At 40.3% G+C, this 72,089-nt stretch overlaps 3 protein-coding genes across 10 annotated transcripts; 1 reads left to right on the top strand and 2 right to left on the bottom strand.

The window, feature by feature from the left end:
* Positions 1-11,496: 11,496 nt before the first annotated feature.
* Positions 11,497-16,190, top strand: trib3 (tribbles pseudokinase 3). The gene is made up of 5 exons (XM_083533616.1): positions 11,497-12,350; positions 13,173-13,460; positions 13,696-13,988; positions 14,303-15,682; positions 15,729-16,190. The coding sequence occupies exons 2-4, from the start codon at positions 13,173-13,175 to the stop codon at positions 14,766-14,768; spliced, it is 1,047 nt and encodes a 348-aa protein (XP_083389742.1). The 5' UTR covers positions 11,497-12,350; the 3' UTR covers positions 14,769-15,682; positions 15,729-16,190.
* A 318-nt stretch (positions 16,191-16,508) lies between these two features.
* maf1a (MAF1 homolog, negative regulator of RNA polymerase III a) lies at positions 16,509-24,334 on the bottom strand. 4 transcript variants are annotated; one of them, XM_083534296.1, is made up of 8 exons: positions 23,528-23,974; positions 23,309-23,408; positions 22,750-22,878; positions 19,504-19,672; positions 19,265-19,386; positions 18,994-19,113; positions 18,722-18,829; positions 16,509-18,268 (listed from the first exon to the last, which is right to left on the bottom strand). In XM_083534296.1, exons 2-8 carry the CDS (start codon positions 23,389-23,391, stop codon positions 18,244-18,246), a joined length of 756 nt encoding a protein of 251 aa, XP_083390422.1. In that variant the 5' UTR covers positions 23,392-23,408; positions 23,528-23,974; the 3' UTR covers positions 16,509-18,243. The 4 variants fall into 4 exon arrangements, with proteins under 4 accessions (XP_083390422.1, XP_083390421.1, XP_083390423.1 ...); XM_083534295.1 differs by lacking the exon at positions 23,528-23,974 and adding an exon at positions 24,224-24,334 and having other exon boundaries at positions 18,168-18,268; XM_083534297.1 differs by lacking the exon at positions 23,528-23,974 and adding an exon at positions 24,247-24,265 and having other exon boundaries at positions 18,168-18,268.
* Positions 24,335-31,399: 7,065 nt separating this feature from the next.
* Positions 31,400-48,311, bottom strand: zc3h11a (zinc finger CCCH-type containing 11A). Of its 5 annotated transcripts, none has more exons than XM_083534098.1 (17): positions 48,168-48,311; positions 46,755-46,817; positions 46,340-46,457; positions 46,070-46,189; positions 44,896-45,019; positions 44,576-44,770; positions 44,426-44,497; positions 44,240-44,320; positions 44,025-44,141; positions 38,871-38,936; positions 38,659-38,763; positions 38,049-38,576; positions 37,851-37,912; positions 37,304-37,763; positions 35,795-35,961; positions 35,597-35,700; positions 31,400-33,010 (listed from the first exon to the last, which is right to left on the bottom strand). In XM_083534098.1, exons 3-17 carry the CDS (start codon positions 46,391-46,393, stop codon positions 32,797-32,799), a joined length of 2,469 nt encoding a protein of 822 aa, XP_083390224.1. In that variant the 5' UTR covers positions 46,394-46,457; positions 46,755-46,817; positions 48,168-48,311; the 3' UTR covers positions 31,400-32,796. The 5 variants fall into 5 exon arrangements, with proteins under 5 accessions (XP_083390224.1, XP_083390226.1, XP_083390223.1 ...); XM_083534100.1 differs by having other exon boundaries at positions 44,426-44,494; positions 48,168-48,282; XM_083534097.1 differs by having other exon boundaries at positions 46,755-46,942; positions 48,168-48,236.
* Between the last annotated feature and the right edge of the window lie 23,778 nt (positions 48,312-72,089).

Here is a 72,089-nt window from a genome sequence, read left to right as displayed (position 1 = left end):
GGCATCTTAGCAATGGCTTTTGCATTGCCACTGGACTGTAGACGCAAGCTTTAGTCTCTCAGAAACTTGTCTTCTGATTCTGTTATGGCTTTGAGTCTGTAAGATCTCTTCCTGTCAGAGATTCCTTCAGATTCATGTGTCATTTAATGGTGTACGAAAGTGTACTCACTGACACCTTGGCTTTGTAAAGGGAAGACCTACATTTCTAAACATTATAATGGTCTGTCTGCCTCCGTTGATTAATTTGGCTTTGGGTTTATAAATAATCAACAAAAGTTGGTAAACCTGTAATAAAATTTGCATACTTTTTTATATTTTTTATATTTCTAGTTTTTGGTAACCTAAACTTTTTTCTGCCTCTGGCAGTGTACCACTTAAATTTGTTGCATTTTCGGTGTTTCACTGGACATGGGTGAAAAATGGGTCTGTTCTGAAACCAGTCTTAAAAAGTGTTATACAAAGCTTCATGTCAAAGAAAAAATATGTTAAAAAGAACTGGTGAATGTAATGTTGTCTAAGGCCAAATATTACCAAAAATCCCAAAAGAAACCGAGAGCTATAATTACCCCTGCCTGATTCTGACATTGCAATTCATGGTATGACTAATGTTTTCATATAAACTAGCCTTGCAACCCACATCACACTCCTATGCAATACCCTTTTTTTCCAGTGAGTGCAAGCACTAAAGTGTAATATGCCTGATTTAGCCATGTCATTTTCAAAAGGGGAATTCCAGTGACTTTCTATCTCTCAGTAATGATTTGTTAATAACACTACACAAGAAAAAGAGAAACTCCGACTTGCTTTTTGACACTTCCTTTTCCCAAAAACACAGCAAAGCTGAAAAGAGTAATTAGTGAGACAGAAATGCATCCTCTTTTGCTTCAGGTAAACTTGTTTTGTCTTGCCACTGCCAGCCCACATTAAAGAGTTGATTCAAGTAAAGTGCAGATTTGCCAAGAGCTTTACATATTCTTTGCTTTTTTTTTTTTTAGGTCATATAATAACCATGCACAAGCTTGATGTCAGTTTTGTAATCAAGTCATGAACACCGGATGTTGTTATGATAAGCTAAATTCTCTGGAGCACAATTAACAGACTGCTAAAAACTCGCTGGAGATTAAATTCCTACTTTCAGTCACAGGCAACACTGTCATGTGATTACATGCTGAGCTGACCTTAGACCAGCATTTTGTGGTCACACTATGTTAATACCTGAGTCACATCCTGCAATTCTCATGCAATCTCAGACTCAGAGCCCTCACAGCTGCTGTTGTACATGCATGCACAATCACGACCGACCTTCAGTTCCTTTATTCAGTACAGACAATAAGGGGTTTAAGCATGTAGGAATGTGTGTCAAGCTAAATACCTCACAATTGTTCATCACTGCACTCTGATTGCACGCCTTTACAGCATTGTAAACATTGGAGCTCTGCTCTATTGCACTGACAGACAGTGCTATTGCCTGGAGTTGCATATAGTATCTCATATAGTACATCACTAGCTGGGTGTTGTGTCATGGGATGTGTTTTCTGTACATACTATCTTTTTCAAAAGCACAGACAACAAACAGTACAAATTCTCAAAATAACATTCTTCACTGCTGGTGGGTTGCAAATTTCTTTGAAATACCAAAAAGACAAAAATCTTATTTTATTTCTTTAAATGGTAGCTGTCCTTCTCTTTCATTACAGTCTCTCTGTTTGGCCCTTCTAAACTTTCAACCTGCTACAGATACACCAAATCTACACCTCTTTCCTTTCATGCAGGAGTGGACCAGTGCAAAAGCTCTAGAATAGAAAGGAATTAATGGAAAGGAGCTTCAAATAGGCAGTTGTGCAATGTCTACTGCCCTTCACTGCTCATTTCTCCCCTCCCCTCTCCTGCTCTGTACCTCCCCAGTGGCTTGTGGCCATGTATGTACACAGCATTACCTCACCTCCACTAGATGAGACACTAGCATTCCAGGAAAAGCTAGGCTTTCACATACATGTTTGTCGAAAGAGACAAAAAAAATCTTGAAAGAGGGAAGGAGAGACAGAATCTAAGAGCAAGAGAGAAAGCAAGAGCACACCTGTGAAAGCTACAAAGAAGGGCAGTGTTATGCAACAGCTTAGGGATTGCTTAAGAGCTCCTCACTCATAGCCAACAGGAACTATGTCGACACACTGACAGGGAAAAACAAAGGAACCATGACAACTATCTGTACACAAAGAAGTGATCACGTATTCAAATGATAGCACACACTCTACACTCCTTCTGATGATCAATGGGAAAGGAAGCCAGCACGCAGTTACACCTCTATCACGCAGAGTTTCGTGTCATTATGAGCCTATGCAATATCACGGTAAATAGTGTAGTGTTTGGCAGGTCAGTGTATGCCTGGTAAATGCTCCATTGGTCATGAGCACAGACAGAGACAGATTGTAATTAAACCCTGTATAAGCATGTAAAACCTTGACATTCACCTCTGCATATGTGTACAGATGATTCACTGTGAAACTCTTTGCTCTGAATGAGGAAATTAAAACAAAGTAGGCATCCTGGAAATAGAATTCCACTCAAAAACACACTTGCTTAAGGTCACTGATTTCAACATACACACTTCTGCGAAATGGCTGAATTATTATCAACGGGCAACCTTTTTGACAGCCAGCTATTATTAGGTTACAGACTCTGCTTCTCAGCGCACACAGAGCACATTGCAGTGCTATGTAGATATTAGGTTTATGTCTGCCGTTTTGCATTTACCTATTTTAACGAAGAGGCCAAAGTTCAAAAAGCTTTGATCTAAAAGCATTAATTTAGTTGTCATAAGCGTGCTGTGTAAATGAGATCGGATGGAAAGAGCAAATCTATACAATGGGTGAGCAACAGAGAAACAAGTGTGGGTGAAACCAAAAAATCTGAAAGAATGACAAAAAGAGCGGAAGAAGAAGAAGGGAGAGAGGCAATATGTCAGAAAGACAGGGGAAAAGAGACAACCATGCAATAATAAATACTGCCATCAAGCATTACAAGGAGTTTCATCAGAAGTGCATGCATTGTAGCCAGCTGCCACTACTCTAAGCTAACAAAGCAGTCTTCCAGGCACTGTTGACCTACACTAACATTTGAAGAGCAGGTAATGAAGCTCTTAAGCAATATGATTAAAATATAAGAGAACAAAAGCTATTTTGTATTTTGCAGTTATTTTGCAGTATTTTGAAGTTAAACTGCCATATTATTTGATTCATTGTTGTTTTATTTATATAGTGCTTTCAACAATGGTCATTGTAAAAAAAATGCTTTGTAAAAAACGGTTTCATAAAACTTGTGTATGTTTGTTTGCAGTCCTAATTAGATCTTAAATATAAAGCCGTTTACTGATTAAGTGTGAATATAGATACATTTTAATTAAATACCCCTAACTTTTGACATGATTCAAAGACAATTAAGCATTTTTCAAGGCAACCATGTATTACTCATTGGATGTTTTGCATGGGTATTAGATAAGCTGCAGGATATCAGAAACATCAGTCAGCTATCTGCCTCCCACCCAGCTCTGTGGACATGCTGTATCCTTCCCATACTTCCTCTGAGTCGACCCCTTGAATTATGCTGAAAAGTCATGAAAGCTTACAGGAAGGGATAGCAAAGATTAGAAAATAAACAACACAGCAGACAGAAGACAGACAGTAAGACACCCTGAGATTAAGAAAGACACAAATTTAGATATGGAAACACCAGAGTGTTTTCTTAGTCATGAAAACTACTGTAGGGTAAAGAGACATTTAATCATAAAATAAAGCTAAGCTATGTCTTTTCTGGCTCAACTATTCTTTTAATAATACTTTTACTTTCGTTTCAGTGACTAGAATCAAGTTTACCTTGGTTTGCTCCAAAGACATATACCAGTTGTGTGGTAGGAAGGAACTCGTGGTCTGAGTGGCTTCCCCTTTCCTGTTCCTTGCTGTTCGTGGAAGTGTTAGTTTAATAGGATATCCTTAAGCTCGAGGATAGGCATTTGAGAAAAAAAAATTTAAGGAGGGTTGCATCCTGACTAATAGAAATTCTCACAAACCTCTGTCCTTCAGAAACTTTCCTGAACACAATTAGTGTAATTTGGTATTGGAGAAATATATATATATATATATATATATATATATATATATATATATATATATATATATATATATATATATATATATATATATATATAATTATTATTTATAAATTTGTATTTATATATTAATACAAATTTATAAATAATAATTATATATATATAAGATGGAAACTAGAGCTTTGGTCTTAGATACCTTCTTTTGATACCTTAGATAACTCCTTGCTTGTTTTGCTCGACTTTAGTGCTTAGTGATGTCATTACAGGATGCCGAAAAACTAGTTAGTGCTGTTGTTATACAGTATCTAGATTAGACTACTGTTAAGCGTTACTGTCTGATTGGTTGAGTAAGTGAATAAATAAGCTTCATTTTGTCCAGAATGCAGCAGCAAGAGTCCTTACCAGATAAAAAAAAAATTACCACATCACCCCTGTTTTACTCAGTCTACACTGGCTCCACATTAAATCTTGCAGTGATTACAAAATACTACTACTGACATATAAAGCACTTAATGGTCTCGTGCCGCAGTATCTGAGTGAACGTCTGTCCCCAATTGCTCAGTGTCCTACATTTTTTACAACAATAAGGATACTTAATAACCCATATCCTTCTCTCTCAGTCACCCCTTTTCTTAATCTTTTTCTCTCTCTCAATCGAGTTAGGCATTCTCCTGAGGTACCAGTGTCCACTGTTCCTGCCCCTCTCCTTGGTTCTGCCCGCTTTGTCCCAGCCTGCCTCTGGATGGTGTTCTCTTTAATACAGAATGCGTATTTTTCTATGTCAAAACTAATGCAGTTTAACATGAATGTAATGCATGTAAAACCACATGGTTGTGGTTAATCTCATATCTTAGGATCTTGTAACAGGGCTTAAGGCAGAAAGATAATAAATATATAATCAGAAAGATAATAAATGTTTCTGGGTCATAAAAACTCCTTAAAATCCTATGAAACTAATTGTTTATTTTATATAGTACTAGCTGAAAGTACGCGTGCTTCGCTACGGAAGGCAGAACGCTAAGCAATATGGCAATAAGCAGTAAGCACGGAGCAGGACTGGATGATCAGAGATCAGAACGTAACGTCAACAAATAACGTACTACCCCTTTGTAGTACCGATACAGGGCAAACTACTTTGAAAATAATTTTTATCGTGCATCTAACATCTAATAAGAAACAATGTACTAAGTTTCATTAGGATCGGTAATGTTATTTCGAAGAATTTACAATGTGTGAGAAATCGCGTTTTTCGCGTGTTAGCTGCGATCCAGGCCGAATTTTTTAAAACCCTTTCTTAGTGAGCACCTAAGACCCAAGAGGAAGGTATGTTCCAAATTTCATTGCAATCCGTTCAGTGGTTTTTGAGATTTCGTGATGAGTGAGTGAGTCAGTCAGTGGTATTTGAGCTTTATATATATAGATATTCCATTACTTAAAAAATAGTCCAGTTCTGTCTGTGCCAAAAGGGTTAAACCAGATTGCACTTATTATTGCAATGTTTAGTAAAAGCTCTATGTGATATTATGAGAGTAAGACTACATATTACTCATATGTATAAAATAAGGTCATTGTTCTATCACTTATATAGGCAAATTTAATGTGAATTATCACTCTGATTCTTTATAACTTTCCCTACTTTCTCTCTGCTAGCTTTCACTTCGTCACACAACCTCTCACCCATGGTTGACTCACTTGGCCTCATTTTTTTTTATCAGACTTGTTATGCGAGGCGTGTGATTCAGAAAAGGCAGCTGACTAAAAGAAGTCACTTATATGTCTAGGAGTGGACTGGAAATGGAATTTTTTTATTGTCTCACTTAATATAGAGACATGTTAGGGAACTTTATAAAAACACAGCTAGCACTTGAGTAGTGCTATTTGAACATTGACATTTTTTTTTTACCCCCTTTTTTTTTTTTACACATCCTTTTTCAACCTTAGTTCTAAGAAAAGGAAAAAAATGATATAAAAATCAGTTCTACTGCAGTTTTCTTTATTGCCAAGTCAGGGAGTGATTAGCATTTTATATATATATATATATATATATATATATATATATATATATATATATATATATATATATATAAAATGCTAATCACTCATCTCATATTAAATAAGTAATTTCTTTTATTTATGAACCTATTTTGCACTTTTTTTTTTTTTTTTTTTCTCACCTAATAGTCCTGTATGTTTGGTATGGCGTACTTAAATATTGGACTAAAGTAACAGGCAGTGCTGCAGCTGCACTTTTTTTACACTACAGATCCTAAAGTGAATTTCAACATTTTCAACAAAAAATTATCATTTCATTTTAGACATTGAATATCAAGATTCGAATTGGGCTCTAAATAAGTACCAATTACTATCTGCCTGCAACATGATTAAGGGCCATGCCTTTTCAGTAATGTTCACATTTGATCTTTATGAGAGGGTGGGGTTATTACTGACTCCAGCATGTGATAAGCAATTCTACCGCAATTTAATTTAGCTGTACTGTATGTTCGAAGACATAAGGCCTCATAATGGATTATAAATAAAACAAAGAAAAAGATTTATAGTGTCAGAAAGAAGCAGGTATGTTTCAAGCAAACATTTAAAGTAGGCCAATACAATAAACTATATTAGCATAGACACAGATACTGCTAAATACCTTTGATCAAAAAACTTAATGTTCTTTTACCCTTTTGATGCAATGCACAAGTTTTTTCCAAGCCTACTTGCGGTGTGCTCAACATGCAACACAGTAAATTGGTCAAATATATTAATACCAATATTGATATTACTCAGCAGTTAGCAGTCAGGTTATAACTTTACTGTGCATCTTTGTTTTTTCTGTCTTCTTTAGTTCCACATGTTCACAACTGAATAAAAAGCCAGATAATGGATGAGTGAAGTTTCAGTAGTCTCACTTCACAGTCACCGTCCGATGGGCCTTGTTTTGAGAAGTGTTAAAAACTGCTGATTTGGAGGCTGTGTCGTCTGACAGAGGATTAAGTAACACTCCAGGCAAAATTTCCACTGAAACTGAGACTTTCAGTGCAAAATGAATAAGGAAGTTAATCAATTTGGTAATTTCGAGTCAGGTTTATTGCATGTGAGAGCGCATGACTGAAATACATCTACCATAGGTTCTATTAGCCAACATTTTTTACAGTATTAACTAATATCTAATTTCCATTAAACATCTGAAAATACACATGTGGATCTTTTTGTGTATTGTGTTCACACTATTCATTTCTACAGAACCTACTAACACTCTCTTGCATACTTTCTTTAATATTAGAAGTATTGGGAATCTATAGTAGCCAACTAATCAGAAAACACTCTCAGCTTCAAGCATGATCAGCAAGTCCAATCAAAATAGTTGCCTAACAAGACAATGACTAATGATACTAGGCAATACACTCCATCTAGGACCACTGCCTTCAAAATATCACACTTTCACAGTCCAACTTGAGGTAATTTTAATGGTCTAAAACACCCCAGATATATTCAGTGAGCAAAGACATTTTAGATTACTGACACTATATTCACTGAGTGGTCTATAGTATTAGCAAATCTTAATAAGGTTGAATGGTATTTTCTCATTAATAGAGAAAAAAAAAAGTCTTTAGCTAGCCTAGAGAATAAACTGGACTTATCACAACTAGACAACCCTAAAACAGCAACATAACAGCTGGCAATTTTTTATGCTTAAAATCTATTGATTGCCTTTTACTGTAGAAAACATAAACATTACAGCTCAATGATTGACTAACTAAATCACCAACATTGGTTTACCTGATCAGATTCAGAACTATCTGTGGTCTGACCACTTTATGTAAGTAAATGTGCCTTTAAATGTTATTTTATAGCAGATAAATAGAAAAATGGAGTGAAAGAGAGCTGAGAAATGGGATACCCTGTACAAACAGAAGTGTTCAATTAATTTGGATCCCTGATGATTAAAAGGGCCAAATGCTCCAAAGTAAAACATGTGATAACCAGACAGCTCAATGAATACAACAGACAACAGTACAGATACACAGTCAATATTTTAAAGCATATTCGCAACTATTAAAAGAACACAAAATAACAAGCATCTAGTACTGTTTTTTGAGGAAACTCAAACTTCAAACAAGACAGCCTCCTATCAAACATAAAGGTGATAATGTGCCATTGGGAGTGAGAGGGGCAAGTCGTTAGATACTAGTTGTATTGTTCAGAAACCAAAACCAAAGCTTTTGGTTAAATGTCTGTGCTGATTAAACCTAGTGTGAAAGATGCGACACTTCACGTCAATGCTTTTTTTTGTCTATACTTTAATACAATTCGGTAAGGAATACACAAGTCTTTGTAAATAAACTGTTGCTGTAGTTTTTGTCAAGCCCATTCACACACAAACTACAATACCGTCCACTCAAGGATTGTCATCTAAAAAAGATTAGAGTTGTGTCTTTGAGAGGTTGTGGTACATGTAGACCAAGACCAATCACTGAATGTTGAATTAATTTATTAATTACATCAAAAATTAACAAAACAGTGTGATGGGTATTTTTAAAAGCTTAAACATCTTACACAATTACATCATTCTTTAATGATATCAAACAAATGTAAAGACAGCACGTACAGGAATTTAAATACTACCAACAAGATCCATTTTCTGCCCCTTAATGTTTGTTTGAAATTATCTGTGAAAAGCCATGCAAAGTCAATTAAGAGTCGTTTTTAAAGGTCAGGAACAGTGGAATTCAAAAAGTGCAGTAAAAAGCTATTTGTTTATGCATGAGGATGGTCAGTGGTGTGGAATATAGTGTTTCAAAATCTATAAAAAATATATAGTACACACTCCAGATGAAGTCTACTACTACCAAGATCTGTCTCAAGCATTAGAAGACTTTATCATCTTTATCAATGTTTTAGCAAAAATATGAGGTAATCTATATCAAATTAATTCACATAAGACCATTTATTTCCTCTTTTTAATATAGATACAACAGGTGTTGCATTATAGAACATTTTATTAAACTCCTCTTAACCTACTCTCTAGTTCCATCACAACAAAGAGCATTGCTAGTCACAGTGAAATTATCTGTGAGTTTCAATTTACACCTGCAAATTGATGCAATATTTATTTTCAGGCAAGCAACAGTTTACAGGCCCTGATGAGTCACTACCAATTTGCACATATTTAACATTCAGTTAAAAAGAGTATACAAACTTTGAAAAAAGTAAATAGTAGAAACAGCCTTCCTCTGATAGGTGTGGGTGGTGAATTTTTATTGTTCCATTATATTTTTGGTGATATAACTGTGCAACAGATTTACTGTAACCTGTCATCTTGAAAATCAGCAGAGATCTTAAAGCCGACTCAAATTCTTGACTATTTAGGTAATTAAATTAAATTAGACACATCCTCTGTTGTAAACTAATTTAATTAACTTGTGTGTGTGTTCACAGCTCTGAACAAGGAAACATTATAGTTGCCACTGGATTATACACAGATACATTGGTGTATATACCAAGGAAAAATGATAGTTGCCATTAGTTCATACACCAATGACTATGTTTTAAGTAAAAATAAATGTAATGCTATTATTTTAATCTTAAAATGGTATAGGACACTATGTGTTTAAAAAAAAAAAACATATATTAAACTTGAGGCTGATATGCTTTTAATTTTGGTCTAGAAGACATAGGCCTGAATGCTGAGATGCATGGTGTGGATGAAATGTTTCCATTTTGAGTAGCAGGTGGCTAATCGCCCACTCAGAATCCTGCTGATTGTGGAACATCCCAGGAAGCCTCTGTTGCCCACACACACAAACACACACATAATCTGACTCAGCCTGAAACTCAGAGGGTTGAGCAGCATCCTGCCTCACACATGTCTTCCGGGGTGTGTGTGTGTGTGTGGGGGGGGGGGGGGTATATTCTCAGTACATACACAGAGAGCTGACATCAGGTTTTTTTCTATTATTAATAACTAAACAGGCACAGTGGGTAGATTCTCACCTCACCACTCAAAGGTCCTTATTCATGATTATAATGAAGGAACAACTGTAAGCGCTAAGCATGCTAAATTTATTTTATACATGTGACATTTCTTTGTATTTCTTTTTGTTAAAAGTAAAAGTGAATGTACAAGTATACAATATACAAACTGAATGTACAATATACAAACTTAAAAGGAATATACAAACGATTGCACATTGTATTTCTGAACTGTATACAGTTTTGTATAGCGATTCACCGGGCTGTGTTTTAAATGGCTCTGCTCTAAAGAACGGCTATAGCCAGCAAACATGTTACATGCACAAATACACAAATACCCTAATGTAATGAACTAGCATTATTAAAATAATGGTTTTGAAATGCACAATTTGCCCATGCAGGTTTTTTTTTTTTTTTTTTTTTTTTACAACAGCAGTTTTACTCTTGCTTCAAAATAGCATATTTTTCACTTTGCCTTCTTTGTAGAATAAACCTAACTTTAATGAGGATCAGTTACTGCAGACTCTATGTCATGCAGGCTCCCTGAATGTCCCTGTGGTAAACACTGCAAACATGGTGCAACACCTGCATTAGTATTGACTCAGAAAAAAGGAGGGGGGTGTGCTTTAATAGTGTAGCAGTAGTACTATTATATAATGTACTCTACATGCTGCCAATTTTTTGTTAGAAATTCAATTAAGTTTTATTTGTATAGCACTTTTATCAATGGACATTTTCGCAAAGTAGCTTTACAGATATACGAAGGTTAGGAAGTGGGAATGTATAGGTGTAGTGCCTGTAAGTTTAACCCTTATAAGTTTATCCTTAATGAGTATGCCAGTGGTGACAGTGGCATGGAAAATCTCCCTGACATGGTATTAGGAAGAAACCTTGAGAGGAACCAGACTCAAAAAAGAACCCATCATCATCTGGATGGCACAGAACATCCATTCAATATAGTTTTGTCATTGTTGAGGTGTGCTGTTCATGTATATTTTAATTATAGTTGTTATAGTTTATAATAACTATAATCCAAATCCATTCTCATAGTTCTTGTGTTGCTCAGTAACTTCATGGATGTTCAAGTAGTTCATATGGAACCATTCTCAGCTGCACAGAGTGGTCTCCATACAGAGGTAGGACAGTGCTTAACTACAGACAGAAAGAGAGAGAGAGAGAGAGAGAGAGAGAGAGAGAGAGAGAGAGAGAGAGATGGGGGGGAGGAGGTCGACTTCCGCTCTTTAAAGCGTATTATTATTCGGGTAATATTTGCTTTTATGGCGTAGTGAATGTTTACTCCTCATACCCTGCTGATACAACCCCCCCCCCCCCCCCCCCCCCCGGTGCATGAGCGCTCTGTGCTGCCCGCTATTGCGGCGATGTGCTCCAGATGTCGTCAGACGCAGGAGGTGGAGCTCGAGATGTTGCAATCGCGCTCAGTACAGCATCATCGAGGCGAAGCTGGTGTCACGCACAAAAAAAAAGAAAGCATAATAGGAGTCACCGAGCAAACTGGGAGCCCACAATTCGGACGCTCAGGTGGAGGGGTCACGTCTGAATGTATGAGCCTCATTCATTAAACTCTCTCGAGTCCTGTTTGAGCCGTAACCATATGGTTAAGACCAGGACACACCAGTGCTGGGACACGTTTCTCTTAACTTTCTGGACTTAACTTTTTTTTCCTCCATCTGAACCGTTCGTTAGAACCATATCTTTTTTTTTTTATTCGATGTTTATTTTTCAAACAGCTTTGCTCTTTTTATTTCAAGACCAAGAAGCTGCTTTACTCAAGAAGATCGACTTTGTTCTTGTGATTATCAGCCTTCATTCAGCCGGAGTCAGGAACAAAGGCATTAGTGTCAACGCTAAATGTTTTTCCCACTTTAAGAATTCAGCATTATTCCCCGAACAACTTAACAAAAGGAAACTACAAACCTTCAAGTCTGAACAAATTAAAACCCTCATTTTGTTTGATTTTCCTCTACATTTGCGTCTTGGATACTTTTTGGACTCAGCAGCCAAGTACAGTTGAGGAACAATCACCTCGTCCAGCCTGGCTCTCGGCGTTAATTCTCCTGGAAGAGTTCCTGTGTACACTTCTATACCAGTTGCATATTCACTTTCACTAGTTTTTATTTTATTTGTTTTGTAAAAAAAAAAATTTATTGAGGCCAAAAAAGATAATATCCGAGTTGGGCTCCAACAACTGGCGCTGGAGTTGAATTACTATTGTTCTGCTGTTGAAGGAGCGAGTCCTTTGTTCAGCAGCGAGGTGAGTGGCACCCGTTTGATTTTCTTCCTTTTTTTGCTAATTATCTCACTAACAAAGACAAGATTGTCGCCAGGTATGTGCTGTCTCAATGAGCTGCACTTTGTTTAAAAAAAAAGATTGTGAAATAGTCTGGGTTAAACTTTAGATGGAAAAAGTGATGGTGCAACTCTTTCGCAAAACCTGCCCTCAAACGCGACACGCTATTCCGGGTTTCTCAAATGCGTCCGATTTCCACGCTTCGTTATGTGTATACAGGGTTTTTTAATACAATAATTTGGGGGAAATTTCGGCACAAGCTGATTATTTGCTTAAGCCTGGGTTATGTGTAAACTATCGGAAGGTGGCAGTGGAAAAATGAGACTGCGCTACGTCACTGTGTGACGCGCTTGAATGTGTAATAGGTCGTTGTGTGACTCACTGGCAGCGCCTATGCTTTCGACAGTAACTCGAGTACGAGACTGGTTGCATCAAGCAACTGTGCTCATCACACAGACATTCACCCATTTTTAGTCTGTCTGATGGAACAGCGGATGTGATTCAGCCTTGCCTTCTCCCAGATGGCTTTATCCCCATAGCTCACTTGTTATTTCAACTCGAGCCTGCTCAGAGGTCCCTATTTGTGCAACTGCATGAGTCTAAAGTAACCTTCATTTACCTGGTAAATATGTGCAAAAAAAACATTGGCCAACGAATACCGGAAAACACAGCATATGGTGCACTTCAGGCTATGCAGATCGTATTCCAACCAGTCCTTTGAGCAAATTTTGATCTTTTGTCTTCAAATAATTTATACAATGGCTCTTTTCATTCACTTTTCTACAGATGAGCGTAAACCTCTCTGCACCTGCGCTCCCGCTGCGTCTAAAGCGAGTGGACTGTGAAGACTCCCAAAACACCCATGCACCAAAATGCAAGCGTCGTAAGCTGAGCCAGCCCCCTTCCCCTGGTCTAGCCCCATGCCTCCGGCCTCAAACACAAAGCACGGAGCACACAGGTCCAGAAAAGCTCTGTGTCTCTTCCATTGGGAGCTATATTCTACTAGAGGCCACAGAGGGCACCCAGACATATCGAGCTGTCCATCGCATCACTGAGCAGGAGTTTACCTGTAAGGTAAGGTTATTTTCCGTCAATATGGTCCGGAGGATTTTGCCACTTGCCCTTAGTTAAAAGTAAAAGTAACTAGAAGTAACTGGGGGACTGATCTAATGCTCCCTTTCTTGAATGCACTCGTTTTTTCATAATATGTTGAGGTCATTCCATTTCTTTTCTTTGTGTGGCTTGTGTTAACAAAAAATAGTCTAGTTCTTTGTGGTGGTCTATAATTAATTTTGCCTATGTTTGCTAGGTATTTTCGATGAGGAAGTACCATGAGCTCATCGCTCCGTACACCCGTCTGCTTCCTCATGACAACATTTGTAAGATATCAGAGATCATCATGGGCGAGCAGAATGTGTACATCTTCTTCGAACGCAACTACGGTGACATGCACTCATATGTGCGCACCTGTAAGAGGCTCCAGGAGGACGAAGCCGTGCGTCTCTTCAAGCAAATGGCATCGGCGGTCAACCACTGTCATGAAAATGGCGTCGTATTGAGAGACCTCAAGTTGCGCAAATTCGTCTTTACTGATGCACAAAGGTCAGTCATTATTTTAGCCACTGGCTTGTTTATCAGTGACAAACTTACACATAAAGAACCATCTTATTAATTCTTTATCAGCGCATTATCTGTTTAAAGCTGCTTTGAGACAATGTTAATGGTTAAATAAAATCAAATAAAAATTCATTGAATTAAATTTTATCTATTTCCTATCAGAAAAACAAAACCAAACTTGTAACTATAGAAGTATCTGATGTAAATAAATAGTGAATGAATGAATGAATGAATGAATGAAAAAATGAATGAATGAATGAAAGAAAGGGACCTAAATGAATGTTGGTCTTTGCCCACAGAACAAAGCTGGTTTTGCAGAACCTAGAGGACTCCTGTCTCCTCAACGGAGATGACGACTCTCTCACAGACAAGCACGGGTGTCCAGCCTATGTGGGACCAGAAATCCTGAACTCACGACATTCATACTCTGGAAAGGCAGCAGACATCTGGAGCCTGGGAGTTGTACTCTACACAATGCTGGTGGGTCGCTACCCCTTTCAAGATGTGGAGCCTGCTGCCTTGTTCAGCAAAATACGCAGGGGTGCCTTCACAATCCCCGAGACTCTGTCCCCAAGAGCCAAGTCTCTAGTGTGCTGCATGCTCAGAAAGTCACCACTGGAGAGGCTGGAGGCCCAAGACATTTTGCTGCACCCGTGGCTCCACTGTAGCAACAATACCTTTGTCAGCCAGCACCCTATCTCCAGGCACTCAAATGACCAAGTGGTGCCAGACTTTGAGAAAGGAAAAGAAGGAGACTGTTACTGAAACATGGTGAAGAACCAGAACGAGCTTTCACATGCTTGCATCTGCCTGCACTGTCTGTGATCTCTGACTGTTTGAGGTGGCTGCAAAATGAGAAACACTTAGCAGATTCAAGACAAAGTGAACTGGATTTCTGTTTGGATTCAGGTTCCTTCTCTTTGTGGTCTTTACAAATAGACCTAAGGTTGGTGTGAATACCTATGGTGATACATGCTGTTTAAGATCAAAATGAAAGGGCTATAAAATGGTGTTTTGGGGCTTTAAAATGACTTCAGGAGTAGATTTGCTATTGAAGGCACAAATGGACCTTTACCCCTCCACTCCTGCAAACATTTAGTTCAACAGTGTTGTGATTTTCATGTATATACTTCATAAAATGTACATTTAAGTTTGTGAAAGACTTTGATTTGTTTTGCCCGATACCTCCGACTTGAATCCTGGGATACTTGATGCACAGTATGTGCCTTTTTAGTATGTACTGTTTACATATTTTTCAGTGGGAAACACAGTAATTTAAAGTGCCTTTTCACTATAAAAATAAGTTTATAATTAAGTAGGTTTTTTTTTTGTTGCTTTTTTAAGTAACCTACCAAAGATTTAAGTTCACCAAACCTCATTAAATGTGTGACTTTCTGCTACGTTAGCTGAAGTGCTCACATTGGCTTTCTTGTATATGAAGGGTTTAAAAGAATAGTGTTTCACAACACTTAGAGGCATATCTGTTGTCTTGTGACCCTGTTCTTGATTCACTGAGATAACATGATAGAAAAGAAAAAATGCCGTGCCATGTTCGTGTATATTAGAAGCTATAATCCACACACATTCTCTCTCTCTCTCTCTCTCTCTCTCTCTCTCTCTCTCTCTCTTATATTTATATATATATATATATATATATATATATATATATATATATATATATATATATATATATATATATATATACATACATACATATATACACACACCGTTCAGGATTAAGATTCTTTAATGCCAGGTTTGTAAAAGTGTTCTGAGGAACCTCTGATGTTATTGTTGGCATGGTGTCTTTGTTCATAGATAAAACATGACCTAGGGCTTGAGTACTGTCTGATATGTGTATGTGCTGTGGGTGGACATAGATCCCCAAGAATACAGAGTGTTCGTTCTTGCACACCACAGCACATTACCACGTAATGGTAGTGCGGTGTGTGGCATGTGTGACACACTGGAGAAAAAGAGAAGCATTACAGTTGTCGGCAGTAATGCCTGCGTACAGTGTGTTGACAGTCATCAGTTTGTCAAACTATTATGTGAATTTGTAAATATCTTTTTTTTTTAAACTATGGCAACAATAGGACACTACATTTTGTTCTCAGTTGAAGGGGTCATTGTAATTGTTTTGTAAGTATTTGTTGCCAGTACAAATAAACAAAGTACATAAAAAAAGTGTTGCATGTCTATAAAATATTGGTTTTCTACTTACTGTGCTTCAAGGGTTAATTAGAAATCCCGCCTAACGTAGGATATTATTAATATAGCTCTCTCTCTGTATTTATATATATATATATATATTTATATATATATATATATATATATATATATATATATATATATATATATATATATATATATATATATATAAATAAAATACATATTATACATATATATTATACACACACATATATACGCTGTATATATATAAAAAACAGTTTATCAGCATTAAGTTAACCATTAATGAAGTAAAACAATTAACTTAAACTGATAATAACTTTAGAGATTTATTAAACATAATAAACAAACATAATTAAACATAATAGAGCCCAGAGCACACAAGGCAAAAGCTGTTCATCTTCTAAAATGCACCACACAAACAAAGATTTGCACCTTAACAAATGTACATACAGAAATATGCACATTAAAGTACACGTTTAGGATTCCCAATGCTTTTCTCTATGGGGTTTGCTTTCTAAATCCCCTGCACTAATAAATCTTCTGAGTAACAATAATGCATTTTATAACATTTAAAGTTCCAAGAATTTCGGTAGCATCGGTATAATTAAGCTACCACAAACTAGTGTTATGCACTATAGAGTCACGCACAATATAAAACAAATGCCAAAGACACTCAACCACTGTTTAAGTAGCTGCCACCAGAGAGAATATACTGAGCTGGTTACTAGTTTACTATATAAAAAGATTGTACATGACAAAAGTTTAGCATATCATTGGAACAGAATCCCACCTTGGATCACACTACTGTAATGTTACAATATCTTGCTAAAATGTAATAAATGGTACAGATAACATTCAACTTATTTAAACTGATACTGGTATAAATCTTAAATGATAAACAATAATGTTATTGTAGAACAGTCATTTTAAAACAGTAGCATATTAAAAAAGTTTTCTACTCAAGCATAGCAAAAGACCAAAACCCAAGATAATTTTGACATTACCCATACTGCAGTAGAAAAAAAAAAAAAAAAGATTAAATCATATTGGCCGGCCATACAACAGGTTACAACAGGTTACTTCAGTGTGATCGTGCCTTTAAATGCAACAAAAGCATAACACTCATTTCCAAAATCTACCAAGCTTGACATTCTGAAAAGAAAACAATTTGCTCATTGGCAACCCCAGCATACTCCAAGAAAATAACACACAAATACAATATAAAACACGTTTGGTCCCTTAATATGACAGCAATCAAGTTTTTATAACTAGATAAATGAAACAACAATGATAATTCTAAGAACTAAGAGGGAGGAAAGCAGAACACACCACCTGGTGGCAAAAGACAGCATTTTTTAAACCGGTACAAAAAAAAGACAATATATTACAGAATTTATTCAAATCCAATAAAATGTTAATGTTAATGCTAAATAACGCTTAATTCTGGACTGAAAATGCATTTATCAATATATACATTTTACAAATTCAATGGTGAAGACGGAATGAAATTGGAAACAGATATATGCGGTCATAAAAGTAAACTGCAAAGAATAAAGCGCTTCATCTATTTATCAATATATACATTTTGCAAATTTAATTGTGAAGACACAGGGGATGGAATTGGAAACAGATGTATGTGGTCATAAAAGTAAACTGTAAAGAATAAATCGCTTCATCCAACTGTTATATATAAAATACAACTATTATAACTTTATAATCATATAAAAAGCACTTAACTGAAATTTTGACAATGTAAGAAAAGCATGTGATACTTTGCAAGTGTGCAGAGTTCCTCAGAATTTGGTGACAAAAAAGAACTACAATAACAAATACTGAAAAATACAAACACTATAAATTTTTTTTTAATTAAACCAAAGGTGTGAACCTCTTCCGGGTAATAATTTTTAAATGTATTTTCTCCTATTTTATAAAGAGAAAGGAACAATCCCTTGAAATGAAATGGAAAAGACATTAGATCTCAAAAGTTTATTTATGAAAAATGTTTTTCAGAGGCATTCAGGAGCAAGGCAGAGGATTTATGACATCTTTACTGGGCACATAATGGCCGATACCTGCAATGAAAAGAACACAATCAGCTTGTGCTGGTACAAGTTACTGTCAAAAATGGTATTTAAATGTCAATGCTTGTCTCCTAACAAAACTGTTTTTGTGTTTTTCTCCTGTTTAGTGTTTAGTGTTTTGTGTGTGTGTGTGTGTGTGTGTGTGTGTGTGTGTGTGTGTGTTTAATTGTATTGTTAAATGCTGTGTAATTTAAATTATTGAATGCATGTGTTATGTCATGCATGTATGTAAAATGTAGAAAACAATTTCATTTCACTATACAATGTATACAGCTGAGGAAACGGCCTGCAAATGAACCTTTCAGTCATCATATACTTTATGTTTTACATATTTTGCAAGCATGTACTATTTTTTAAACTATTAAAATGTAAACCTTTGAACATAAGGGAAACTCTGTAAAAATTATTATAAGGATATTTTATTATCATATGGTGTACTCTCACCACTCCCCATCAATGTTTTTTTCCGCCTCCTCAAAGTTGCCTTGGTCCAGGTCCAGGTCCAGGTCCAGGTCTGTTCCAACTCCCGAGTCTCGTGGAGTCATAAAAAGACTAGAATCCAATGTAAGCAGGTATTAAACACTACATACCCAATTTACTTCTATGTGAAATATTTACAAGCTTAAATGCTCATGTAACTATTTAGTTTATCATTATAAAGTTTATATTACTTTTAAATCAGGAGTGATACAACAGGAGTAAATAGCATACACTACCTAACAGAGCGGCATGTAAAAAACACAATCCTTTTCAGCCTCTTGTTGTGGAAAAAATAATTGAGGGACCACAGGTTGCCTTCTTCACCATACGGGTCAGAATCAAGGTCTGGATTATAGCTAGAATTATAACAGAATATTGTCATTAAGTAGTGTATAATTATCGTGTACATCATATTTAATATAAAATGTGGAAAATAAATCAAGTGATCTATATTAATTATAATCCCAGAACATGCATATTGTCTAAGTTTTGTATAAGAATTTGTACCTGTAAATGTCACACTCGTTCAAACTGATCTCAGTGTCAATGTCCTCCCAGAGCTTAGATTGCAAGCGACTGTATGCCTCCCCAGCAGCAGTAGACAAGCTACTGTTCACAGCATTAATCACCTAAAAGAGTGTATTTTTAACTTTACATTCACTTAGTGGTAACATTAAACATAATCTAAACAGCTCTTTAGCTTGGTGCAGTTTTAACAATGCTTCTAAGTGTGAAAATTTGCCTACCCAGTTGACACTAGGCTCTCTACTAAATTCATGCCCTCGGGTGCGGCTGAAGTCATAGTCCGGCCTGAAGGACTCGTTAAGTGTAGCAATCAAGTAGAACAAAGTCTTCCTGCTGCACTTGTCAGAAAGTGGACCCTCTGCTTCATCACCACTTTGACTTTGACTCAGTCTAAAAGTACATAAACATGTGTTACAAATATATAATCCACTGTGCACTCATTAAAAACTTAACCTCAGAACATTCATGCAGTTAATCAATCAAAAACATGGCAGCAGTACAATGCAAAAAAAAAAAAAAAAAAAAAAGTGCCAATACCAGTCAAAAGAAGTCTTTTTCACATCAAACATGAAAATGAACATTAAAGAAACGCAGCAAGCTAACAGACTTGATTTTTCTTTTTAAGGAAAAAATATGCATTAGTGTTTTTACTAAAACCACAATAGAAAATTTTTTTATCATTTATTGCTGCTGTTATTTGCTGCTTTTAGATTTGGCTTTAGTTTGCACCGTTCATTGAATCCATCACTATGTCATGAGTGAGGTGATTGCGCAATCTGATGCTCGCAAGTCATGACAGAACAGATCATGTTATCAGAAGTTATCAAACAGTTTACACAATAGCACCTCATAAAACTATAATATTTTCACATGATGAGGATTATACAGTATTTGTTTACCATGCTAATGTTTCACCTTCATCTATTACACCAGTGTGTTTTCGTTTCATGTGCTCGAGCTTCACTGTGGTACTTCCATGCAACACAAGCTCCACTTTGCATTATTTTCAGGTACGGTTCTTTGTTGCGTTTAACATAAAATGCTCCCATGCCTTGGATGACTTGGGACACACACTTTTTCCTGCTGGCAAGTGGCTGTGCTATCTTACCGTCATGCTACCCAGTAATTTGAGCAGCCCAAGTAATCGATAACGGCATTTGTTGACAACAAATTTTATTATCGATTATTATTGATTTTCTCGATTAGTTGTTGCAGCCCTACATGGCACAATTAAATAAAGTGGTCTGGTCATATGAATCATGCTTTCTTTTACACATTATTTTACCTGGGGTAAAGATAGCACCAAGCTCCACTAAGCAAAGAAGGCAATCGATAATAATTAGTCCTGTCATTTATTCACATGGCTGTTACTTTCACACAGACCACCTACCTAAACATTATTGCGGACCAAGAACGCCGCTTCATGGCAAAACTATTGCAGTTGCCTTTTACAGCAGGAAAATGCTATAGTGTGAGAAAGATGGGAAAACTCTTGAGGCCAAAGTGCTGATTTGGCCTCAATTTTCTCATGTCTCGATTATACCACTTATGTGAATAAGCTGGACAAACAAGCCAGCACTATAGAGGATCCATTTCTTTCTTACAGGGCTTGAAAAATATGCCGCTGACATGGTGCCAAATACCACACCACACCTTCAGAAGTTTTGTGTGTCCATGACAAGTGTTTTTTATTGTTATGGTTGATCAGGGTGTATATATGTTTATATACAGTGAGGAAAATAAGTATTTGAACACCCTGCTATTTTGCAAGTTCTCCCACTTAGAAATCATGGCGGGGTCTGAAATTGTCATCGTAGGTGCATGTCCACTGTGAGAAACATAATCTAAAAAAAAAAATCCAGAAATCACAATATATGATTTTTAAACTATTTATTTGTATGATACAGCTGCAAATAAGTATTTGAACACCTGTCTATCAGCTAGAATTCTGACCCTCAAAGACCTGTTAGTCTGCCTTTAAAATGTCCACCTCCACTACATTTATTATCCTAAATTAGATGCACCTGTTTGTGGTCGTTAGCTGCATAAAGACACCTGTCCACCCCATACAATCAGTAAGAATCCAACTACTAACATGGCCAAGACCAAAGAGCTGTCCAAAGACACTAGAGACAAAATTGTACACCTCCACAAGGCTGGAAAGGGCTACGGGGAAATTGCCAAGCAGCTTGGTGAAAAAAGGTCCACTGTTGGAGCAATCATTAGAAAATGGAAGAAGCTAAACATGACTGTCAATCTCTCAGACTGGGGCTCCATGCAAGACCTCACCTCGTGGGGTCTCAATGATCCTAAGGAAGGTGAGAAATCAGCCCAGAACTACACGGGAGGAGCTGGTCAATGACCTGAAAAGAGCTGGGACCACCGTTTCCAATGTTACTGTTGGTAATACACGAAGACGTCATGGTTTGAAATCATGCATGGCACGGAAGGTTCCCCTGCTTAAACCAGCACATGTCCAGGCACGTCTTAAGTTTGCCAATGACCATTTGGATGATCCAGAGGAGTCATGGGAGAAAGTCATGTGGTCAGATGAGACCAAAATAGAACTTTTGGGTCATAATTCCACTAAACGCGTTTGGAGGAAGAAGAATGATGAGTACCATCCCAAGAACACCATCCCTACTGTGAAGCATGGGGGTGGTAGCATCATGCTTTGGGGGTGTTTTTCTGCACATGGGACAGGGCGACTGCACTGTATTAAGGAGAGGATGACCGGGGCCACGTACTGCGAGATTTTGTGGAACAACCTCCTTCCCTCAGTTAGAGCATTGAAGCTGGGTCGAGGCTGGGTCTTATAACATGACAATGACCCGAAGCACACAGCCAGGATAACCAAGGAGTGGCTCTGTAAGAAGCATATCAAGGTTCTGGCGTGGCCTAGCCAGTCTCCAGACCTAAACCCAATAGAGAATCTTTGGAGGGAGCTCAAAATCCGTGTTTCTCAGCGACAGGCCAGAAACCTGACTGATCTAGAGAAGATCTGTGTGGAGGAGTGGGCCAAAATCCCTCCTGCAGTGTGTGCAAACCTGGTGAAAAACTACAGGAAACGTTTGACCTTTGTAATTGCAAACAAAGTCTACTGTACCAAATATTAACATTGACTTTCTCAGGTGTTCAAATAATTATTTGCAGCTGTATCATACAAATAAATAGTTAAAAAATCATACATTGTGATTTCTGGTTATTTTTTTTTTTAGATTATGTCTCTCACAGTGGACATGCACCTACGATGACAATTTCAGACCCCTCCATGATTTCTAAGTGGGAGAACTTGCAAAATAGGAGGGTGTTCAAATACTTATTTTCCTCACTATATATATATATATATATATATATATATATATATATATATATATATATATATATATATATATATATATATATATATATATATATGGCCTTACATGCACAGGTTTCAAATAAGGGACAGCATTTCATGTACATACTTGTTAGGGCTGACTCCAGAAGACTGAGGAGGGGACAATGCTTCTAGCACATGAGGCAGTCCCTCCTGACAAAACTGCTTAAACATCTGCTTGTCTTCTCCTGCCATTTTGCAGGAGTAGCTTTCAATTCTAGGAAAAGAAACAGCATCACAAACATAGTAGTCTGTTTGTTGTTTGTTCTTTTTAATGGCATGCCAGCATGAGCAGCTATTTTCGGAAAAATAGGACATTATTGCAGTAGATGTTTACCAAGTTTCGACTGTGGCAAAATATTGTATTTATAGTTATTCCTTTTAGTACTCCGTAAGTATTACAGTATTTTCTTGACTTGTTTTTTTGCACAAAAAAAGTCAGTAGATATTAACAATAATAACAATATTTAAGAAGCGATTCCATGCTAGAGATGAGGCATGAATCAACATTAGATGCCCAGTCGTCATGCTTGTCACATTCACATATGCCAGTGCTCTACAATACAGGTCTCATTACTCTTGATCAACTGATAAACATAGATCTTGTTCAGTCTACTGACAGAACAAACAAACAAAAAAAAACTTACCGCCCAATTATCTTGCAGTCTCCAGTCTCTATTGTTAGCTGAGAATTGATTGCTTCAAAACTTGAATTTTCTAAAAGCTTCATTGTAGGTTAGCTGTATTCTGACAAGAAAAAAACAACAAAAAAAACAACAAAAAAAAAAAACAGGACTTCAGCCTTACTAATTAACCTACAAAACTTTTCTATATTAGCAAACTGTAGCTATATGTACACCATATACCATATGATTCCAACATGTAATTGTCTGCTAAACTTTATTGCAACGTTTATCTGTCGCCTAAAACATGCGCCAAAGCACTCGAGTCTTTAATATAGATTACTATTACTGCAAAAGTACACGTAAAGGTCTTTGTCGAGAGCTTATTGCACTTCGATGTCGGATGAATATATCTTCCTTCTCACTGTAAAATTTCCAGCACCTGCCATTAAAAGTGAAATAACGAGGAAAATTAGGCATCCCAGCTACTGACTCCGAGCTTAAAAGCAGAGGCGCAAGGCTTTTGCAAGCCTTTTCTTATGCGTCTCGTTTTTTTTTAGACGCAGACTTTCTTAATATTTTCGTCTATAATATAAACTTCACAGCTAGCGACGCTTTCCCAGGTCGGAAAGATGTTTATTTACATCCGGTAGAGCCGGAAGAAGGGCAATATGACTACTAGACTGACACCCACTGGACTGGAGCTTCAGTCTGCACATGGATTTAAAGAACCTTTGGAGAAGTCCAGGGTATCTGTTTGTGTCTATTTACCAAAGCCTGACTAGTTATATAATCTCCCCCTTGGTGTAAATGAGTCTGTGTGTGTAATGAGCTGGTGTCCCACTCTGGGTGAAATTTAGTGCTTTACACATAGCGGTCCTACAACCCTGAGTGTAAGCTGTTAGTACAGTTTAATTAAATGGTGTTAGGGAGGTTTACTATCTAGCTCGAAGAACCAACACCATTCTTGCTTTCATCTGCTAGCTCCTGTTCGATAGGTGGCGGGATGTTGAATGACGGCGCTGCTGCTCAGTGTTCTGGCCTTTTAAGCACTCCGTCGAAGGCGGTCCACTGTGCTGTCACAGAGGTAACTTATGGTAAACTGTAAATCTCCCTCTAGTGGTGAAGCGTGGAAATCCAACTGAATAAGAACGCTTTTCTACAAATGGTGTTTGTTGAGTACCACATGCAGGGGCGTAGATTACACGGGGGATATGTCCCACGTACTTTTTATAAAAAGTAAATTCTTCCCCCTTAATTTTTTAGTGGAGAGTTGTGTTCACGACATGTTAAAGTTTTTTAATGGAGCAATGTATATAAATGCATAGTGATTTAAAATTCAAAGAGACAAGATAGTCTATACATGACGTTCACGTATCCATGGCAATCAGTCACTCACTTGTCACGTCATCATCACACGCCCGCTTCCGCGGTCCCGCGCTGTATCCACATTCGGTTGCGACGAGCTCAAAGCGACAAAAAACGCTTCACCCCTTTTTACAAAAAAGTCAAGCAGTTTTAGTTGGCTTATGGTATCTGAATTGTGTTGCACAATGTTTAGTAACTCTGCCTGTTGCTCTTGTTGAATAATTACCAAGTTTTGAAGAAATTTTAAGGAAAAATAGCTGCTTGGACAAACTTTTTTTTCTGTGTATTTTCCCTAACTCTTTTATAGATGGGAAGGAACGTCGCAGAAACACTTTTGGCAGTTTTAAGTAGCTTTATATATTGAGATATATGTTCGCTTTAACACTGTAAAAAGCTACTACTTTTAAACAAACCAGCCAGGAAGCTTACAAGAAGTGACACTAAATGTTTATTTTATCTCATTGTATAATTGATATCGGGTCTTGACATGTTTGTCAGTTGAGTTCAATACATATTTTCTTTCAATAATTTGTTTTGAATTACTTGTTTTATTCCTGAAACATGGACTGTAGAATAGAACAAAATGACGATTATTTGAATGTGCAAGTATCCATTACTGTGTGCCATGTACTGTGCATACACAAAATACAATTTAAAATATGTAAACAATATACTCTTAGTATTATTATAAGGACATCTTTGTACTTTATACTCAAAAAGGTACACATTACTACCGTAGAGTACTAATGTGTACCTTAAAGTACAACTATACATTTTTGGGGTAAATAAGGTACAAAGATGTCCTTTTAAGGGTACTGTCCCAATGGCAAGCTGTTGTATTTCTTTCTTTCTTTCTGTTTTATAATCATATATAATCATAAAGCATATAAAACAAAAAAAATTATGATTAAAAATAAAACTTGTCAATTACACAACGGTTAACTGAATTAACAGGTTAACATTCACAGTGAGACACACGAATTTCAACCAGTTCACACGCCACACCTTGTGTTTCTCACTATGAGATTAAATAGAGGACTTGCAGCGCTATATTGACTTAATCGACATACAAATGGAAGTTCAATGCCAAGTTCATAGCTGTCTCAAGTTATAAAGAGTTTGATGAAACCTAACAGCCAATCAGACATGAGGATTTTTTCCCCCGGGTATTTTAAGTGATCGCACTGCTAGTACTTTTCTTACTAGGCAACATGGATGAGCAGAGTGGAAGTTGGAGGAGCAAGATAAGATCCATCCAGTAGAGAATCCTTTCATTTTTATTTTTAGCGTATTGATTTTTACTAAAGCCAGTAGCACTACAGAGCCGAGAATTAACAACCACTACATGGACATTACAAGGAAAAGTGTAGGAGAGTAGAGGTTAGGGTTGGTAATTAACATGTTGGTACTATGACTGGTAAAGGGAGAGAGGTAGCTGTTATGATGGAGCGGAGATAGGAAGATATGTTGTGTGTTCAGGAGAACAAGTGGAACGGGAGAAAGGCCAGGAACATTGGAGGTGGGTCTAAACTGTTCTACCATGGTATGGATGGGAAGAGAAATGGTGTAGGGGTGATCCTGAGGGAAGTCTACAAGGTGAAGAGAGATTCCAATATGTTGATGAACTTGAAGCTGGAAGTTGAAGGGGTGATACTAAATGTTATCAGTACATATGCTCCACAAGTGGGTTGTGGGATGGAGGAGAAGGAAAAATTCTGGAGTGAGTTAGATAAAGTGGTGGAGAGTGTAGGAAAGAAAGCTTGATGATTGGGGCAGACTTCAAGCAGACTTCATGTAGGTAAAGGGAACGGATGATGAGGTGATGGGTAGGTATGGCCTTAAGGAGAGGAATGTGAAAGGGCAGAATTAGGTGGTAGATTTTGCTAAAATTATAGAAATAGCAGTGGTAAATACATATTATATAAAGAATCAGGAGCATTCTTATAAAGCCCCACAATTATGGAGCAGCCTTCCAATCAGTGTTCGGGAATAAGACACAGTCTCATTGTTCAAGTCAAGGATAAAAAACATTTATTTAGTCAAGCTTTTTATTAGTAGATTTTTTTAGGTAAAGGAGCAGATCTGGAGGGATCATGGATATAGAGTGTTCGGTAAACTGAGATATTTGTATGCTGTCGTCCCCTCACTCTCACACATTTACTCAGGTTTGTTGATGGTGGTGTGGTGGGTCGTCTTTTATACCAGAGATCCCTCATGTCTGTGTTACCTTCTGTTTCTCCCTTTCAGTAATGCTGCTATAGCGAGTTTTGCCGGAGTCCCCAACTGCACAGTGACATTAACTTTCATACAACAATAAGGATACTTAATAATCCATATCCTTCTGTCCCTGTCACCCCTCTTCTCTCTCTCTCTCTCTCTCTCTCTCTCTCTCTCTCTCTCTCTCTCTCTCTCTCTCTCTCTCTCTCTCTCTCTCTCTCTCTCTCAGTCGAATTAAACATGCTCCTGAGGTTCCAATGACCAATGTTCCTGCCCCTCTTCTTGGATCTGCCCACTTCATCCAGGCCTGCCTCTGGATGGTGTTCTTTTCGATTGGAGGCCACTCTATGCAACTGGGGATGTTTCTCAACAATGCCCTGGGGATGTTTCTCAACAATGCCCTGGGGATCCATGAAATTACGGAATAAGAACCGGAAATCTGAAGATTTGAATTTGGACAGTAGTTAATGTCAGCAGTCTGCTACATGACTCTGGACTACAGTTTGCATCTGATCACCATCACTGCACACCTCAACATTGTTTATCTGTAATAAATTGACATTCGGTGCGACCCAGATGAGGATGGGTTCCCTCTTGTGTCTGGTTCCTCTCAAGGTTTCTTCTCAGGGAGTTTTAAATAAAAAAAGATTTTTAATAAAACATTATAAAAGATAAAGGTGTTTTATAACAAGCACTGTAGCAGTGGAGTGGGAGAACCTAAGAAGGTTGAAAACAAGTCATGTTGTACATGGCTACCCCAAGGTCACATGTAGTCAACGGAGGTGTGATCAGAGAGTTGTCCATAGAGATCACGAGATCTTTATGTGGAGATAAATTACCTGGAATTAACAACATTTCAGTTTTTCTGGGATTCAACGTTAGCTGATAAACTGCCATTCACAATAAGATATCTGCCAGACAAGTTGAGATTTCAGCAGAAACATGAGAGTCCATGAATAGGAAGAAGATAATTATTTGTTCCTCTGTACAATGGTTATGACTACTGACCACCAGCAGTATGTGGACCACTGACAATTATATCCATATGTGGACCTTCCCCAAATTGTTGCCACAGAGCTGGAGGCAGCATTATAGTTTGTAAAGAACAACAGCAACCTCTAAAATCACATCAGTGTGTGTTCTTGCTGAGGATGCTAAAAGGATTTGGCATAAATATTATTTAAGACCCTGCTGATTGTTCTGATTGCACTAAAGATAGTGTTCTGCCTGGCTGTACAAGACTGTAATTTGGTAAATTGGCTTGGGATCTCAGACTCAGAAAAAGAAAACTGTCCCAAAGATTTTTAGTCAGTCATTCTGATCTCCTCCCCCTCTATCCATGCAAGAGATTCTCAGGACTCTCGACATTAACTGAATTGTCTTTTTTTCTAATTTACACATTCGCTTTCACTATACTCAAAGTACAAAAGCAGACATATAAAAGATGAGTATGGTTGTGCTTTTTTGCGACAAAGGTACACTAGGTAGTACCTAATAGTGACAATGATGTAGTATTTGCTATAAACAGCTTTATGTAAGTCACTATTTTTCTAATTATTTCCGTTATGTACTTTTTTCTAAATGTTCACCTGGGTGTATAATGTTTTGACACTGTTTTTTTATGATTGCTAATATGTATTTCTCAAAGCTAAAATAATATTTTTAAAATCATTAACACAAATATAACTACCAAGGCACATTTTGTTCCCAAAAGATGCCTTAGCTATCAAAATAACTCACTCACTCATATGTCACTCATATCTATATATTAAATCAAAATATGTATCAAGATTTTCTGTCAGTTGCCCACCTTCTTCAGCTAAATTTAAAAAGTATATTTTAAAGAATTTTTGTTGTGATTTGCACATAAAGTGAGTATGAATATGCTCAATGAGATTAACAAATGCTTCATAAAATAATTGTATGTATTGCTTGTATATTAATTCCAATCATTTGTAAGTAGGACACTGGTACATGCTCAATCACAATTAGCGTAATGTCACCCATGAAATACAACTAACATTGATATACAGGTAGACGTTTATGAAGTACACAAACAATGTACTTGAGTTAAAGTAGAGACAGTAGGTAAAATATTACTTAAAACAATTATAAAATTACTACAAAAGATTTAGCCTTAAAATGTACTTAGGTATACAAAGTATTATGGTTTATTATGACATTAATTTCGTATTATACTTTTTGTCACAAGACTCTTGCTTAATTAACTCAGTTTATATAAAAAGACTCAAATGTTACTCTTAGCACACTAATCTATTAATAGAATGATATTAATGAGTCAAACACTAGACTGGAGACTGGCTAGGCCACGCCAGAACCTTGATATGCTTCTTACAGAGCCACTCCTTGGTTATCCTGGCTGTGTGCTTCGGGTCATTGTCATGTTGGAAGACCCAGCCTCGACCCATCTTCAATGCTCTAACTGAGGGCAGGAGGTTGTTCCCCAAAATCTCGCAATACATAGCCCCGGTCATCCTCTTCTTAATACAGTGCAGTCGCCCTGTCCCATGTGCAGAAAATACATGGTAGCAAAAATGCTACCACCCCATGCTTCACAGTAGGGATGGTGTTCTTGGGATGGTACTCATCATTCTTCTTCCTCCAAACACGTTTAGTGGAATTATGACCCAAAAGTTCTATTTTGGTCTCATCTGACCACATGACTTTCTCCCATGACTCCTCTGGATCATCCAAATGGTCATTGGCAAACTTAAGACGTGCCTGGACATGTGCTGGTTTAAGCAGGGGAACCTTCTGTGCCATGCATGATTTCAAACCATGACGTCTTAGTGTATTACCAACAGTAACCTTGGAAACGGTGGTCCCAACTCTTTTCAGGTCATTGACCAGCTCCTCCCATACTGATTGTATGGGGTGGACAGGTGTCTTTATGCAGCTAACGACCTCAAACAGGTGCATCTAATTTAGGATAATAAATGTAGTGGAGGTGGACATTTTATAGGCAGACTAACAGGTCTTTGAGGGTCAGAATTCTAGCTGATAGACAGGTGTTCAAATACTTATTTTTAGCTGTATCATACAAATAAATAGTTTAAAAATCATATATTGTGATTTCTGGATTTTTTTATTTTATTTTTTTATTTTATTTTTTTTATGTCTCTCACAGTGGACATGCACCTACGATGACAATTTCAGACCCCTCCATGATTTCTAAGTGGGAGAACTTGCAAAATAGCAGAGTGTTCAAATACTTATTTTCCTCACTGTATCAGCACAACTGGGTGGTAAATGCTTAAATATTTCTCCCTGATTAAACAAAAAATCCAGTGTATGGCTAATCTGTCTTACATTATGTGCCTGTGCATTTTTGATGCTTTACTGCAACTGGTGTGGGAGAAATTGCTGGCATTACCTCTGTCATTTGAAAACCTTTTTGTACAATGGGTCAGGGTCTATAGCCCTAATGCTTAGCAAGACAAGAATGTGTAGTAGTTGTTTGAATCTGTGCTTCAGCTACAGGCTTAGAGAACCACTATCTTTAATGAACAGCCAAGCATGCTAAAAAAAAAACAGGAATAGGACATGATGCCCACTTCTATCTTCTATCTAACTGGTAAACAATGTGTCTATATAGGTTTATTGTTTTATTATGCAACATTATTTATCTGCATCTTTCCTGCCACTTGCATATCTACTTTATTTTACTACCAACTGGGCTGTGACTACAAAAGATCTGTGGATCCTGATGACCATGTTTCATGGTTAATCTCAAGTCCTATCTCTTGGAGCTCTATGATGGAGACACAATTCAAAATGTTTGACTTGTTCTCAGGGCCGACTATTTGAATCATGTATAAACCACACAATTTCCTGGACCATGTGCAATGCTGTCAGAAGCAAGCCACCAGTGCCAGGAGGAAAGTAATTAAATATCAGTGTATGTCAGATCATAACCCTTTAGCAGTTCACATTTGGCAGATTGGAATTGAATGGGGCTGCTTTAACTATATGTGTTGTATATGTAATGGCAAGCCATCTGTATGCCTGAGGAATTTCAGGGTGTTTGTTGTCAGCTGGCACTGGGCCTGTACATTTGTGGCTGATGGGTAGATTATACATCAGATAAAATAAGCATATAGCTGGTCCATATCCTCAGTTTGCAGAGGAAGTTAGCTTAAACCACTTTGGCCTTTCCTAGCTGACTTCGCCATCAGCAAGTTATTTCAGTCCACAGAACTGCAGCACACTCAGTGTTTTTGTCTTCATAGCGCCACTCTGACTTAAGACTGTTCACAATAGAAATCCTAGGTCAAGTTTTGAAAAACTAAAACGAACCCATCTGGCACCAACCATAATGTAACGGTCAAAAAATACTGACATCTGCATGATTTCATCTGATCATCTAATTAGATAATTGCATAAATGAGCAGGTGTAAAGGTGTTCTCTGATAAAGTGGCCAGTAAGTGTTTATATGTTTCATTATGGTAATGTATAAAACCTAAATCTATTATGCATTGTACAGAAACAGTGATAAAACTGACTCCAAATTATATTAGTCAACATATCCCATATATTTATTTTGCAATTAATTCACTGTAAAATACTGATAATCTCACAATGACAGTAAAGTTATTTTAAAGATCCTGTAGTAATCACTGAATCCTGATCGGAACTGTGGTGGACACCGTGGCTATCCGTGAAACTCTGACTGAGAGGCAGAAATACAGAGTGGTTGAGATTCCAGTGTACGATACAAACAAACAAACATTCCCTATTAGGACAAAAAGTTGCTAATCCACCTGAAACCCACTGACAGAGAGAAAGTGTAATTTTAAGCAGATTGAATTCAGGAGCTGTGACATGGCAACAGTCCTGAAAGGCAACAATTACACTGAAATGACCAAAAAAATTAAAGTTGCATCAATGAACAGCCTTATAATGTCACAGAAAAAGTAATTATAGAAAATATTTTAATAAATCCTCACAAAGCTGCAATTAATCTGAAAATGTATATGCCAAAACTGATCATCCAATTTGCAAACCTAGGTTATAAGTGTCATCTTGAGGTCAAGTATTAACTAATAATAGTACAGAGACAAGGTATTCTGTTTGAAAAAGGTACTTAAATCCACGAATGAGTAGAAAAAATATTTTGAAAGCTAAAACAGTCCCTGAGAACCTTTACAAACATTAAGAATATTAAGGACTGAAAAGGGGAACACAATTTATAATTATTTTGAAAGGGAATGATTCAAACTGAAGCCGAATGTATATCAAAATATATGCAACAAGATATAGTGGGTTTGAAATGTCCAAAACAAATCTATAGCATCCGTTTCTAGATTCAAGACACTGGTTTAAACTCACAAGTGTGTCGTTAAAATAATATAATACACCATCAATATACATTAAGGAAATCCAATTTCAAAGAGGAAATTAATTCACATAAATGAGAGCACTGATTAAGATATCGCTTGCATTCCATCAGCTTTCACTTGTCCAAGGCATACACAGTATACAAATAAACACTTTCTGCATTAATGTTACATTATTTGCTGCAAGTTCCATGTACTAAAAAAAAAGAATTCACATACCATACACAAGATATAAATGTACAGTGTGATCAAATATATATATTTTTTGTATACAACTACATAAATAATTTCTTTGAGATCTTTATAACAGACTTTAATATTGAAGTAAATTTTATGCAGAACATATGCAGAAATTTAAAAGGTTTAAATAGTCAAAATAGAACAAAAAACGAAAGGGTAAACAACATAAAAAAAAAAAATCTAAAACATACTTTGAACAATGTTTAAAATATATATTTTTTGTTGTTAAAGGCAAAGAAAAGCCTCAGCTCAATAAGTCGATTTTTTTTTTTACATGATCATTTACTGACAGTTCAGTGAATGAGAAGCAGTCTTCCACAAGGTCACGATTAGCTGTCAATCATCTCAGAAAGCTCCAACAATAGGTCATCCTCGCCTTTGCCTGGGTCCAGTTCAATCTCATCCTCCAGCCTGTCGTCAGTAAATTCATCCAGCAGGTCCTCAAAATCATCCACTGTTGAGTTTTCTGCAGGAGCACTGCCACGTGCAGAAGCTAAACTCGCTCGACGTGGCCGAGTTTGGGTTGGAGTCTTAATGACAGGGCTACAAAATAAATAATTAATCCAGGTTAATTTACAAAATATATTTTTCTGCAATTATAAAAAGTAAAAAAATTATAAAAAAAGACACACTATTATATATATATATATATACACACATACACATACATACACACACACACACACACTATATACAGTGAGGAAAATAAGTATTTGAACACCCTACTATTTTGCAATATGTCTCAATGATCCTAAGGAAGGTGAGAAATCAGCCCAGAACTACACGGGAGGAGCTGGTCTATGACCTGAAAAGAGCTGGGACCACCGTTTCCAAGGTTACTGTTGGTAATACACTAAGTCGTCATGGTTTGAAATCATGCATGGCACGGTAGGTTCCCCTGCTTAAACCAGCACATGTCCAGGCACGTCTTAAGTTTGCCAATGACCATTTGGATGATCCAGAGGAGTCATGGGAGAAAGTCATGTGGTCAGATGAGACCAAAATAGAACTTTTGGGACATAATTCCACTGAACGTGTTTGGAGGAAGAAGAATGATGAGTACCATCCCAAGAACACCATCCCTACTGTGAAGCATGGGGGTGGTAGCATCATGCTTTGGGGGTGTTTTTCTGCACATGGGACAGGGCGACTGCACTGTATTAAGGAGAGAATGACCGGGGCCACGTACTGCGAGATTTTGTGGAACAACCTCCTTCCCTCAGTTAGAGCATTAAAGATGGGTCGAGGCTGGGTCTTCCAACATGACAATGACCCGAAGCACACAGCCAGGATAACCAAGGAGTGGCTCTGTAATAAGCATATCAAGGTTCTGGCGTGGTCTAGCCAGTCTCCAGACCTAAACCCAATAGAGAATCTTTGGAGGGAGCTCAAACTCCATGTTTCTCAACGACAGGCCAGAAACCTGACTGATCTCGAGAAGATCTGTGTGGAGGAGTGGGCCAAAATCCCACCTGCAGTGTGTGTAACCTGGTGAAAAACTACAGGAATCGTTTGACCTCTGTAATTGCAAACAAAGGCTACTGTACCAAATATTACCTTGCTCAGGTGTTCAAATACTTATTTGCAGCTGTAACATACAAATAAATAGTTAAAAAAAAAAATCATACATTGTGATTTCTGGATTTTTTTTTTTTTTAGATTATGTCTCTCACAGTGGACATGCACCTACGATGACAATTTCAGACCCCTCAATGATTTCTAAGTGGGAGAACTTGCAAAATAGCAGGGTGTTCAAATACTTATTTTCCTCACTGTATGTATGTGTGTGTGTAATTATATATATATATATTTTTTTTATTATACACACACACACACACACCAAAAGTTTGGACACACCTGCTCATTTAAAGAGTTTTCTTTATTTTCATGACTATGAAAATTGTAGAGTCACATATAATTGTGGAATTATATACATAACAAAAAAGTGAACTGAAAATGTCATATTGTAGGTTCTTCAAAGTGTAGGCATCAAGAGAATGCCAAGAGTGTGCAAAGCAGTAATCCAAGCAAAAGGTGGCTACTTTGAAGAACCTACAATATGACATATTTTCAGTTCACTTTTTTGTTATGTATATAATTCCACATGTGTTAATTCATAGTTTTGATGCCTTCAGTGTGACTCTACAATTTTCATATAGTCATAAAAATAAAGAAAACTCTTTAAATGAGCAGGTGTGTCCAAACTTTTGGTCTGTACTGTATTTTATTTTATTATATATATATATATATATATATATATATATATATATATATATATATATATATATATATATATATATATATATATATATATATATATATATATATATATATATATATATATATATATATATAGAGCAGTAGCCACTACTAATCTGTAACTATACTCAAGTATCAACAATTAAATTACTGACATCTCAATAACAAAGGAAAATGTTTTACATTTTAATAATTTTTTTTTTTTTTTTTTTTTTTTTTTACATTTTCCTAAACACCAGAAACAAGCATCATAGAAAATATTAGCATCACAAAAGCCATTTATAGAAAGCATCAGAGGGTTGCCATCCTTTTTCACATTCTGGTGTTTGATGTGAGCATTAAGTAAAACTCAAACTGTATCTCCATGAATGTATGCGTTGTGCTGCTGCCACATGATTAGTAAACTGCATGATATGGTGAACAGGTATTTTTCATAAATTGTATTGCTCAGAACACCAAAAAGCTTTATATGCTAAAGTATTTGTCATTTTCTCTATTGTTTTACCAAGAGATAAATTCTGACATAATGCTTCATCTTCAAGGGGACATTTTACCTAATTATAAAACCTATGAATGATTAGAAATGAGCTTGATGTAAGAGCTTGTTTTCTCTTTGTTTTCCGATTTTTTTGTCTATGTTAAAAACTACTGGCTAGAAATTAACCTTGTTTTTTCGTGCACGTGTTCCTACGAAAGTGGTCAATGGGTGTATTTTATTACTGTTTACTAACAAAAATAAATATATTACAATTAACTAAAATAAAATGCCAGATTAATGGCTTCATTTCCTATAGAACCTTGAATAAAAACATTTAGAGGCCTAAAAATCTCATACAGAAAAAGAAAGGGAAAAAAAGAAACAACAAATACCTTTTTGGAACTGAAGGGGGATCAGGTGGGCCTTGCTCAGCAAGAGATGATGTCTGATGTACCCTGTCTTCCACTTCTAGTGGTGTGCAGGATGGTGCAGACAACTATGGGACACAAAAACAAATATTAAAGAACACTTTAGTCAATTTAACTCTGAATTAAATGTAAACATTACTGTATTACTGTCCAATGCTTCACCCGAGTCTGCTTGAACTTCTTGTCAGCAGCAGGATCAGGGACAGCATTGAGAGGTTTCACTGCAGCAACAGCAGAACCATGTATGCATGCAGTTTTCCTTTTCTGGCCAGGTTTCAGCGGAGGAGTTGGCCTCATCACTGATGGTTTAACATTCAGTTTGGGTCTCACTAAAAAAAAAAAACAGAAAAGAGTCAGTTTCACATACATGCAAAGGTACATACATATATACAGTGAGGAAAATAAGTATTTGAACACCCTGCTATTTTGCAAGTTCTCCCACTTAGAAATCATGGCGGGGTCTGAAATTGTCATCGTAGGTGCATGTCCACTGTGAGACATAATCAAAAAAAAAATCCAGAAATCACAATATATGATTTTTAAACTATTTATTTGTATGATACAGCTAAAAATAAGTATTTGAACACCTGTCTATCAGCTAGAATTCTGACCCTCAAAGACCTGTTAGTCTGCCTTTAAAATGTCCACCTCCACTACATTTATTATCCTAAATTAGATGCACCTGTTTGAGGTTGTTAGCTGCATAAAGACACCTGTCCACCCCATACAATCAGTAAGAATTCAACTACTAACATGGCCAACACCAAAGAGCTGTCGAAAGACACTAGAGACAAAAATTGTACACCTCCACAAGGCTGGAAAGGGCTACGGGGAAATTGCTAAGCAGCTTGGTGAAAAAAGGTCCACTGTTGGAGCAATCATTAGAAAATGGAAGAAGCTAAACATGACTGTCAATCTCCCTCGGACTGGGGCTCCATGCAAGATCTCACCTCGTGGGGTTTCAATGATTGTTCAATCATTGTTCAATTTTGGAGAACAACCTCCTTCCCTCAGTTAGAGCATTAAAGATGGGTCGAGGCTGGGTCTTCCAACATGACAAATGACCTGAAGCACACACCCAGGATAACCAAGGAGTGGCTCTGTAAGAAACATATCAAGGTTTTGGTGTGGCCTAGCCAGTCTCCAGACCTAAACCCAATAGGGAATCTTTGGAGGGAGCTCAAACTCCGTGTTTCTCAGCGACAGGCCAGAAACCTGACTGATCTGGAGAAGATCTGTGTGGAGGAGTGGGCCAAAATCCCTCCTGCAGTGTGTGCAAACCTGGTGAAAAACTACAGGAAACGTTTGACCTCTGTAATTGCAAACAAAGGCTACTGTACCAAATATTAACATTGACTTTCTCAGGTGTTCAAATACTTATTTGCAGCTGTATCATACAAATAGTTTAAAAAAAATCATACATTGTGATTTCTGGATTTTTCTTTTTAGATTATGACTCTCACAGTGGACATGCACCTACGATGACAATTTCAGACCCCTTCATGATTTCTAAGTGGGAGAACTTGCAAAATACCAGGGTGTTCAAATACTTATTTTCCTCACTGTATGTGTATATATATATATATATATATATATATATATATATATATATATATATATATATATATATATATATATATATATATCCCAGTTAAAACTATTTAATTGTACCTTTTAAGTCAGCTGATTTGCTGTGGGGCACCTTGGTAATTCCTTGAGTGTTCTCCCAGTGTGGCTCCTGTGATTGTGAAGAATCTGCCATCTCTGACACTTGCACAGGAGGTGCCATTGAAGCAGATGATTTCGTAGGGCTCATATGCAGAGCGTTCTCCATGTTCTGCAACTCTGGAGACTTCCTCTGAAGTGCTACAGAAGGAGCAGGAAAGGTCTGCTGACTGATTGCTTCCTGTAGGGATGAATTTGCCTGGATGCTTATTCCTTGTCTGATGACTGCAGGAGTCTTCTTTTCACAAAGTTCTGGGATTGGTTTCTGGGCAGCTTGAGCTGGCTCGGCAGAAGATGCAGCCTGCTCCTGCTGCTTCCGAAGTTTTTTCTCTCGCATAATCTCTTCAAAGCTCTTTACCGATACATCCTGAATGGAGGTTTCGCTCTTTCCATTTGTTACAGAGGACTGCATTTAAACGAGGATACATTTTAGAATTGGATTTAATGCAAAATAATGATGTTTAAAAATGATAACTAGACAACTAGGCCTTGCCTCTTTGGTGCAGTCCACCACCGTTTCCTTCTCCGAATCCTGTAATTGTTGAGATCTAGCAGCTGTTTAAAATAAAATGTTATAAATATCAAATAAATGATCAATTTTCAATTTCCATAAGCCATTCAACAAATTACAAAACAAGGGGGAAAAGAGAGTGTTAAAAAAAATAAAAACATTTTATAAACAAATACTTACACCCAGTCTTGCCAATGCAAAGAATTCGTCTTTTTGGGACTGAATCACTTGAGCTTGGTGCATCATTTGTGGTGTCCTGAGTCTTTGCTTGCATTCTGGCAGCTTTTTCTTTACGAATCTCTTCAAGTGTCTTTACTCTTATCTCTGCTGCTTGGGCAGTCTGTTTGTTCACTCCAGTAATTGAAGAACCCTCAGTTTTCTCAGTACTAGCAGTGCCTTGCTGAGGTACCACCTTGGTCTCCTGGAGTTTCTTCTTTTCATGCAGGATTTCTGAGAAAGTCTTTACATTGTGCCCACTGACAGGCTTATTTACCTTTTTGGTGGAAGGTAATGTATTTGTGAGGGCCTCTGCGACAACGTCCACACCTTTGTTCTGCATCTGAGATTTAGAAGCTTTCTCTAGACGAATCTCCTCAAGAGTTTTGATCCGAATCTCACCAGAACCCTTTGGCTCACTGTTTGGTGTCTTAGGTGCACTACCATCAGAGGTAATTCCAAGTCGTTCACGAACTGTTCTTACAACTAAAACTGTAGATATAAAGAGGTTTTTAAAATCAGAATACAATTGCACTGGCAATATACAACATGGACTCTAAAAGGAAACATTTACCTTTCTCAGGAGGCATACTGATTTTATCCTCAGTGGAATCAACAAATACACCAAGGCGTTTAGCAAGGGAGCCTTTCAGCTGTAGACCACCTTCAACAACCATTTCTAAACAAAAACATTTATAAACTTGTAAAATTCCTCTAAAAATGTTATGTTCTTTTATTTTACATGTGTGGTGTGCATGGCATTGTGAAATACAGCTCTCAACATACCGTCATCAGATTTTTTTCCAAGCCTGTCAGTAATTTTTCTTTTTCTGGATTTCCCCAAAGCAGGATCTGAAACAGCCAACGGTGGAAATTAATTGTTGAGTAAACTGTGGATTTTAAGGTTATTTTGTGATAAACAGAATGTATATTTTATAATTTCTACACACTATTATGCTGCCTTAACATCCACGTCTACTCGTATTACCTGACCCAGCAATAGACTAGATGAATCACTCAAACGCAACCACAACTGCAATTTTTTTCTTACTCTAAAAAGGAACTTGCACCAATTGACTAACTTTTTAAACATGTTTTACTGTCTTTTTATTTTATTTGTTTCCTCTGTAAGAACCAACAGATGTTAGAAGAAACCATGCTTGCCTCCCTCAGAACACAACTTGAACAGTAAAGCACAGTAAAGTGGTAAAAAAAAAAAAATAATCCACAACAGCTAGAAAACCTACTCGGGCATAATGGCACACTGGAGTATAAATGTATAAAAGCAGCTCATTGTGTTAGTCCTCACAGTTCAACGTCAACGTTTACGAAAGTGGTTGGGGGATTTATCGGGAAACTAGCAGATGATACGGTGCAGAAAACCATAAGAACGTTTTTCAACCAGAAGCCGTGGGTGGATAAAACCATCCGCGATGCTCTGAGATCCAGCCTCAGCCATAGCGCACCTCAGGGTTGTGTCCTGAGACCCCTGTTCTACTCACTGTACACTGTGTGGCCACTTCCAACTCCACCACCATCAACTTTGCTGACTACACTGTTGTGGTGGGCATGATCTCCAACAATGACGAGACAACCAACCTACATGAGGTTTAAATCCTGTAGAGATGGCGCCAGGAGAACAACCTGCTCCTGAACATCAGCAAGACTAAGGAGTTGATAGTGGACTTCAGCACGAAGCCGGAGCGGTCACACCAACCGCTAAACATCAACGGGACCCCAGTGAAGAGAGTGGACAGTCTCCGGTACCCAGGTGTTCAAACCACACAGAACCTGTCTTGGTCCTGCCACACCAACACCCCAGTTTAGAAGGCCCGGCAGTGTCTGTACCATCTGAGACGCTTAAGGGACTTTAAACTTCCCTCTCGAGTGCTAAAGACTTTACACCACTTCCTGGTTCGAGAACAGCACCATGCAGGACAGGTGAGTCCTCCAGAGGGTGGTGCGTTCAGCTGAACGTACCATCCACACTGAGCTCCCTAACCTGCATGACATCTACAGCACACGGTGCCCGACCAGAGCCAGGAAGATTGTGAAAGACCTCAGCCATCCCAACAATGGACTCTTTTCTTTGTAACTTTCAGGAAAACACTTCCGCTCCCTGAAAGCAGACACAGAAGGAATGAGGAGGAGCTTCTTCCCACAGGCCATTCGGAGTTTGAACCAGGAATCACCCAGGATCTAAAAACTGGCCCACTCTCTCCATTGTCACACTTTTTCTGCATATTTTTTTCTTTTCGCACTACGACACTTTACCTCTCCTTGAACTGCCACCTTAACGTGGTGGAGGAGTTTGAGTACCCGAATGACCCTAGGAGCTATATGCCCCTGGTAGGGTCTCCCAAGGCAAACAGGTCCTAGGCGACGGGTCAGACTAAGAGCGGTTAAAAAAATCCCTTGAGAGACAGAATAAATCAAGGACCGTGACGTCGCCCGGTATGGCGCAGCCGGGGCCTCATCCTGGAGCCAGGCCCGGGGTTGGGGCTCATATGCGAGCGCCTGGTGGCCGGGCCTTCCCCCACGGGGTCCGGCCGGGCTCAGCCCGAAGGAGCGACGTGGGGCCGCCTTCCAGTGGGCTCACCACCTGCAGGAGGGACCGTAAGGGGCCGGTGCAAAGAGGATTGGGCGGCAGTCGAAGGCGGGGGCCTCGACAACCCGATCCCTGGACACGGAAGCTAGCTTTAGGGACGTGGAATGTCACCTTGCTGGCGGGGAAGGAGCCTGAGATTGTGCGTGAGGTTGAAAGGTTCCGACTAGATAGTCGGGATCACCTCTACGCACGGCTTGGGGTCTGGAACCACATTCCTCGAGAGAGGATGGACTCTTCACCACTCTGGAGTTGCCCATGGCGAAAGGCGGCGGGCTGGTGTGGGTTTGCTTATAGCCCCCCAGCTCAGCCGCCATGTGTTGGAGTTTACCCCGGTGAATGAGAGGGTCGTTTCCCTGCGCCTACGGGTCAGGGATAGGTCTCTCACTGTCGTGTGTGCCTACGGGCCAAACGGCAGTGTAGAGTACCCGGCCTTCTCGGTGTCTCTGGGAGGGGTGCTGGAAAGTGCTCTGACCGGGGACTCCGTCGTTCTACTGGGAGACTTCAATGCCCACGTGGGCAGCGACAGTGACACCTGGAGGGGCGTGATTGGGAGGAACGGCCCCCCTGATCTGAACCTGAGTGATGTTCAGTTATTGGACTTTTGTGCTAGTTACAATTTGTCCATAACAAACACCATGTTCAAGCATAAGGGTGTCCATCAGTACACGTGGCACCAGGACACCCTAGGCCGTAGGTCGATGATCGACTTTGTGGTCGTTTCATCTGACCTGCGGCCGTATGTCTTGGACACTCGGGTAAAGAGAGGGGCGGAGCTGTCAACTGATATTGAGTCCGAGTGGACCATGTTCTTCACCTCCATTGTCAAAGCGGCCGCTCGGAGCTGTGGCTGTAAGGTCTCCGGTGCCTGTCGAGGCGGCAATCCCCGAACCCGGTGGTGGACGCCGGAAGTAAGGGATGCCGTCAAGCTGAAGGAGTCCTATCGGGCCTGGTTGGCTTGTGGGACTCCTGAGGCAGCCGACGGGTACCGGCAGGCCAAGCGAACTGCAGCCCGGGTGGTTGTGGAGGCAAAAACTCGGGCCTGGGAGGAGTTCGGTGAGGCCATGGAGAAGGACTATCGGCTGGCCTTGAAGAGATTCTGGCAAACCGTCCGGCGCCTCAGGAGAAGGGAGCAGTGCCCTACCAACGCTGTTTACAGTAGAGGTGGGGAGCTGTTGACCTCACCTGGGGAGGTCGTTGGACGGTGGAAGGAATACTTCGAGAAACTCCTCAATCCCGCCGTCACGTCTTCCATTGAGGAAGCAGAGGCTGAGGGCTCAGAGGTGGACTCGTCCATCACCCAAGCTGAAGTCACCGAGGTAGTCAAGAAACTCCTCGGTGGCAAGGCACCGGGGGTGGATGAGATCCGCCCTGAGTACCTCAAGTCTCTGGATGTTGTGGGGCTGTCTTGGCTGACATGCCTCTGCAGCATTGCGTGGCGGTCGGGGACAGTGCCTCTGGGATGGCAGACCGGGGTGGTGGTCACTCTTTTTAAGAAGGGGGACCGGAGGGTGTGTTCCAACTATAGGGGGATCACACTTCTCAGACTCCCAGGGAAAGTCTAAGTACTGGAGAGGAGAATACGGCCGATAGTAGAACCTCGGATTCAGGAGGAACAGTGTGGTTTTCGTCCAGGCCGTAGAACACTGGACCAGCGCTATACCCTCTACAGGGTGCTGGAGGGTTCATGGGAGTTTGCCCAACCAGTCCACATGTGTTTTGTGGATTTGGAGAAGGCATTCGACTGTGTCCCTCGCGGCGACCTTTGGAGGGTGCTCCGGGAGTATGGGGTCCGGGGTCCTTTACTAAGGGCTGTCCGGTCCCTGTACGACCGAAGCAGGAGCTTGGTTCGCATTGCCGGCAGTAAGTCAGACTTGTTCCCGGTGCATATTGGACTCCAGCAGGGCTGCCCTTTGTCACCGGTTCTGTTCATAATTTTTATGGACAGAATTTCTAGGCGCAGCCAGGGGCCGGAGGGTGTCCGGTTTGGTGACAACGCAATTTCGTCTCTGCTCTTTGCAGATGATGTTGTCGTGTTGGCTTCATCAAACCAAGACCTTCAGCAGTCACTGGGACGGTTTGCAGCCGAGTGTGAAGCGGCTGGGATGAGAATCAGCACCTCCAAATCCGAGGCCATGGTCCTCAGTCGGAAAAGGGTGGCTTGCCCACTTCAGGTTGGTGGAGAGTTCTTGCCTCAAGTGGAGGAGTTTAAGTATCTTGGGGTTTTGTTCATGAGTGAGGGAAGGACGGAACGGGAGTTTGACAGACGGAACGGTGCAGCTTCTGCAGTAATGCGGTCGATGTACCGGTCTGTCGTGGTGAAGAAAGAGCTGAGCCGCAAGGCGAAACTCTCGATTTACCGGTCAATCTACGTTCCTACTCTCACCTATGGTCATAAGCTCTGGGTCATGACCGAAAGGACAAGATCCCGGATACAGGCGGCCGAAATGAGCTTTCTCCGCAGGGTGGCTGGGCGATCCCTTAGAGATAGGGTGAGAAGCTCGGTCACTCGAAAGGAGCTCAGAGTAGAGCCGCTGCTCCTCCACATCGAGAGGGGTCAGCTGAGGTGGCTCGGGCATCTGTTCCGGATGCCTCCTGAACGCCTTCCCGGGAGAGACTATGTCTCCCGGCTGGCCTGGGAACGCCTCGGTGTCCCCCCGGAAGAGCTGGAAGAAGTGTCTAGGGAGAGGGAAGTCTGGGCATCTCTGCTTAGACTACTGCCCCCACGACCCGGCCCCGGATAAGCGGGAGAAGATGAGATGAGACTACGACACTTTAATCACTTTAATCTCTGGACATGCACAGCACAGTGCACTTTATACCACACCATACCGCACACGGTCACTTTAAGAACAATCACATCAACCACCTTAAATTTTTACTGTTTACTGTCATAAGCATCCTTATATATACACTCATATCTTTATACATTTTATATAGTTTATACTTTATTTATCTGCCTTCTTTTTTTCTTGGTTTATCTTTCTCCCCATCCTATTCCCCACATGCCGGACCGTCGTAAAAAGCATTTCACTGCATGTCGTACTCTGTATGCATGTGACAAATAAAATTTGATGTGGACTTATATTTTCTCTAGTCTCACTGTAGATTCTCAGTATCAAATGTACAAAACCACAAGATATTTCCCAGAAAAGCTACAGGTGCAACACATGGTAGTTCCATAAAGTTACCCCCAGTATACAGACAAAAAAATCAGCTTTTTTCTTTAACTAGTCTTTGTGTCTCAAACAAAATCCCGTTCGAATATTAAGAAATCACAATGGTAAAATGTCCTATTAAATACATGTAGACGTGCAAAGGTTCCCATAGCATACCAATTGTATTGACCACTCCCATCTGTGAAACAGATTGAATTATTTCCTTCTCTGTGCCAGATCCATTGCTACCCCGCTTTGAGTCAAAACAATCCAACCTTTGCACAAAAGGATGACCTGAAGATAAAAAGAGAAATACATAAAAACACATTGTATTTGCACCATTATATGCAACAGAGAATACAAATGTATATATATTTGACATAGAATTGTACCTGCTCTATTTAGACTGGCCTTTAGAGCTTTCCCCAGCCTAATCTCCTCAAGTGTTTTGATACCAAAATTCAGTGAGTCATCTGTACAACAATTACAGAAAAATTTAAATACATTTTAAAATTAAAATAAAAGAACTTCGTCTGAACAACAATAACGAGAAGGAAGATATGCCTAAGATATATTACCTCTTCCAAAGCTGAGCAGTTTCTTTGGAGAGACACCAGAAGCTTCCTCTCCCTCTTCGGAAAACTGATCTACTAATGGGAACACCGAACATTTAAGATTCTAAAACAAAATCTGCCCAGCACTGAGGTGAATAAGAATCACCATCTTACCATCTTCATCATCCTCATCATCCACGGGATTAATGACTACTGGTGGGTGTGTGGGACTGGGGACACTCTCTTGAGTCTCCACCTTAATGACCCCTCTGAGCTGTGGGTTAGTTGTGCTAGAAATGTTAGCAGGAGGAGATGAAGCATGGTCGACCTGTGGCATTTCTTCGTCTCTTTCCTTTCGGATTACAGGCCCTGTGCGGTAAATGATCATGAAGGAATTAACTTTTTTGCACTTTAATAAAAAAAAAAAAAAAAAAAAAAACACTTAATTGATGTCTAGTATTATTTGTTATTTATTTATTACTATTTTTTTTTACCTTTGTCTGGGGCAACAAAAAGGCCATCAATGAAACGTGGCTTCTCATGGTGAAAAGCACAATGAGACTTTTGGCATCCACCAGGCTGATTTTCCCAGTAACAAGGTATTTCTTTGCGATTTTTCTGAGAGATACAGTATAGTATATAGTTAGCTAGTAATCACAAGACTGTCTTTTAGACAAAAAGTACATAAAAAAAATTATATTTCCTTTAGGTTACAGATTTATAGAAATTACATCCTTATTTAAGGTAAAATGAAGCTGCAGATACATTGGACTATACATATTATTGGGCTGTGCTGAATACTAGGGCTGCAACAACTAATTGAGAAAATCATTAATGAAAATTGTCGTCACCGAATGCCATTAACAAAAATTGGCAAAATAGCGTTGCATCACATTTTATATTGATTTGTTTAAAGTATGGTTGTCATCTGCAAAATACAATACAAATGTTGATTTACACCAATTACTTCCCCTTTTATACTTAAATGTGTTTTTTTTTTTTTTTAAAAAGAAAGAAACAACCGATCATGATTGATTTTGTTCAAAGGAGAAATGTCCCATGCACGCCTCAACAAGCAGCAACTAATCTTTAAAATGTCAAAATTAAAGATAGTTCGACTTACTATGTGGCCTTTGCATTTTTCAATATACACATACATATACCATGAAATAGGGTTTTATACAGTTATAAGAAAAACATCCCTCTGATTTATCCATTATTAAAATCATTAGTTGCAGCCCTACTGAAATACAGTATTCCCCTGCTAATAATCCATCGCGGAATTGCATTTGCCACAACTAATTTGTTTAGCTGATTTTCCCCGTCTCTTGCAGACAGCACGATGAACCAAAAAACTTATAGGGAATTTTTTTCCATGGAGTTTTACGCTGAAATAATGAAATTATAGGTAATTAAAAATGAAGTATAATGTTAATACAGTACTGTATACATAAAATTGCATTTTGGGGTAGGGTCCGTTCATCGCGTTTTTTCGAATATCATGGGCGGTTTAGGAACGTAACCAGCATGATAAACTAGGGATTACTGTACCCTAATGATATACAATGGTATCTCGTACCTGTAGAATAATCTCATAGCTGCTGGTGTTAGAAAATTTATTTTAGTCTGCATGTTTACCTAGAGAGGTTCAAGCAATGTCCACCTCACCTTTATTTCCATGTGACGGTATTTACAATTGTTGCGAAAGCACCGGTTCTCCTGCCAGAGACCGCAGACGGTCTCATTACCCATGGCAGCCTCGCAGTGTCGAAAAGGGCAAGCATCGCCCTTCAAAGAAAGCAAGAACAAAATAGAAAAATCAGGACAAATTGTTTAAAAATGTAAAAGAAAGTCCATGTACCACACAGATCAGAGGCTTATGCAAAGAAGCAATTGTTTATGATGATCTTTCTTTGTTTTTCAAACAATCTATATTACCTTGCTGCAAGTTGAATAATAGTAGAAATAGCAATCATCTCCCTTATTGCTCATGCTGGCTGCGGTCCAGGAATATTCTTGCTGGTCAGGAACTCTTCAAGTGCCGCTACAAAGCTCACTAGTCAAAGTGCAAAAATAATTTTACGTTCAATTTTAAATGTATAGCAAGTTTAATGATACTCAGTGTCCCAAAGCAAAAGTTGTTTAAGGGGAGATTAAAAGGGAGGTGTTAACTTGGTGGTTAAGGCACCGGACTTCGGAGCCGAAGGTCATGAGTTTAATGCCCACCACTGCTGGGCCTTGACCCTTAATGCTCAACTGCTCAGTTGTAAGTCACTCTGGATAAGAGCATCTTCCAAACGTCATATGTAAATTGCAAATATTACCGCCTAGGAAATAATTCTGGTCAACTTACCTGCTGTGGGTAAGACGTCTACCAGGTGTACGTCTTTTGGGTCGTCTCCAAGTTGTAATTGTCCTGAAGGAACACTTGACCGATGAGTTAAGAGTGAATGGGATGAGAGAGGCTTTCGTCACTGAGAAACTTGCTCATCTTAGATTGCTTTGTTACAAATAAATGGTGATGCAAAGTCCATTTCTATTCTTTTGAAAAAGAAAGGGAAGAAAGGGGAAGGGGGAAAAAAAAAAAAAAAAAAAAAAAAAGCTGTGTGAGGGGACAAAAATCTTCCGGCTAAATGTTGGAGGTGACAGCCAGGGAAGCAGGAATGAAAATCTTGTGCATGTGTGTGTAGGGGGAACAAAAAGATGAGGATCTTCTATTTCTTCACGCCCATTGTGGCAATTTCAAGATTGGTAAGGAGATTTAAAAAATTGGTTAAAAAAAAGAATTGCGTGTGGGGATTTAAAAAACAACAAAAAAGCCAATCTTCATAGAAGATTTCTCCATTTGTGGCCTTTATCCAAATCCAGTTATCGCCAGGGCTGTAGAAGAAATTCCTGTATAACCTTTAAAAAGAAACAAAAAACACTCCCACGTACTTCATAAAGTGGGTATATGGGTGAGAAGTTACTCAGTTATTTGACGATACATTCAAGCGCCATGATAACAAAGCAATTGCACATTTAGAGTGAACTTTTCAGAACCTGGAAAAAACATTGCACACCAACATGTATCATCAGCATGAGAGTCAGTCTAGAGTTCAATTAATGTGATATTGAACAGGGATCATGTTTTAAAATTCGTTTTTTTCATATGAGCCGTTTCCCAACTTGAGTTTCTCTCTTGTTCTATTGCAAAATGATTTGCTTTTAAAACCATAATCCCTCTGTCATCTGGTTGAAATATTATCATACCATGAAATGCGGATGAAACCAGACGACGTGGTCGATTTCTCATGATTGAAGTATCGTGAATTTCTCTCGGAGATGAACAAAGTGATTATGGATTTAATAGCTAGTTAACTAAGGATACACTGGGTTTAATTTATTATAGAAATTAGTAATTCAACATGGAAAAAGCTATAGCATTACACTTGCGATATATAGTATGAAAAGCAACACACAATGCTAAACTGCTAAAAAGCTAAAGAGCAAACAAAGCACAACATGGCCGAGTTTGCTTCGCTGAAAACCAACTACTAAATATCAGTTTGTATTTACTAACAATTTAAAATCCATATAACTAACAGAATGGTAATATGTGACTTGATTTGTAGTAATGTTATCACGATTTGGGTGAGATTCACATAACGTGAGCTAACGATCCTTCACTCGATATAAGACACTATACACCAACACTACCGCCAACTGTATTGTCTATGTCCATAAATACACAACTTAACAGAAATAAAAATTTAGAAATTACCACCTTCTATGGATCTGACTTGTTACAACCTGTTATCGTTACCGCATCTTTTGGTCCGCGACTGTCCGGCCTGGGTTATACACACAAAATGGCACCGCACAAGGGAGAGAGGAAATAGCAGCCACAACAAGACCCGCCCACTTGTGCTGCGTTCGATGCGAATTTACAGCTCGGAATTTCTTTCCCTCTGACCTTCAAAACGACAGAACACGCGCGTCTCAACATGGAATTTCAACACGGGTGGGGAAGAAGCCCCGCCTTTTGTAGCAAGTGACGTAACAGAAAAGCACTCCGTTTGCGTCGTAAAGACTTTGTACATGTCACGTGAACATTACATATGTATAGAGTAAAATTCTTTCTTCTTTTATGTTTTCATTCTTATGTTTATATATGAAATAGTTTATATAGACCCTTGCGAGGCCTGTCCGAAGGGAACCCGTCTTGGAAAACCTCTGTATTTCCCTGGTCACTGTACTGTAAATTAGTTTCAATTTTCAGTGTTAGCAATCTTCTATAGCCTAGGCCAGGGATGGGCAAACTTTTTGACTCACGTGCCACAATGGGTTCTTAAATTTGACAGAGGGGCCGGGTCATACACACACACACACACACACACACACACACACACACACACAAACATATATATATATATATATATATATATATATATATATATATATATATATATATATATATATATATATATATATATATATATATATATACAGTACAGTACAGACCAAAAGTTTGGACACACCTTCTCATTCAAAGAGTTTTCTTTATTTTCATGACTATGAAAATTGTAGAGTCACACTGAAGGCATCAAAACTATGAATTAACACATGTGGAATTATATACATAACAAAAAGTGTGAAACAACTGAAAATATGTCATATTGTAGGTTCTTCAAAGTAGCCACCTTTCGCTTAGATTACTGCTTTGCACACTCTTGGCATTCTCTTGATGCCTACTTTGAAGAACCTACAATATGACATATTTTCAGTTCACTTTTTTGTTATGTATATAATTCCACATGTGTTAATTCATAGTTTTGATGCCTTCAGTGTGACTCTACAATTTTCATAGTCATGAAAATAAAGAAAATTCTTTGAATGAGCAGGTGTGTCCAAACTTTTGGTCTGTACTGTATATATAATATATATAAACTTTTGGTCTGTACTGTACATATATATATATATATATATATATATATATATATATATATATATATATATATATATATATATATACATACATACATACATACATACATACATACATATACATACACACACACACATACACACACACACACATATATATATATAAAAAACATTAGAGATTAGAGATTAGAGAAATTTCAGTTTCATCAAGTGCCAAAAGATCATCAAAGATCTTTTTTTTTTTTTGCCAGTGCATCAATAAACACAGCAGAAAAACTCAAGTTCAGTTTCAGTAGGAACAGTGTTGTTGAACTCCCTATTTTGCCAGATTAGATTGACATGGCAGCAGGTCCCCTGGTGGTCTAGTGGTTAAGATGCAGCGCTCTCACTGCTGCGACCCGGGTTCGATCCCCGGTCAGGGAACCATCCCCAGCCACTCTTAGTGCCGGTCCCAAGCCCGGCTAAATTGGGGAGGGTTGCGTTAGGAAGGGCATCCAGCGTAAAAACAAGTGCCAAATCAAACGTGCGGAGAATCCGCTGTGGCGACCCCTAACGGGAGAAGCCGAAAGAAAGTTAGATTGACATGGCAGCACATAGAGGCTGAAATCTGATTGGACAAAGAAAAATCTAACATCCACATACTGGAAGCAGTGCAGCCAAGAGAAACACTACGAAATGAAGAGAATAAAATGTTGGGAATAAATTAATACAATTTCGTGGAACAAATATTAGAATTTGGGCTGTAAATGTAAGTCAGTGCTTCTGATAGTGTTTAGGCCAGCAGAGAAGGCTTTGCTGGCCCTGACCGCCCGCCATAGTCACAGAACACTCTATATTAATGATCCCTCCATATCTGCAGCTTTACCTATGAAAAATCTAGTAATAAAAGGCTTGACTTAATAAATGTTTATATATATATATATATATATATATATATATATATATATATATATACATACATACAGTGAGGAACATAAGTATTTAAACACCCTGCTATTTTGCAAGTTCTCCCATTTAGAAATCATGGAGGGGTCTGAAATTGTCATCATAGGTGCATGTCCACTGGGAGAGACATAATCTAAAAAAAAAAATCCAGAAATCACAATGTATGATTTTTTAACTATTAATTTGCAGGTGAATCCCTGAGGACCTGGGGGCGATCCGTCGCCTTCTGTGGAGCCCTGGGGCGAGACGTCGCCATCTGTGGAGCCTGGGGGCGGGACGTCACCTTCTGTGGCCGGAGGTGTCGGTTCGATGTCCTTCTGCCGGCCAGGCGGTGGTACGGCGACCTCTTCGCAGCCAGGCAGCGGTACTACGACCTCTACGCGGCCAGGCGGCGGTGCGACGACCTCTTCGTGGCCTTTGACTCGAGCTGAGCGCTCCTGGGGACTCCTTGGCTGGAGTGAGCTCTCGTGAAGACTCTGTGGCGGGAAAGCACGCTCCTGGAGACACTGTGGCGGCGAGGCACGCCCACGGGAACCTCGGAACAGAGCGGCACGCTTGTAGAAGCTCTGTGAAGGCATGGTGTGCTCGCCGACGCTCGGAGATGGTGTGGTGCGTCTACGAGAACCCCGGCCTTTGACTCGAGCTGAGCGCTCCTGGGGACTCCTTGGCTGGAGTGAGCTCTCCTGGGGACTCCGTGGCTGGAGTGAGCGCTCCTGGGGACTCCGTGGCTGGAGTGAGCGCTCCTGGGAACTCCGTGGCTGGAGTGAGCTCGTTTGGGGACCCTGAGGCTGGATTGAGCTCGTTTGGGGACCCTGAGGCGCTCTCGTGATGGGTCTGTGGTGGCGCGGCGCTCTCGTGGAGACACTGTTGCGGCGCAACGCTCTCGTGAAGACACTGTGGCGGCGCGGCGCTCTCGTGAAGACACTGTGGCGGCGCGGCGCTCTCGTGAACACTCTGTGTTCCCAGAGCGGAACGCTTGTAGAAGCTCTGTGACGGCATGGTGTGCTCGCCGACGCTCGGAGATGGTGTGGTGCGTCTACGAGAACCCCGGAACACAGCAGCACGCTGGTAGAAACCCTGAGATGAAGCCGCACTCTCATTAAAACATTGGGGCTAAGCTGCATGCTCATGGGAGCTCTGGCACGGAGCCGCGTGCTCTGGAGAACCTTGGAATGGAGCACTTTCCTCCCCAAGGGGACTGTAGTGGAGATCCACCACCTCTATCCCCAACATCCCCAGAAGAGCCCGCTGAATTCGGCGAGTGAGCCAAAATTGCCCCCTTTGCCGCTTTTGGAGCTTCACCAGACAGCGGGGCGATCTTGGCTCTTTCTGAGGGAAACCAGGAAATATTAACGACCACATACTCGTCGATGCTCCGCAGAGGACGCCGCTCAATTCGTCTCTTTCCCCAGAGAAACGAGCCGGTAATCCCCTCGCGCTCGCTGAGGGGCGTGGCGCAATCGCGCTCTCGTGATGCGGCTTCTGTGGTTCCAAACCACGAGGAGCGGCACTGAGCATTCGGTGGAAATTAGAAGCCGGGTTCGGCTGCCGATCCATCGCGGTCGAAATCGCGGAATGGCGAATCCGCGTTCGGTTTAGGTCGGTCCTTCTGTCAGGCTTTTTTATTGCGTCATTACAATTGTGTTTCTGCCGTGTTGTTTCGGTGAATTAGGTATTTCGGCCGAAAATCTTCCGGTGGCCAAATTCTTGGTGCATCCCTGTAATTTATGATTGGCCTCACGCGGGCCGGACAGGGACGTAGTTTGCCCAGGTCTGGTGTAGACTGATGAAAACAGGGGTGATGTGGTCATATTTTCTAGCTCTAGTAAGGACTCTTGCTGCTGCATATTTATGCACTTACTCGAACACCCCGACAGTAAAGCATTACAGTAGTCTAGTCTCGATGTAACAAAAGAGAATCCAGAAATACTACACAATCGAAGTTTTAAAAGAAGTTTACTTCTAGCTGCATGTGGTCCTTGTAAAGGTACTTCCATCTTATCCGAGTTGAGCAGAAGGAAGTTATCAAGCATCCACTGTCTAATGTCCTTTACACACTCCTCAACATTTTTAAGCTAATCTCTCTCATTTGGCTTTGCTGAAATATACAATTGTGTATCATCAGCATAGCAATGTAAGGGAATACCATGTCCCCTTTCAGGAACTCAAGCTGCATTGAAATGCTTTGGGAATGCGCCCGAGTGTTCACGCTCTGAAATAATGTGTGTAATCAGTCAAAAATTGGATGCTGGCCGACACATATAAAACATACATGGAGTGATCTTCTGTTTATCACGAAGTGCTCTGTGTGTTGTGTTGTCTGTCAAATCATCAAAAAAGAAAACAAAACAAAAGCAAGCAAGAAAGTCACGCACACTTTCCAACTGTGCGCTCCTCTTTGCCCCCGCTATATTACAGGGGGGATATGCACAGCTTGTTTGTCGCCTGCTTGGGAGCGGGAGTCAGTTCTCGAGGGAGCCGACTGCGTTCATTGTGCTCACATGTCTTTGCACTCACTCCGCTCCCGCTGGGCACTCTTTGAGAAAGGTGCCCTAAGTAACTCCTCATGGTTCTGGCCCCGCTTTTGCCGAGGCAGGGGGTCTTGCCAGCTCTTGGGGTTTGCAGATGGACCACGTAGAGCATTCCGAGACGGCCTTTCCCCATCTCCAACCTCACCTGCTCGGTCCAGCACTTGCTCACAGGCCTCGAAAGCATGATTTTCGGCGGATTCTTCCCCTTGCGATGAGCGCATGCAACTCTCTTTCCCAACCTTTCCCACACCAAGGTGTCCAGGTCATGGGTTAAGCCATTTTCAGCCCGCCCCTTTACCCCCAGTTTGACTGCGTATCAGGCTGACCTGCTGCATGAGTTGGATGTAGAAGGTGCCCCGGGCAGCCATTTTGATTAGCTCTGCTGCACGGTGGATCTGGTTCTCAGAGCCACTAAAGAGACCACTAGGGCTATTGGCTGGTCTCTGGTTTCCACAGAAAGGCACCTGTGGCTCACTCAGACAAAGACAGAACCGTACTGTTGGACACCCCACTTTTACATTCCCTTGAGGATGGATCTTTTTCCCAGCTCGGTGGTGCAATATTTCAACTCTGTCTGGAGTTATGGAGGCTGTGGCCCCTGAGGGTTAGGGTCCATCGAGGTGGTAGAGACCATTCTCCACTCCAGAGCTCCCTTTAAGAGGAGGTTGTATGCCTCAAGGTGGCGTCTGTTCTGCTCATGGTGTGACCACCACCAGCTGGATCCAGCCCACTGCCTGGTTGGCTCAGTGCTGGGTTTCCTTCAGTTTGCCAAGGGGTTGGCTCCGTCCACCCTGAAAGTCTACGCTTCTGGTATTTCGGCTTATCACGGCCCCTTAGCTGGGCAATCTCTGGACAGAGACCCTCTGGTAATGCGATTTCTTCGTGGCACCTGGAGGTTGAGGCCCCTGGTATGACCTAGAGTGCCTGGGTGGGACCTGGCTGTCATTTTGGGGGCTCTCTCTGAGCCCCCCTTTAAGCCTCTAGCCGAGGCATCTTGGAGGCACCTAACCTTCAAGACTGCATTCTTGTTGGCCATCTGCTCTATCAAAAGAGTAGGGGACTTGCAGGCCCTTTCTGTGGCCCCCTCCTTCCTGGAGTTTACCCCACCTATGGTTAGTGCCTTCCTGTACGGGTCACATTTACATTTATGTGTGTTTTCACTCAGAGGCAGCATATATAAAGAAAAAAGCAGTGGGCCTAAGACAGACCCTTGTGGAACACCAAACATTACCTCAGAGATTGTGGGTACTATTTTGATATTGGCCTATAGTTGGACAGCTGACAAGGGTCAAGGTCAGGTTTCTTAATTAGGGGGTTGATAACTGCCAGTGTGGATGATTTTGGTACATAAACCTGTGCTGATGAAATAGTTTATTCATTTTAAAACAGGTTAAATTACTTTCAGAATAATCTGTTTCAAGAAACTTGTAGGAAAGGGATCTTGAACACAAGTTGATGATTTTGATGAGAAACTAAATTAAATGAATTAATTCTCTTGAATAGGAGTAAATCTTTGTAATTGTCTGTTATAATTACAGTGCTATTGAAAGGGATATTTATAAAATTGTTTGGATTTATGTTAATCATCTGGATTTTTTTATTTATTTATTTTAAATATAATATTTTATTTATTTATTTATTTAAAAAGTTCATGAAATCATTCATGAACCTATTGATGGTTTGCATGTTAGTGCAGTGCTTTTATTTCCTGTCAATTTTGCTACCGTAATAAATAAAAATCTAGGATTATGTTTGTTGTTTTCTATGAGGGTAGAGAAATATGCTGATCTAGCAGTGCTAAGAGCTTTTCTACAATTTAGGAGGCTCTCCTTCCATGCTTTTTGAAATACTGTCAAATTGGTTTGATGCCATTTATGTTCCAATTTCTGAGTGTTCTGTTATAAGTTGCGCGTATTATCATTAAACCACGGTGCAATTTTTTTCTCCCTGATCATTTTTGGTTTTAAGGGGAGCTACATCATCCAAAGCAGGGGTCACCAACCTTTGAGAGCTACTTCTTGGGTACTGATTAATATGTAGGGCTACCAGTTTGATACACAATCAAAATAACACACAAGTTCTGAAATAAGAAATTTGCTCAATTTACCTTTAATTATATGTTATTATTAATAATTAATTATATTTATCTATATCTAGTCATCTATATTTTAATATTGTCATTTTCAAATTCACACCAATGTAAGTGTGATTTAAAAACGAATAGCAACAAAAATAATTGGATGCAGCTTACTGGTAAGTGGCGCTATGGTGAGCTATTTTTAGAAAAGGGCGACTCATGTGGTCCTTGCGGGCACATGTTTGTGGGCATCATGTTTGTGACCCCTGATCTAGAGTGTAATGGAACATTGATTCTAGACATTCAGTGGCCCAGTCGAGCTTGAGGGTCAGTGTCAGGGATTCACCCTGCCACGCCCCCCCTCTGTAGCTGTCAGGGATTCACCCTGCCACGCCCCCCTCTGTAGCTGTCAGGGATTCACCCTGCCACGCCCCCCTCTGTAGCTGTCAGGGATTCACCCTGCCACGCCCCCCTCGATAGCAGTCACGCTGCTTCCCAAGATTACCGACAGCTGTGGCTCATGAAAGATCAGACTACATAAACTCACGTTCTTGAGTCACAGGCTGTCGGTCGTTATATTGTCAAGCTGGACAATCGCGTGGCTGCTCGACCGCCGGCTGTTTATCCGAATTCCACTTCCGACTTGGATTACTCATTGCCAAAGGCTTTATGGATTATGCTTGGGACATTCGAACTCATAGCGGACAACGTGTATTGAGCGGATGTCTTTGTTTGTTGTTTTCAACGGCTTATGAGTGTTTTTGTGTTGTACGGCTTTTGAAATAAAAGGACAATGATCGGACTATATCAGCTTCTGCGTCTGCAGCCTGACAGTCAGACAGAGATCTGATTCATGTTGGCAAGTCCAGAAAATTATTGATAAAACTCGCTGCCGTAGTTGAAGTAAATGTATGCTTAACACAGTAATGTGGCAAAGTACTTATGCTATGACTGAGGCAGATGTTAAAAGAGATAAGGTAATTATCACTAAAATCTGTGATCTGAAATAGCTTCAAACTGTAAAATTATGAATATATTTTTTTATATGGAATCCAAATGTCCATATTAAATCAAGAGTGTGTCCACCACTATGAGTGAGTCCTATAACATTCTGATTAATTCCTACTGAATCTAGAATGGACACAAGGAGTCTTCCTGATTATCAAAATGAATATTAAAGTCACCAACGATAATGCTTTGTCTAAAGAAGTAGCTAGATTTGTAATGAAACCTGCAAATTCTATGAGAAAATCAGGGTAAGGCTTACAATTAATGCTTTGTCTAAAGAAGTAGCTAGATTTGTAATGAAATCTGCAAATTCTATGAGAAAATCAGAGTAGGACTTACAGTTATTTCAGTTATATAGCTGAGCAATTGAGGGTTAAGTGACCTGAAGCACAATTAAAGCTAAATGGTAAAGTTAAACCATAAAAGCATTTTCAATAGGTGACCAGACTTTATTTAATTTATTGTAAATGTATAAACATTAGTGGTGTCTCCACAATTTTTAAAACCAATAATTTAAAAAAGCCAAAAATATATATGACAAGTAAATATACATTTTAAGTAAATGGAGATTTTTGTACTCCACGTAAATCACAATCCACAAATATCAGCTGATAAATACAAACATTTAAATTTGATCTAGTAAGACTGCAGCTCTCTCGTTTAGGTGCATTTTTAACAGGAAACCTGGACTAATCAAAACGGGTTTTATTTACATAAAAGGCAGAGCCAACACAAATACCTGCTTTCACAGGAATAATCCGGTGGTGCGGTCCGAGAGCGGTCCCCCAAAAGGGGCGGCCGCTCCGAACCCACCGCACGCCCAGTGGGCCAGAGAACTCAGAGGAGGGCCCCTCCATCCGTCCAGGGCCAAAGGGGACACGGTAGGCGTCACCACGGAACCGGGGAAAACAGGGCAGGACCCTAGGCGGAGAGACCACCCCTGCGAAGAGCCATAATGGAGCAAAGCCCTCGGCGAAGACTGGAGGTGGAGAGACGCCCACCATGGAGGCCTGGAGTGGAACGAAGCTCTCAGCAGGGACAGGAGGCGGAAAGACGTCCACCACGGAGCCCTGGAGCGGAGCGACGCCCTCGGTGGAGACCGGAGCACGAGCAACCACCACCACAGAGACCCAGAACCGAGCAAAGGACGAGACGTCAGGAGAGGAGCTCTGAGACTTGGCTTCGCCTGGAGAGGAGCTCTGAGATGTGGCGTCGCCCGGAGAGAAGTTCTGAGATGTGGCGTCGCCCGGAGAAGAGCTCTGTGACGTGGCTTCGCCTTCAGGGGAACTCTGTGATGTGGCGTCGCCTTCAGGGGAACTATGTGATGCGTCTTCGCCTTCAGGAGAACTCTGTGATACGGCTTCACCTTCAGGGGAACTCTGTGACAAGGCTTCGCCGTCGCCTTCAGGGAGACTGTGGGGCGAGCCGTCGCCTTCTCTTTCGCAGCCAGGCGGCGGTTTGACATCCCTTTCGCGGCCAGGCGGCGGTTCAACGTCCCTTTCGCAGCCCTGGGGCTGAGTGCTCTGGGGAGCTCTGGAGCGAAGCGGAGCTCTTCTGGAAGCTCTGGAGTGGAGCGGAGCTCTCCTGGAGGTCCTGGAGCAGAGCTGAGCTCTCCTTTAGGTCCTGGAGTGGAGCTGTGCTCTCAGGGACACACTGGAGCGGAGCTGTGCTCTCGAGGACACACTGGAGTGGAGAGGTGCTCTCAGGGACACACTGGAGCGAAGAGGTGCTCTTGGGGACACACTGGAGTGGAGAGGTGCTCTCGGGGACACACTGGAGCGGAGATCCGCGCTCTCGGAGGTGGGAGAGAGATAGTGGAGATCCACTGTGACCATCCCGATTGCCCTTGTGAGGAGCCGAACTCACCTCCAGTCGCGCTTCACAACTCACTGGCCAGAGTGAGAGATTCCCCAGACAATAGAGAAATGTGGAGCGCAATCTTTGCTCTTTCCATTGGGTAGAAGGACGAATTCGACTCCACGTATCCACCACTGCTCCGTAAAAATCCGCCCCACTCTGCCGTTTTGCCGGAGAAGTGAGCCGGGAATTCTGTGACGTCATCAAGGGGGCGTGGCGCTGCCGAGCATGATCCGCGTAAAACGGCCTTCATAGCCACGGAGCAAATCCTCCCTCTGAGGTTTGAATCGCGCCGGGACCACGGCGGTAATCCGATCATGTCCTTTTTTTCTCTCTTTTCTTTTTGTCCTTCCTTCTTTTCTGTCCTTATATTCCTTTTCAGGGGTCCGTTATTCTGTTATGCAGCAAATGGAGGTGGAAGCCAAAGTGCAAACAAAACAGGTTTTATTTACAAAAAAGGCAGATATACCTGCTTTCACAGGGATAATCCAGTGGTGCGCTCTGAGAGTGCGACCCACAGAGTCCTTGACTGGCGATAGGCAGTCCGTGGAAATAATCCACTAGTGCCCTTGGAAAAGCGCAGTGCTGGACTGGAACGGAGGAACGTAATCCACAAGGCGAAAGCATAGAACGCAGTACCAGGAGGAGTAGGGTAAATGTGAAGAAATTGAGGAGTCTGAAACGAACAGGTACGTAGCTAATGTCACCATGAGCCGATACATGCGTACATGAACCTACAATAATGGACGGGGAGTGTGGGTGAATGAGGGGTTTAGACTGGAGCTGGTGATGAGCGGATGAATGAGCCTCAGGTGTGCCCAATGAAACTGAGAGCTTGGGAGCACATGGAGGCAATGACAGCTGCCGAAGGGGGTGTGGCAGGTGGATTCCAAAGGGGCGGCATTGGACGCCCCAAACCCACAGCACGCCCAGTGGGCCAGGGCACTTAGAGGAGGGCCCCTCCATCTGTCCAGGGCTGAAGGGGACCTGGTAGGTGCCGCCACGGAACCGGGGAAAGCAGGGCAGGACCCGAGGCAGGACGCCCTTGGTGGTGTTCAGGGGTGGAGTAATGCCCACCATGGAGGGCTGGAGCGGAGTGACGCCCACCAGGGAGGGCTGGAGCAGAGCAAAGTCACTCACGGAGACCTGAAACGGTGTGACGCCCTCAGTGGCTGAGCAACTTCCTCGGCAGCGGACTGTAGCTGAGTGGTGTCCACCACGGGGAACTGGAACAGAGCTTCTTCCTCTAGGGAGACCCGGACTGGAAGACCTCCTGGATGAAGACCGGAGAAAGAGCGACGCCCCTGATAAAGTCCCGAGGATGAGCCACACCTTCAGCCGAGTCCTGAGGCCAGACAACGCCCTCAATGGAGTTCAGAGGCCGAGCGATGACCTCAGCGGGGTTCATTGGTGTGAGATCGCCTTCCGGGAAGCTCAGGGGCGAGACATCGCCCTGGGACGAGTGTTCTTGGGATGGTACTCATCATTCTTCTTCCTCCAAACACGTTTAGTGGAATTATGACCCAAAAGTTCTATTTTAGTCTTATCAGACCACATGACTTTCTCCCATGACTCCTCTGGATCATCCAAATGGTCATTGGCAAACTTTAGACGTGCCTGGACATGTGCTGGTTTAAGCAGGGGAACCTTGCGTGCCATGCATGATTTCAAACCATGACGTCTTAGTGTATTACCAACATTAACCTTGGAAACGGTGGTCCCAGCTCTTTTCAGGTCATTGGCCAGCTCCTCCCGTGTAGTTCTGGGCTGATTTCTCACCTTCCTTAGGATCATTGAGACCCCACAAGGTGAGATCTTGCATGGAGCCCCAGTCCGAGGAAGATTGACAGTCATGTTTAGCTTCTTCCATTTTCTAATGATTGCTCCAACAGTGGACCTTTTTTAACCAAGCTGCTTGGCAATTTCCTCGTAGCCCTTTCCAGCCTTGTGGAGGTGTACAATTTTGTCTCTAGTGTCTTTGGACAGCTCTTTGGTCTTGGCCATGTTAGTAGTTGGATTCTTACTGATTGTATGGGGTGGACAGGTGTCTTTATGCAGCTAACGACCGCCTGCCTTAACAACTACCGCCCTGTAGCCTTGACCTCAGTAGTGATGAAGTGCTTCGAGAGACTGGTCAGAGACTTCATCACTGCATCACTACCAGACACACTGGACCCACTACAGTTTGCGTACCGTCAGAACCGCTCTACTGAGGACGCCATTGCTCATCTTCTCCACACCACGATGAGCCACCTGGACCAAAGAAATGGGAATTATGCAAAGATGTTGTTCGTGGACTACAGTTCAGCGTTTAACACCATAATTCCCTCCACACTCACCTCTAAGTTGGAGGTCCTGGGACTCAGCCAGCCGCTGTGTCAATGGATCTCTAACTTCCTGACAGACAGACCCCAAGCCGTACGGGTGGGAAAACACACCTCATCTACCCTCACCCTCAGCACTGGCGCCCCCCAGGGTTGTGTTCTGAGCCCCCTGCTTTACTCAATGTACACACATGACTGTGTGGCCACATCCAACTCCACCACCATCATCAAGTTTGCTGACGACACTGTTGTGGTGGGTCTGATCTCCAACAACGACGAGACGGCCTACCTACAGGAGGTTAAAAACCTGGAGAGATGGTGCCAGGAGAACAACCTTCTCCTGAACGTCAGCAAGACTAAGGAGTTGATCGTGGACTTCAGCACAAAGTGGGAGCGGTCATACCAACATATAAACATCAGCGGGACCCCAGTGGAGAGAGTGGACAGTTTCCGGTACCTTGGTGTTAACATCACACAGGATCTGTCTTGGTCCTGTCACACCAACACCCTGGTGAAGAAGGCCCGGCAGCGTCTGTACCATCTGAGACGCTTAAGGGACTTTAAACTACCCTCTCAGGTGCTTAAGACTTTCTACACTTGCACCATTGAGAGCGTCCTGACGGGCAGCATCACTTCCTGGTTCGGAAACAGCACCATGCAGGACAGACGAGCCCTCCAGAGGGTGGTGCGTTCAGCTGAACGTACCATCCACACTGAGCTCCCTAACCTGCAGGACATCTATAGCACGCGGTGCAGGACCAGAGCCAGGAAGATTATGAAGGACCTCAGCCATCCCAACAATGGACTCTTTTCTCTGTTGCGTTCAGGAAAACGCTTCCGCTCCCTGAAAGCGAACACAGAGAGAATGAGGAGGAGCTTTTTCCCGCAGGCCATCCGGTGTTTAAACCAGGAAACACCCAGGATCTAGAACTGGCCCACTCTCTCCAACATCATCATCACACTTCTCTGTACACATATTCACCTTCGCACCACGTCACTTTAAACATATCTCACCGTTCGCACCACGACACTTTAAACTCTGGACTTGCACAGCACAGTGCGCTTTTTATTTTATTCATACCACATGGACCATATTGCACCATATTGCACATGGACACTTTACGGACCTTTACACCACACCATACCGCACACGGACACTTTATGGACAACCCACCACAAATTGCCTATTGTTATATATATATATATATATATATATATATATATATATATATATATATATATATATATATATATATATATATATATATATATATATATCTTTATACCTTATATTCTTTTATTTTATTTTATTTATTTATTTTATTTTAATAGTTTTTCTTATACCTTATAGTTATTTATCTGCCTCCTTTTCTTTCCCCCATCCTATTCCCTCATGCCGAACCATCGTACAAAACATTTCACTACATGTCGTACCCTGTATGTATGTGTATGTGATGAATAAAATTTGATTTGATTTGATTTGAAACAGGTGCATCTAATTTAGGATAATAAATGTAGGGAACATTTGTAGGTGGACATTTACTCAATGTAGGTGGACATTTCAAAGGCAGACTAACAGGTCTTTGAGGGTCAGAATTCTAGCTGATAGACAGGTGTTCAAATACTTATTTGCAGCTGTATCATACAAATAAATAGTTTAAAAATCATATATTGTGATTTCTGGATTTTTTTTTTTTAGATTATGTCTCTCACAGTGGACATGCACCTACGATGACAATTTCAGACCCCTCCCTGATTTCTAATGGGAAAACTTGCAAAATAGCAGGGTGTTCAAATACTTATTTTCCTCACTGTATATATATATATATATATATATATATATATATATATATATATATATATATATATATATATATATATATATATATATGTGGTTACTATATACAAGTTTTTATTATTATAATTATTATTATTATTATTATTTTTTTTTTTAATTATGTTTTTTTAGATTATGTCTCTCACAGTGGACATGCACCTACGATGACAATTTCAGACCCCTCCATGATTTCTAATGGGAGAACTTGCAAAATAGCAGGGTGTTCATATACTTATTTTCCTCACTGTACATATATATATATATACACACACACACACACACACACACACACACACACACACACACACACACACACACACACACACACTTTTATGTACTCTTTTCCAATAACCTTTTATTACTTACTTTATATAACTACCTTACATTTCATTCTATTAAATAAATGGTCAAAAACATGTTTCATTTTAAAACATTCATTGTTCCCTTCAGGGAAATCAAGCTGCGTCAACAATGCTTTGGAAATGTTTCTGCATTGTTCATGCTCTGAATCACGTGTGTAATCCCTCCAATGGAAAGTGCGGTGTCACTGGTGGGGTGACATCATGACCAGGAAGGTTTTTTTTGGAACTGCACATGAGGTGTCCAGGTCCGGGGCATCTCAGGCAGGAGGTCCAGGAGCTCTGCCAAACAGTAGATTTAGCTCTTAGGGTTACAAAGGAGACCGCTATGGCCGTTGGCCAGTCTATGGCTGCCTTAGCCTCTACCAAGAGGCACCTATGGCCTCCTTTGAGGTTCCTAGAGCTGCACTAGGGCATAGCCCTGGCTCTAGGCGTACCATAGATTAGTTTTCAAGATACCCTTAAGAGACAATCTGGCAGCCTGGGAATCTTTGCCAGACGTGCCTCGGTGGGTCCTGCACACTGTACACAGAGGCTATATGATTCAGTTTTGGTCTTGTCCACCCCGGTTTCACGGGGTGTGTCCCACCCTGGTAGGACCTGAGCAGTCTCTGGTCATGGAACAAGAGGTTACCACTCTCCTGAGGAAGGACGCATTTAAGGTGGTCCCTCCATCAGACAGAGAGTCAGGGTTCTACAGCTGGTAATTCATAGTTCCCAAAAAGGTTTGTGTCCTATTTTAGATCTACATAAGCTGAACTGCTCACTAATGAGACTCAGGCCCTCGTTGCGATCAAGAGTGCCTATGTGGGACTTGGCTGTTTTGTTGGAGGCTCTATCTGTAACTCCCTTTGAGCTGTTGGCCAAGGCATCTTGGAGGCTTCTCACAGTTAAGAGAGAGAGTAGGGGATTTGCAGGCCCTCTCTGTGGCCCCCTCTTTTCTGGAGTTCACTCCAGGCATGGCGAATGCCTTCCTGTACCCTAGAATGGATTACATCTCTAAGGTGCCCTCGGTCGCACCACAAATTTTTAGGCTCCAGGCATTCTATCCTCCTCCTTTTCAGGCCCCAGACCAGGAAAAGCTGAACCGGCTGTGTCTGGTGCAAGCACTGGACGTTTAACATTTAAAGGTCCGTGGAGGAAGTCGGAACAACTGTTCATCTGCAACTGACCTTTTGAGGAGAGGCATCCCTGCAAACAAGCAGACGCTTAGCAGGTGGATTTGTCGATGTAATTGCATCCTCCTACGAGTCCTCTGGTCGCCCCGCTCCCTTCGGGGTCAAAGCGCACTCATTCCGGAGTGTGCCAGCCTCTAAGGCTTGGTCCTCTGGAGTCTCCATCCATGACATCTGCAACACTGCGGGGTGGTCCACCCCGCTGACCTTTGTCAGGTTTTATAACCTTCAATCAAATCGAATCAAAACAAATTTTATTTGTCACATACACATACATACAGAGTCTGACATCCGGTGCTTTTTGATGACTGTCCGGCATGAGGGAAAAGAATGAGGAGAAAAATAAACCAAAAAAGAAGGCAGATAAATACATGAGTCCCCTTCAGTGGTGGCACAGAGCCCAAGGGTTCTTATGGAAGGGCAATCCCCTCTGCGCAAATAAGATCACATGGCGATACTTATGTGCCTTGGATGCTTGGAGAAATCCCGGGTTCCTACTTCAAGGCCCCGTGATGGGAGACCTCGGTTATTGCATACTGCTAACAATGGAAGGTCCCTCACGCGTTGGGGAGTGGTTATGAGTGCCTGCTCTGCACAGGGTCTATGGAAGTTCCCATCTACTATGGCAAATCAATTGCCTAGAGACGCTGGCGGTGTTTCTGGCTCTGAAGCGTTTTTTCCAGGACCTCAGATGCCATCATTTGACACCTCAGTGGTCTCATATATCAACTTCTTCTCCTTGAGAGCAGCTTACATCCCAGGCCATTTTAGTGAAGCATTGGACACACTGTTGAGACAAGGGTCCAGACCAGGGGAGTGGTGCCTTCACCCTCACATGGTGGAGCAGATTTAGGAGAAGTTTGGCAAAGCCCAAGTAGATCTGATCCCACTGTCCCCTGTGGTTCTCCCTGTATCCACCAACCCTGCTGGGACTGGATGCCATGGCCGAGGTTGCACCTGTACTCCTTCCCCCCTCGTTGCCATGCTTCCAGGAGTTCAGGAGAGAGTTCGCCGGGACGGAGTCCATCTCGTCCTAGTAGCCCTGTGGTGGTCGGGTCGTCCATGGTTCGCGGACCTGGTGGCTCTCCTCAAACAGCCTCCATGGGAGATTTCTCTGAGGAGGGATCTCCTCTCCCAGTCAGGGGGCACAATTGCTCACCCCCGACTAGAGCTTTGGAAGCTGTGGCTGTGGCCCCTGATTGGGCACAGCTCCAAGGTTCTGGTCTCTCCACCAAGGTAGTAGAGACCATTTTCCAATCCAAAGCTCCCTCCACAAGATGCGTTTTCTCTGCGGCACCCGGAGGCTGAGGCCTCTGGTGCAACCAAGAGTGCCTGGGTGGGACCTGCCCGTAGTGTTAGAGGCTCTGTCTCAGCAGCTCGAAGGGGGGCTTCCTTGTGGAGGAAGTCGAAACAATTGATCATCTGCTATGGCCCTCCGAGAAGAGGCCTTCCTGCTCTTCCTGCTCATGGATTATTGACGCTATTGCGTCTCCTTATGGGTCCTCTGGTCCCCCCGCTCCATTGGGGTTCAGAGCAAAATCGACTCAGAATGTGGGACCCTCTAAGGCTTGGTCCGCTGGAGTCTGCTTCAAGACCTCTGGTGCCTCTGTTCTTTGACCGAGCTGTGCTCCTCAGGGATTGGTCAGTGTGGTGTTATTGGTGGCATTGGACTCTTGTTCTGAAGCAGCTTGAGATCCTAAGAGGAAACGTCTCTAGGTTACGTATGTAACCCTAGTTCCTTGAGGGAACGAGACGCTGCGTCTCTATGCCCTTCAGTCCTTCAGTGCTTCCTATTTGGTTAGCTGAAGCCGGCTTCTCACCATGTGCGTTTTATACTTCCTGGTCTTGATGTCAACCTGCCAGTGACAGCCTGCCTTCACGCAGTCACGTTCCCAAAGCATTCCAACGCAAAGTCTCGTTCCCTCAGGGAACTAAGTTTACATACGTAACCTAGAGACGTTTTTCCACCTTCACTGCATGTTATGCATTTGTCATTGGCAAGCATTAAAAATTATTATTTCTACAGTCTAAACTTTTATTCTTTATTATTTGTTCATTCAGGATTGCCATTTTATGGTAAATCACTGTAGAAATAATAAAAATTACCCAACAAGTATAACCTAGTATATGAAACTCATTAATGTTAAAAATGAGTCTTTAACCCTTCATGTGTTCTGTGCAATATTTATCAATTTGCAATATTTTATTTATTTAAGAAGAAAAAGAAGAAGAAAAAAAAGAAGAAGTTTCTTGTGAGGTGCATACTCACCTGAAAGTGTATTATGCATCATTGCATTTGAATGCTTTGGAAAAATACTTTATATATCTTTGCTTGCCAACAGGAAACATAAAGAAAATGCTGTATTAAATTAAATTACTTATAAGGAGACAACCATTTTTTTCCCCAACAAATTCAGAACAACTTCTCTAATAAAATCTCTAACTCAAACCATATCCTCAAATGACCTGTAAAATAATTACCATGGGTTTGTACTTCTTTCCAAACCAGTCTGGTCCTGTGCTTTTAAATGAAACCTCAGGTGTCCAGTTTTGGCAGAATAAATGAAGTGCCATTGCAGCAAAGGGATTATTTTTTTTATATACATATGCCTCAGAGCTTTAGTTGCAAGGGAGACACTGAACAGAGCGTTCAGACTAAAAAACATAGAAGCCCTTGGGAACATGTCCCCAGTAGTACTAAAGGTTTGGTCATTTTTTTTGCAGCACTGCAGTTCATAAACTATAAGGATTATCTGCTAGGATGGTGTTTAGGTTGTAATTGTGCACATCAGTCATTGTTTTGTTTGGTAATTTCAGTTTTTATAGTAAGCAAGTCTAGAATAGTTTTTGTCTGATTAGCTTAGTTCATCTTTATTTCTTTTACTGGTGGTAAATGTGTTTTTTTGTTTATAAATTTGACCTTGGCTCAGCTCAAAGCCTTTGACCCTTTTACATAGACTTTTCCTAAAATGTGTGAGAAATATTCAGTGATTTGTATTTTATACAAGTAGAGTACAAACATTATTATTATAAAGATGCTACTGTATGTAGTATAATGCAGAGTTTATACACACAAGAGCTACCCTGATAATTTCCTGTGAATTTTACTACATTTTCATGTCTACATTTTGACTGAACTTGTTTTCATGCTTACCATCTTCTCCCAGTAACTAATAAAATGCTTTTCATCTTTACATATAAGTGAATGTGTGTATGGGGCTAGAGGTCCATTTACTCTTAGATCCTGGTCAAGTACAGTGAGGAAAATAAGTATTTGAACACCCTGCTTTTTTGCAAGTTCTCCCACTTAGAAATCATGGAGGGGTCTGAAATTGTCATCGTAGGTGCATGTCCACTGTGAGAGACATAATCTAAAAAAAAAATCCAGAAATCACAATATATGATTTTTAAACTATTTATTTATATGATACAGCTACAAATAAGTATTTGAACACCTGTCTATCAGCTAGAATTCTGACCCTCAAAGACCTGTTAGTCTGCCTTTAAAATGTCCACCTCCACTAAAGGCTGGATGTTTAGCAACAATTTTGTGCAAAACAGCAATTTTTATTTGTAATTGATAATCCTCATGCTAAGTTCACAAGGTTAAAAAAAAACCACTACAATCAGTCCACCCTACAAAAAAATACCAATATCTTGTTTATTTTGGATTTTTTTTCCATTATATATTACCATAAACCAGATTTAAAATTTGAGAGCCCATTTCTAAACATTTTGAACTCTTAATAAGTCCTAAGATTTCCTTTTCTTTTTCTTCTTCTTCTTCTTCTTCTTCTTCTTCTTCTTCTTCTTCTTCTTCTTCTTCTTCTTATTATTATTATTATTCACAGTGGATCATCTGTCTCCATACCCTCCTGTCCTCTACATCTGTCTCTTTCAAATTAACTACCTGCTTATCTTCCCTCACCACATTCATAAACCTCCTCCTTGGCCTTCCTTTATTCATCCCTCCTAGTGGCTCTATCCTCAGCATTCTTCTATATACCCCATGTCCCTCCTCTGCACATGACTAAACCATCTCAACCATCTCGTGCCTCTCTCACCTTATCTCCAAAACGTCCTACATGCATGGCCCCTCTAATAAACTAGTTTCTAATCCTGTCCACCCTCGTCACTCCCTATGAAAATCTCAGCATCTTCAGCTCTGCCTACTGTCTTTTAGTCAATATCACTGGTTCTACACCATACAACAAAGGAGGTATCATCACAGTCCTATAAACCTTCCCTTTCACTCTTGCAGATATCCTTCTATCACTCCTGCAACTCTTTTCCACCCACTTTACCATGCCTGCAGCATTTTCTTACACACTCTAAATTACTTTGCTCTGTTGACCCCAGGAACCCATCTGCCTTCAACCACTTCTTCTCCCTACAACCACACCAATCCACTGCCCTCTCTGCAAACAGAAAAAGGGCTCAGAGCCAATCCTGGATCTTACCTCCAGCTTCAACCAGTCTGTCATTTCTCATACAATACAATAACTCTTAATTTGGCACCCTTTCTTAAATACTAGATACATGCACTATATTCAAAATGTTTTCACTTTCACTTTTGAAATGGAAACAGGAACAAGAATACTTTGAATATATTATTTTCATTGTATGATCAGTGTTTTGAGCCTCATAATACACTAAGTGCTTAAACATGCTTTGAACATAATATATGTTCAACCTTTAGAACATGAGTACCCTGTATTTCCATGAACTGCAATTGATACTTTGCAAAAAAAAAGGGAATTTTTATTTTTTATACTTATCATATTTATACTTTATACTTACAATCCTAATGTTTTGTAACTTAAACTATGACTATGACTAAAACTTAAATTAAACAAAAAATTAAAATAAATAAACTTGTATATAGTAACCATATATATATATATATATATATATATATATATATATATATATATATATATATATATATATATATATATATATATACAATGAGGAAAATAAGTATTTGAACACCCTGCTATTTTGCAAGTTCTTTTTGCAACCCTGGATCATAGTTGCATGTCCACTGTGAGAGACATAATCTAAAAAAAAAAATCCAGAAATCACAATATATGATTTTTTTACTATTTATTTGTATGATACAGCTGCAAATAAGTATTTGAACACCTGTCTATCAGCTAGAATTCTGACCCTCAAAGACCTGTTAGTCTGCCTTTCAAATGTCCACCTCCACTACATTTATTATCCTAAATAAGATGCACCTGTTGGAGATTGTTAGCTGCATAAAGACACCTGTCCACCCCATACAATCAGTAACATGTAATCCAACTACTAACATGGCCAAGACCAAAGAGCTGTCCAAAGACACTAGAGACAAAATTGTACACCTCCACAAGGCTGGAAAGGGCTACGGGGCAATCAGCCCAGAACTACACGGGAGGAGCTGGTCAATGACCTGAAAAGAGCTGGGACCACCGTTTCCAAGGTTACTGTTGGTAATACACTAAGACGTCATGGTTTGAAATAATGCATGGCACGGAAGGTTCCCCTGCTTAAACCAGCACATGTCCAGGCATGTCTTAAGTTTGCCAATGACCATTTGGATGATCCAGAGAAGTCATGGGAGAAAGTCATGTGGTCAGATGAGACCAAAATAGAACTTTTGGGTCATAATTCCACTAAACGTGTTTGAAGGAAGAAGACTGATGAGTACCATCCCAAGAACACCATCCCTACTGTGAAGCATGGTGGTCGTAGCATCATGCTTTGGGGGTGTTTTTCTGCAAATGGGACAGGGTGACTGCACTGTATTAAGGAGAGGATGACCGGGGCCATGTATTGCGAGATTTTGGGGAACAACCTCCTTCCCTCAGTTAGAGCAAGAAGATGGGTCGAGGCTGGGTCTTCCAACATGACAATGACCCGAAGCACACAGCCAGGATAACCAAGGAGTGGCTCTGTAAGAAGCATATCAAGGTTCTGGTGTGGCCTAGCCAGTCTCCAGACCTAAACCCAATAGAGAATCTTTGGAGGGAGCTTAAACTCCGTGTTTCTCAGCGACAGGCCAGAAACCTGACTGATCTAGAGAAGATCTGTGTGGAGGAGTGGGCCAAAATCCCTACTGCAGTGTGTGCAAACCTGGTGAAAAACTACAGGAAACGTTTGACCTCTGTAATTGCAAACAAACAAATATTAACATTGACTTTCTCAGGTGTTCAAATACTTATTTGCAGCTGTATCATACAAATAAATAGTTAAAAAAAATCATACATTGTGATTTCTGGATTTTTTTTTTTTAGATTATGTCTCTCACAGTGGACATGCACCTACGATGACAATTTCAGACCCCTCCATGATTTTTAAGTGGGAGAACTTGCAAAATAGCAGGGTGTTCAAATACTTATTTTCCTCACTGTATATGGTAAATCACATGAGCAGTGTGTGGGAATTCATTCCAGTTCAGAATCCAAATGATCACATAGCTAAATGCACTCATTCACACTTGGACAGAGGTGGGACGTAACAGTAGAAATACTTTGTAACTGTACTTAAGTATATTTTTCTGGTACTTTACTTCACTATTTATTTTTCAGACTCTTACTTTTACGCATTACATTTTTACACAAATATCTGTACTTTTTACTTCTTACATTTTCAAACCAGGCTTGTTTAAGTAAGTTTTTATCTATTTGGTGAAATGTTAATATTTTTCTTCTCACTGTGTGCCATTGTCAGCCCATCAAACTATTTCCTGTCATTGGGTGGCTTTTTCAATCTACTACCAGTGTATAATTTTCTGGTTCTCACACACTACAGACGTACACATTCCTGATCACTATCTTTTCTCTCATTGTGTTCTATATGGTGGATGTTCAGCCTGGATACCTTAATTAGGTAACACAATTTAAAATTGATTTTGTATTAATATATTAATTAGAGCTGTCATAATTAATGTGTTAACGCAAATCAAGATAAGATAAGAAAAGATAAGATAAGATAAGATAAGATAAGATAAGATAAGATAAGATAAGATAAGATAAGGTTAAAAGCCTGGAGAGGTGGTGCCAGGTGAACAACCTTCTCCTGAACGTCAGCAAGACAAAGGAGTTGATCGTGGACTTCAGCACGAAGCAGGAGCGGTCATACCAACCGCTAAACATCAACGGGACCCCAGTCGAGAGAGTGGACAATTTTCGGTATCTTGGTGTTCACATCACACAGGACCTGTCTTGGTCCTGTCATACCAACACCCTGGTGAAGAAGGCCCGGCAGCGTCTGTACCACCTGAGACGCTTAAGGGACTTTTAACTAGGCACTCAGGTGCTAAAGACTTTTTACACCTGCACCATTGAGAGCGTTCTGACGGGTAGCATCACTCCAAAAGTTTGGACACACCTTCTCATTTAAAGAGTTTTCTTTATTTTATATGACTATGAAAATTGTAGAGTCACACTGAAGGATCAAAACTATGAATTAACACATGTGGAATTATATACATAACAAAAAAGTGTGAAACGATTTAAAATATATCATATTGTAGGTTCTTCAAAGTAGCCACCTTTTGCTTAGATTACTGCTTTGCACACGCTTGGCATTCTCTTAATGCCTACTTTGAAGAACCTACAATATGACATATTTTCAGTTCACTTTTTTGTTATGTATATAATTCCACATGTGTTAATTCATAGTTTTGATGCCTTTAGTGTGACTATACAATTTTCATAGTCATGAAAATAAAGAAAACTCTTTGAATGAGCAGGTGTGTACAAACTTTTGGTCTGTACTGTATATATATATATATATATATATATATATATATATATATATATATATATATATATATATATATATATATATATATATAAAATTTATTTTTAAATTTTTAATCTCCTTTTCACCCCATTTATTCCCTAATGCATGCCGGACCGTCGTAAAAAGCATTTCACTGCATGTCGTACCCTGTATGCATGTGTATGTGACAAATAAAATTTGATTTGATTTGATTTGATTTGATTTGAAGATAAGATAAGATAAGATAAGATAAGATAAGATAAGATAAGATAAGATAAGATAAGATAAGATAAACCTTTATTCGTCCCACAGTGGGGAAATTTATTTGTTACAGCAGCAGGAAATAAAAAAATAAAAAATAAATGCAAATATATCAAAAGAATAGACAATAGGCATACTATAGTATACAAGTATATACACAACACAATGTATAAATACAAATGAGGAAAAAGTACGTATTCCAGGTAGTATTGCACACAGGTGGTATTGCACGTATTGCAGGTAATATTGCACGTATTGCAAGTGATATTGCACACAGGTTGTATTTTACACAGTAAAACAGTAATAACAGTAACTACAGTAACTATTACACCATTTAACAGTAATAACAGTGTGTATAATGGTTAATGGTTCACTGGGAGCAGCTTTGATTGTAAAGTCTAATAGCAGCAGGGAGAAAAGACCTTTTATAACGTTCCTTCAGACACTTAGGATGTAACAGTCTGTCACTGAAGGAGCTGCTCAACGAGGTAACAGTTTCATACAGGGGGTGAGAGACGTTCTGCAGCAATGATGATAGTTTTGCTACCATCCTCCTTTCTCCCACCTCCTGTACAGTGTCCAGGGGGAATCCCCAGGACTGAGCTGGCCTTCCTAATC

Source organism: Silurus aristotelis, assembly GCF_946808225.1.
Source record: "Silurus aristotelis genome assembly, chromosome: 28".
NCBI lineage: Eukaryota > Metazoa > Chordata > Actinopteri > Siluriformes > Siluridae > Silurus > Silurus aristotelis.
Note: the sequence above shows the minus strand (reverse complement) of the source record. Positions and strands in the feature narration are given on the sequence as shown.

Coding starts and splice junctions, on each gene's coding strand:
- zc3h11a (XM_083534098.1), bottom strand. CDS start 46,393: ATGAGCAATAAGGGAGATGATTGCTATTTCTACTATTATTCAACTTGC. Junction 44,321..44,425: donor ACTGCTCAGCTTTGGAAGAG/GTAATATATCTT, acceptor ATTGTTGTACAG/ATGACTCACTGAATTTTGGT. Junction 37,764..37,850: donor TGGTGGACTGCACCAAAGAG/GCAAGGCCTAGT, acceptor GTTTAAATGCAG/TCCTCTGTAACAAATGGAAA.
- trib3 (XM_083533616.1), top strand. CDS start 13,173: ATGAGCGTAAACCTCTCTGCACCTGCGCTCCCGCTGCGTCTAAAGCGA. Junction 13,461..13,695: donor AGCAGGAGTTTACCTGTAAG/GTAAGGTTATTT, acceptor TATGTTTGCTAG/GTATTTTCGATGAGGAAGTA. Junction 13,989..14,302: donor GTCTTTACTGATGCACAAAG/GTCAGTCATTAT, acceptor CTTTGCCCACAG/AACAAAGCTGGTTTTGCAGA.
- maf1a (XM_083534295.1), bottom strand. CDS start 23,391: ATGAAGCTTTTAGAAAATTCAAGTTTTGAAGCAATCAATTCTCAGCTA. Junction 22,879..23,308: donor GACTGCAAGATAATTGGGCG/GTAAGTTTTTTT, acceptor TTCTTTTCCTAG/AATTGAAAGCTACTCCTGCA. Junction 18,269..18,721: donor AAAAACATTGATGGGGAGTG/GTGAGAGTACAC, acceptor TTTTCATTGCAG/GTATCGGCCATTATGTGCCC.